General features: G+C 35.7%; 1 protein-coding gene across 6 annotated transcripts; it reads right to left on the reverse strand.

Moving 5' to 3' along the window:
* Positions 1 to 4208: 4208 nt before the first annotated feature.
* LOC121415662 (amyloid-beta A4 precursor protein-binding family A member 1-like) lies at positions 4209 to 41708 on the reverse strand. Of its 6 annotated transcripts, none has more exons than XM_041608959.1 (10): positions 41256 to 41708; positions 29859 to 30004; positions 21237 to 21275; positions 17758 to 17844; positions 15091 to 15285; positions 12074 to 12253; positions 8972 to 9184; positions 7890 to 8009; positions 7188 to 7328; positions 4209 to 6458 (listed from the first exon to the last, which is right to left on the reverse strand). In XM_041608959.1, the coding sequence occupies exons 1-10, from the start codon at positions 41485 to 41487 to the stop codon at positions 6387 to 6389; spliced, it is 1425 nt and encodes a 474-aa protein (XP_041464893.1). In that variant the 5' UTR covers positions 41488 to 41708; the 3' UTR covers positions 4209 to 6386. The 6 variants fall into 6 exon arrangements, with proteins under 6 accessions (XP_041464893.1, XP_041464891.1, XP_041464894.1 ...); XM_041608957.1 differs by having other exon boundaries at positions 17743 to 17844; positions 41256 to 41707; XM_041608960.1 differs by lacking the exon at positions 21237 to 21275 and adding an exon at positions 21933 to 21959 and having other exon boundaries at positions 41256 to 41706.
* Positions 41709 to 72089: the final 30381 nt, after the last annotated feature.

Consider the following 72089-nt stretch of genomic DNA (forward strand, 5'->3'; position numbering starts at 1 on the left):
CTCAGGTAAGATGTTCAGTAATACTTGATTACCCTTTGTTTCATGAACCAGCTTTATATACTTTCTAAGTTATGTCATTTCAAAACTTAGCCTTAGGGTAATATTTCAATGTTGATTCCCCCAACATAGTCTAAGTTCATTGACCCTAAATGACCTTTGACCTTGGTCCTGTGACCTGAAACTCTGGCAGGATGTTCAGTAATACTTGATTACGCTCATGTCCAAGTTTTATTAATTAGTTCCACATACTTTTTGAGTTATGTTATTTCAAAACTTAGCCTCAAGTTAAGATTTCAATGTTGACACCGCCGCCATCAGAAAAGTGGCGCCTATAGTCTTGCTCTGCTATGCAAGCGAAACAAAACTGATTGGGAATAATGAGTTTTGTTTCTGAAAAAGTACTACTAGTATTACAAAGTGTGCCATGACCTCAAAGCCCTGGGGAGTATTTCATCAACATTTTTGTCTGACAAGTTATCAGATCTGATAGCTCGCCCTCTTTCTTAATGGCCGAGAAGAACAGTTCCTGTGGTAGGTCACAGGTAAAACGGGACTTGTTGGATAAAATGTCCAACATAATGCAATGCTCCCCAGGTCTTTCTTTTCAGATGCAGGTGGCTCAAAAAGAGAAACCTATTTTTCAGAATGTGCAGTCACACCAAAATAGGAACATTTTAACAGGCAATAAAGGAGGGAATCACCTTTTCAAAATATAACTGACACAACATAATTCAACAAAACAGCCCAGTAGCCAGTTGTATAAATGTTCATCAATATTTTTTTTTTTAATATGCATGATATCTTCATAATTGTTATATGTAATCAGAGTATTGTACATGGTATATATCAACATAGTGACTTTTTTAGTAACCTTGTCTCATCACACATTCTCCTCACACCTCATTACCAATTAATAATTGAGTTTACTTCATAGGGGATGAATCTTACCATAAAATAAAATAATTGGATCAATAGTGAATCATCAATAGTGTGAAATCCTAAGCAACAGAAGGGCTGAGGAATTTGAAGTGGAGACACGAGAGACCAGAAGATATATTAAAGTACTCTCAACAAGAAATATCACAATTACTACTGTAGCTTCTCATGAAGTAACCTCTAATCTAAAACAAACCAGCTTTTGTGACAAACAGTAATTTCATTTATGGACATTAACTTCTGAGAAGAAAACCACTTTTGATATATATATATTAAGTGTTGATACAATCACATGACTGGATATTTGAGATATAAATTTGATTAGTAATGTCTTTCTCTCTGAAGAAACCTCTCTCTTTTTTTTCTTTATACTGTTACAGAGCAGAAAGTTGGTATAACATATTAGAAGTCTTGGTCATTAAAAATCACATGATCATAATCACCACCATCACTACAGACACTATCATCATCATCACCACCACCATCCTCATCACTCCATCACTCATATAAGTTTTCCTTACAATATATTTAGCCAGATTTACTCGAAAGGTATTGAACATAGGCATTAATCTGCACATATCAAAACCTCTATGAAATATTACAAAAATTATCTGTAATTTTGACCTTTCTCCATATGAAAATTTTATACTGTGTTGAAACGCAAAATATACAACATAAGCTCATTGTTTCTCTCTTCTACTATAAAAGCAACAAAGAAATAATGATGATAATAGTCTAACAAATAATTTTGGGGCATGGTGCTTTGCAGGTCTACATTAATTGTTCATTGACTTGCAAAACATCACACCAACAACAAAAGTAAGACTTCTAGTATATCTGGGACAATGTCTGAGAATTTCAAAGAGGATTAACGCACTGGATTACATGAAAATACCTCAATCATCACATTACTTTTTGTTTGATCTTGGAGAAGATTACTACAATCTGGCTAGACAGCTATGATCAGATATACTGTATCAACATTGGAAGTTTCTAGAACAAGAATGTGGAACTTCAATTTTTCTGTGCAGCAAAATTAGAAATGCCCAGAGAAATTAGCATGTATTGAAATGACCTTGACAAATGAACAGGTATTGGAATGACCATCTGGGCCAAGTATTCTTCCTATTCCACAAAACCATAACTTTAATACACAACATTATCATAGGTACAGGAAAAAGTGTGAAACAGAAAATCGTTCGAAAACAAAATTTGAATATGAAAATTGCAACTGAGGGCTTTATACACAGCTATCAGATTCTGTCTACATACATACATACATAATGCAATTGATATTTGTATGCTTCGTCGTGATCACTGGCAAATACATACACCTGCGCAACATAACTTATGTGGCATTTTGGGGGAACTAATACTTTCAAAAATCATACAAGGCATAATTCTGATGACAATACAATACTAATAAGAATGTGATAATAAGATGACCATGGGATAAAGCACTAAAATTATATAAATGTCTTTTGTACAACAAATTCTTACAGTAGATGAATACAAACCATAAATAAACTGGAAATTGGAATCATTACAGAAACCACCACATCTATATGACCAACATGAAACTGAACTGAATTTGTATAAACTAAAAAAAAGTTGTGAGGTACAACAAAGAATACTTCTAAAAATCAGACCAACTACATAGCAATGTTTTTTATTATGCGCAAGCATTACCGTAGGCAGCTAGCAAGCATATTGGAGTCGACCAATCTACCGTTTCTTCCTATTAATATGGTTATTCAGAGGTTTCTAAAGTGGAATTTTAGATCTGAAATAACTGAGGTTGACATGCAGAAGAACATTAGCCATTTCTCAGCCATTTTTGAGACCTACATGTAGGAACCAAAATAATCAGGAACATAATATATAGATTATCCAAATAATAAGATCTCTACTCATTCAACTTAAGATTGCCTAACAAGGAAAAAAAATTCACTTCGTGTATACAGATTTGTTTAGTAGGAAATTATGAACATCAGTTTATCAAAATCGCTGTATTGAGTTGGGGGCTTTGTGTCAATCTTAGATATCACTTGTGCAAATCATTCCAATATCAGTTCGCAGATTGGTCATAAAAGATGGGTAGGATTTATACATATATATAACATAATCAATGAATACTTTATAAGGCTACAGCTAATATCATTGGCTGCTATTCAACTAGATGTTTTTAAATACATAATCTGTCATCTTTACAAAGCACCATTTTTTTCTCTTTCTCTTTACAGAATCATACAAAATAAACTTCAGTATTTGAATGAAAATCATTTGAATATACAGGAAGATTTCTAGTTTGGGCAGATATCCTTTTTCTTTTTAAATATTGAAATACAGATACAAGAATACATGGGAAATTATTGTGAAACCTACAATGTGTTAGTGTTGCAGGATATGTCAAACTACGTAGGTGTACCACAAATTATATAAATACATAGATGTCTCTTATGAGGAACACATATTGGAAAATTATTTGCCTATAGCAAGTCAAACCCTCAACATAAATAAAATATAAACAGTATTTATTACACAAATATCCACAGTGTTATTAATACAACAATTCAAATTAATATCACTTCTTGATTTTTCCTATATCGACCTATTATTTAGGGGACCTACTATCATGGATCACAGGAACAAACTTGAATGAATTAATATGACAAAATGTTATAACAAATTCCCAAATTGCCCACATTGGTTGATAAATAACTCCAAATTAGCTCTACATAAACAAAAAAGTAAATATTGCTAATGAAACCCTAACATAAAAGTAGGCCTTGAACACAACATGTTTAACATGATTCTTACATTGACAGAATATATATTACATGTACACACCCTATATCCCTGTGTCTTATCATTCACTTAACTTAAATACTTAAGATGAGATGCATCAAATTCAAAACAAAACTGAGATGTAGAAAGGACTATATTACTACATATGCTGATTATCAAGTCCATTTGTCAACAAATACCACATTCCACAAGCAATAAATCTTGACACTAGTAAATTGTACTAGCATGGAGGAAAGGGTAGCCTTTGGGCGCAAAAAACGTAAATCCATAATATAAAATTCACAAACTATCAATAATCTATTCTCCATATACATGTAATTCAATGAGCATTTGGCTTTGGTATAAAGAAGCATTAGTAAATATAACATAAATATCTAGTAACTCTAAACTTAAATTTGTATCATCATTATCATCCGTTAAAGTACAGTCCACTAGTTTGGTGTTTGGTGTATCATCATACTTGATGATAAGCTGTATATAACTAATACAAGTATCTCATTGGCCATATTGTAGCCAAAGGATACATGTATGGCTAAGAATGATACTGAATGTCCGAATTAAGAAATTAACTGTGCAAAGATGACGGCCGAACTTATTTTCATTGGGACCTTGCGTGACACAGAATTAACACATATCATAAAACAAATATAATTAGGGGCTAGAGTGAACGAATCTAAGTTATCTAACAGAATTCACAGGTCTTGTGCACTGTTTGAATTTGATTTAAATGTATTGAGAGTGATAATGTAGGACTCATTGATTGTTCTAATTTTTAGAGACCAAATGTACATTGTGAGATCTATATTTCAAACACTAGATGAAAATAACTTTTTGCTTTCACATATCTTTGGTAGTGGTATGTAGAAATGATAGCTAGGTTTGACAAACAGAAAGATACAAGTCACTTTGTGGCCATTTTTTTAGGTTTTTTCCACCAAATAGTCTGTAACACGTATATATTGTGAAAAACATAAAGCTTAATTAAACTTCCTCTTTCCAAATAAAGCGAATAGCAGTTGGCAACATCTTAACAGGTTTTCTTTGGAGAAAATGAGTATATATTCCATATCTGAGAATAACTGTTTAGGGGCTCAAGGTCTTCTGTTTGTCAATCCATTAAAATCACACATGCTGACTCTTCAATAGCATCAAAGACTATCTCTACACCACAAATAAGGAATGTTATAGATCACAAATTAGTTGTACAATATTTAGGCAGTAATGCAGCTAATATGCAGAAGTATCAGGGTTATTTTAATTTCTGACATGTTTAATAAAAAAAAAACTATTAACTCTTTTTAAGATGCTAGAAACAAGCACTAAAAAAATTATAAGTACACTGATGTTAAAAATGCTATGTCATATATGTTGCTATTTGTCAGAATTCCTAGCTTATGTATTAACTATTCATGTGGCTGGAATATGCACAAAGAAAATACTACTTTGAAACACAACAGGGTTAATCGTACCATTATTATAAACAAACCATCATTATCATTGGTCTCAACATACATCTATATTTATTTCCATTGTTGAAACATACATTGTGCACAAACATCTTCCATATATTATTTTTGTTATTTTGTATCTCTCTCTATATACCAGCATTATCTGGCTCTTAAGTCTTTTTTGCTACAATCTTCCAAGCTATTATTTACAAGAAAAAGGCCTCAATTCAGTGACTGAATGTACAGAGTTTATCGACGCCCCGATAGCGATGCCTGGATGATTGCCTCACGAAGGGCGTTCCCGCGATCACCTTGCAAAAGAAAGTGTCTCTGGTGCAATGGTCTGAGTGTGCTTCTGGAAACCAACTTCACTTCTCAGTATTGGGCCTCGGAGAACCCTGGCGAAAGGTTGACTTCATCAGTGGGATTCCTGGCACCACATCTTCAACTTTTTGTGGTGAATGTATCATCATGCTGAATCTATACTTATTCTATAACATCTGATCATACATACCCATATCTGGAACTGCCACTTGTTCATGACAAATCAAATGACATTACGTTACCTTATAAATACTATGCTTTTAAAAAAAGGGTTAAAAATATAAAATCCATCACCATCTCAATAACTCCATCCCTTGACATTTTCTATCTAGTTTGTATCAATACCATCTTCGATCACCTTGCCATCTTCGTAATGACCGTTTTATGGAAGAAGTAAAACATTTTAACGAGGAACCTTCGGTGAAGGTTACAAGCTCACACCCCAAACTGGTTATTAAAACCTTTCAAACGCTTCAATCATTTTGCAACGTTTCAATCCCAGCCTGAACACTCTCCTCGGAAATCTTTCCTTCTGCAGCGGGTCTACCCCTGACTCTTATCTCGCTCCTTCCACAAGAATGATATAGATTCCATTCCATGATGCCTGTTACCATGGTAACATGAATGCCGCATGAACTGATCTTGCCATGACCTTCATCCAACCCTCTTTAGCTAAGCAACCCCTAGGACATGGTATCATGTTCCTACATTCACCGTTGATTAATCTTGGTTTATTCGTTTCTCTCCGATCATATTCCATCTCTTAGCGAGGACAACGTCGGATGAATGCTATACAAGATGATGCACCTTGTCCCATTATCCATCTCAATATGAAATTTCAGAAGTTCGGATGAGTTCATGAGTTTTTCTTTATATATAAACCGGTTGTTCTTGTCCTGTCAGGAGTTTGTACATGGAAAGAGGCATCGTCTTCATGCGAATCTAATAACAAACAAACAAAAAAGATTTAAGGAACTACCAACATCGTCAGAGAGAAAATCGTAAGCTTACCCAAAAACTAAATCAGGTTGGCGTTTCATAAAGCTAATTGTAAGATATGAGCGGCCTCATGAATGACTGGTCATTCTTTCTTGAGGAAAATTATATGCATTAAATTATCATTAGTGTGGATTTAGCTCCTAGGACAGTATGACAACTTTATGGAACACCCACCCGACATTTTTTTTTTTTTTTATCAAAATGCATTTAATTTAATGGGAAAATTATACTTCCATATTCATAACAAGCAAACCGGCAAATTATTTTAAATTAACTATACATTTTGGGGGGAGGGAGAGGAGGGTGGATAAGGGTACATCATTGGTCAAAGCAGAAAGAGTTGATCAATGTGTGATTCCAGAGTAATGCACATTTTCTACAGACCACAGCAAGATTTAGTCCAGCAATAGGGCTTGGGGGTTAAAGTTATCAGGGGCCCGTTGCAGAAAGAGTTGCAATCAATCGCAACTCTAAAAATCATGCGCAACTTGATTTTCAACCAATCAGCAGTGCGCATTTGGGACTTGCGATTGATTTTTTGACTTGCGTTTAAACGCAACTCTTTCTGCAACGGGCCCCAGAAGAGGTTAAAGTTATCAGAAGAGGTTTAAATGCACTTGGCATAACAAGCAGTTCAATGATGTAGTATATAGAGCATAATTATGTACTTACCTCTCCTACTGATGTTGAGAGCATCTCTACAATCTTTTCATGAGCCGTTGCTACCACACTGCTTCCGTTGATCTCAATTATCCTATGACCGACCCGGACACCACCTCTTTCTGCAATACCACCCCTCATTAGACTGCATATCTGATAAAAGGAAAGGGAAAACCAATTCCACCTTAATTCCAACCCTTAGCTACATACTGTTTAGTAATCCATACTCTTCCTTTAGTGAAAGATTGTGCCAACAGCTAGGTCATAGAACACCAACCTTGGAGACAGAATGTATGGTTGATTTTAATTTCATGATTAATTGTACCTTGTGGACAATGCAATCAATGATGCAATTTTATTCTATGATCAATTGCAAAGCCTCATTTTACAGAACCAAGGAATGGACCAAAAGAAGAAGGAGAAAAAAAAGAGAGATATTGTAATCAACCCTCAAACAATTAGAAGATAACTTGGGATGTTTGACAAAAAAACATAGGGTGAATTAAAGTCGGTCCAAAATTGATAGCTGCATGTTACATAACATATCACTACATTGGTCTTGTCATAAAGAGCATGTGTATGAGTGTATAGTCATCAATGAGGTTACATGTGAAATATCTTGTGACCGTTTCATTGAAGCCTGACTTTATGATAATTGGCTATGTGAAACAGCCGCCTGGACAGACACCTTAAGCAAGAATGTTTTCTACTTACGATTCCATTTTGTACGCTAAAGCCAAGTTGGTACTTTGTATCTGGTCTCTTGATGAGGACTTGAGTAACAGGTGGACATGATACAACATTGAACTTAACAAGACACTGACTCTTTAAACCCTGCAAACAAAACAAAAATCAAAATTACATTTTCAGCTTTCTTACAGATGACAATTTGGTAATACAGGGTTCCAAGCTTTTCAAGAAAACAAAATTCCCTGATTTTTCCCTGATGAAATTTCAAAATTCCCTGATAATTATTTAAACCCATTCCCCGTTTTGCACGTTTTTTAAGTTGTTGCAGTGAATTACATGTATTTTCAGTACAAAAACAGTAATGTAAAACTAATTAAGTACAATTACACAGGCATGTAATAGCCTCCCTTCTCCCCATACAGCCATCCACCATAACAAGTCATTCAATGGATGTTGTTTTGATATGCAACAAAATATAACAGAGTCTGACTGACTACCGATCAAAATTTTCTGATTTTTTTTTACCTCATTTGAGGCATTTTTCCCTAATTAGAGGTACATGATTGTTTTATCAAATCCCTGATTTTTCCCTGACTAGAAAAAAAAAGTAAAATAATTTTCCTTGATTTTCCTGATGGGCTGGTAACCCTGTAATAGACATACTACAATAGCAAAGTAAGAAGCTTTGAAGGACCTGTGAAAAATTATAAACTTGGTTTTAAAAAAATCAATAGTTACGTTCATGAACGAAAGTCAAATACTTCACAAAATATTGTCTCCGAAGAAAGAGTCAAGCTGCAGCATTTTCTTTTTCAATTAACTAAATAATTGAATTTGACAACCATGCCATCCTTTGACAACTCATAATATGAATTTATTTTTTCTCTTGGCACTGTGACAATCATCCAAACTCTCAATTTTTTTCCTGTCTTCCTCAGAATAGAATGTTTCTAGACAGATAACCTGTATTGTCATTATCACAATTATTGTCTACATTCAAAACTGATCATTGGGCAAATCTCAGATACTTCTGATTAAATTTTGAATTGTTCTTTAATTAATTTTATAGATATATATATATATATATACTGGGGCCTAAAACTCACCTTTATTGTCTGTTGGCATTGTTGTAATGGAAGCCCTACAAGGCTGGTGCCGTTAATGGACATCACCTGGTCACCGATGTTGAGCTTGCCTGATCTAGCAGCAGCACCGAATGGAGACATGTTTGCGATGACCACTGTTGGAATGAGTGAACCCCAGCCTGATTCTACTACCACCATACCCATGATCTCACCCCTCTCCTTCTCCACTAACACCTGTCACAAAAGAAACAAAAAAAAAAAAATAATCTGGAAGGCACGTTCGAAGCATAGTATAAAGATAAATCAACTTCCACTTATGTTGATAAACAAGCATTGTAAGTGTCACATCTGAAGAAAATTGTCTAAAAAATTGTACATAGATTAACTCATGACATCATAATCCTTTATTATAATGTCTAAATGTCATGAGTCATGCTATATGAAGTCTGATGTTATTGTGATGTCACCGTTATGTCATGGGTCAATAATGTTTTATAGTTTCACAAGTTTGTCCTCTCTCAAATGTGGACTAATTATTTTCATTTTTTTTTTTCTCAAATTACTTTTAAAAACATCTGATTTTGTTCACAGCTATGGAAAGCTTTATGCCTCATTAGGATTTTATTATACCTCATATTATTTAATACTTATTTTAAAGCTAAATGATAGTAGTTGCAGTAAAACACTAATTTCGTGAGAAAGTCTGTAAAACCAAGGTTAAGTATGACTATATCATCGAGGATCTAGATCTGGTACAGTTACATAAATTGAACTTTGTGAAATCATAAAATCTAAGCTGAAATACGAACACACTGAAGATCGCCAACACAGATAGGCACACGTGGGACAGTGTATTATTATTGCTGGAGTAAAGACCCGACGGAAGTGACCGAATCCACGCTTATTTCGCTTATTTCTCAGCAATTACACAATTTCTTCCAGAATCCTTTGGCACATATTTTTTATTCATACAGACACTTGGGTGGTCATTATATTAAATTATGTAAAAAGTCAATTTGAGATCGTTACCAGAACTGGAATTTATCTTAAACAGAGAAATGTTTCAGAGCTTCGTTGCTGTGCTGAGGAGCAACATGCCTTTAGGCTTCACTCTTCTCTATCACCTTCATTCAACAATTCCATTACTAATCATGGCAATTTTGTATTATTATTATGAAGTGCTAATTCCACAACAGTAATTCTGTTTTTTCCAAACCCCAGGTTGTAATATTAGGGTGGACTTTCTCTTTAAACCCTCAAGTCATATTTCATGCCATTGTGGATGGTCTTCTCTTTCATCTCATGTGCATATCCTCTGGGTGAGAAACTTGTTTGTAACTGACCTGTCAGCATGCACTTTGTATGGAGTTTGAGAGGAAACCGATATCAACTAAACTGGCATATGAGAAGAGGATGGTCATTGATATATACGTACATATAGATATTTGGTTTATATCCATTTGGTCCAATACCAGTTGGTCTAATTCTCAGAATGTGTACATTACTCATTGGTGGCTTCATGCATGCGGTCTATCAATACGGCCTACAATTTAATTGCCACTTGGTCTATAGTTCAATCACCACTTGGTCTAATACTTGGGCTAAGCTTCATATTGTCTAATGATTAACTTGCCAAATGACCTAAATACCACTGTGTCTATTCAGTTTGACCCTGCTTGCCCAGTCATTGTTTGGTCTATCAACAAACCAAAATAATGAAGTAGGCAGTGACCATTACGGATGACCTAGCTATGAGAAGTATATTTAGAACAATGGTTTTGAAAGGGTAAATCAGCTCAAAATGACAAGAACACCAAATGAATATAAAAACATCAGTGGATGGTAAAATGGGGTTCGAATATACCGGAGATTTATTGTGCCCAAGACAGAGTGATATTACACTTCAATGTCATTCATCGATTTCCTCTTGCATTTTTTGTGAACTCCTATCAATCACAACCTGGGGCTCGTAACACAAAGATTAGCAATTGATCCTACGCTCGATTTTCACGATTGATTGTACATTGGAGTCAATTGAATTGGTAGAAAAATGTTCTTTGATCATTGCTGAGCTTTGTGTTATGTGCCCCTGATGCCATTTTCGATCACTGGCATTTATAATTCACGCCTTTAGAATTCTTGAATACCAAAAGTTGAAGACAATAAAAAAAATGTAAAAATAAATAATTTTGATTAAGTACACTTGGCATTTTACATCATTTTGTATTTTTCAAATTTTAAACAGAGTGATGCAAACTCCAGGTTAATTCTTAATTCATTTACTATAAAAAAAATTACACACAGGGTTTGTAGTATACTTAATCTTGGCTATCAAATGGTTAAAGCTCATCAGAGAACTCTTAATTACTTGACAACAACCCTATGAGGGAACATACATTGAAGCTTGCTCTTCACATGGGGTAGAGATTGCATCAATTTTAATGAAGATTATTATCTCTCCATTAACGCATTTCATGCCCAGTCACCATACAGTCCCAAAGGTAATTAGGAGAAGGGAATGATCCTATTCTCTTTCACACTAAGTACTATTAGATGATAGGAGAGTGATATGCTTGATCAAGTATATCATCTGAACAGGTAGCTAGTACTACCATGGGGACAATATCGTTTGGTATGTATCGTCGATTTCATATCACACTGCTCTGGCTATGTCTTGAGAGCTGCGAGTCAAAGCACATCTTTCAGTATATATTGTGTGAATATTGATTTAATCAACACTGTCCCACTAATATCCAGACAAACCATTTCACATATTGCCAGAAGGAACTATAATAACATCCTACATGTAACCTGTAATAAGTGCTGGTATAGAATTTGTAAAAAATAAATAATTATGAAGTAATCAGAAGTATAGTTGATATCATGTTGTTGTGTACTAGAATGGTATTAAAAAAGTTCTGGGGAACCTATAATTTGTATCTAACATCCACATCTAACACATCTTCTTGCCAAAATAATAATCATACATGGATTTTAAACTGCCATAAAGAAGATCTGGAAACAAAAAAAAAAATACTTTTCATCTTAAATCAAGCCCTCTTCATTTCTTGGAAACTAACATCTTTATCATGTGATTTTTGTTTTATTTGTGGCTACCATTACCTCTTTCTCGCATTCTTTGTTTGAGAAGAGCATAAGATCATCGCCATAGATCTCCTGTGAGTTGAGGACATCATGATAGTCGATTTCCTGGGCATGAGGGTCTTCAATACCATTGGCTTTCAAGAACTCCAGGTAAGCAAGGGCAAAGGCTTGGCCAATCGTCTGTGCTATGAGTTGTGCCTGCAGGGATTCAAATGAGATCACGCATATAAGGTGTCAATTTAACAATGTGCATAAGGTGCAAAGTTGAATGGGGAGAGTGCAAAGTTGAATGGGGAAAGTGCAAAGTTGAATGGAGAAAGTGCAAAGTTGAATGGAGAAAGTGCAAAGTTGAATGGAGAAAGTGCAAAGTTGAATGGAGAAAGTGCAAAGTTGAATGGAGAAAGTGCAAAGTTGAATGGAGAAAGTGCAAAGTTGAATGGAGAAAGTGCAAAGTTGAATGGAGAAAGTGCAGTTGAAAGGAGAAAGTGCAGTTGAAAGGAGAAAAGTTGAAAATAAGAAAAATAATAATTGATTGAAAGACAAGCAGGTCAAAAAGGTCATCTATGTTGCCTGTTCGGTCTACCCTTATCTCTACCTTGACTTTTCTATTTAAACAAGTGGAATGCCTCTGGCCGTCTCACCTGCATCACGCAGGTCAATATAGCAGCAGTGCTGACTTTGAAAACTACTCTAACTCGCACAAGATGTTCAGTGATACATGGTTACTCTTATGTCCACTTTTTATGAACTAGACCAATAAACTTACAGAGATATGATGGTTATTCAACAAAAAAACCCAACATGGCCAAAGTTCATTGACCTTTGACTTTGATCATGTGACCTGAAACTCGCACAGGATGTTCAGTGGTACTTGATTACTCTTATGTACAAGTTTCATGAATCAGATCCATAAACTTTCAAAGTTATGATGGTAATTCAACAGATACACCCAATTCGGCCAAAGTTCATTGACCTTTGACCTTGGTCATGTGACCTGAAATGCGCACAGAATGTTCAGTGATACTTGATTACTCTAATGTCCAAGTTTAACGAACTAGACCAATAAACTTTCAAAGTTATGATGGTAATTCAACAGATACCCCCGATTCGGCCAAAGTTCATTGACCCTAAATGACCTTTGACCTTAATCATGAGACCTGAAACTTGCACAAAATGTTCAGTGATGCTTGATTACTATTATGTCTAAGTTTCATGAATCAGATCCATAAACTTCCAAAGTTATGATGGGAATTCAACAGATACCCCCAATTCGGCCAAAGTTCATTGACCCTAAATGACCTTTGACCTTGGTCATGTGACGTGAAACTCATGAAAGATGTTCAGTGATACTTGATTAACCTTATGTCCAAGTTTCATGAACTACATGTAGGTCCATATATTTTCTAAGTTATGATGACATTTCAAAAACTTAACCTCAGGTTAAGATTTTGATGTTGATTCCTCCAACATGGTCTAAGTTCATTGACCCTAAATGACCTTTGACCTTGGTCATGTGACATGAAACTCTAATAGGATGTTCAGTAATACTTGATTAACCTTATGGCCAAGTTTCATGAACTAGGTCCATATACTTTCTAAGTTATGATGTCATTTCAAAAACTTAACCTCAGGTTAAGATTTGATGTTGACGCCGCCGCCGTCGGAAAAGCGGCGCCTATAGTCTCACTCTGCTATGCAGGTGAGACAAAAATGAGAGAAAAACATCCATTGAAAACAGATCAAATACAATTGAAATTTAAATTCCAGCTATGCTATATTTCTTGCCACTCCTAGATAACTCCGTATTGAATTTTAACACGAATTAAATGCATTACACTCCAAATATAAAATCATTATTGGAAAAGCCAAAGAAACACACAAGATACCATTGAGCTAATGTTGGTTTGTTTACCTAGTAAATCTGTATTCTTACTGCTAACAAGAAAAAGCTTTGTAGGCGGCACACACTTCAATAATCCAGATTATACTCCCTATACTTGCATGTATTGTATTAACACAATATTTTCTTCCAATGTATAGTGCATAATAAAATAGAAAAAAAAACCTGTCTAATAAGACTGATTGAGTTAAAGCAATTTGAGCCGAGCATGTAAGTTTTTTTTCTGACAAAAGGAGAGTGCTAACACATACTACAAATCACGGTGTTTCTGGCTTTCCAAGTTGAGATTATTAAATCTACACAGCTTGGAAAGAATTTTTATTAAAATTTTGCTGATATAATAACCTGGCTCTGACCCCACTGCCCTTAATTACAGTAAACATATGAAAAACAGCTTTGACAAACATGCCTTGGCAACAAGGGTTCAATCTTGTGGCGACGTGGCAAAGTAGACATAACATTTGATTTTTGTTTGCTCAATCCGCTATATGTGGGACTACAGCTTGCACCAGAATTGATATTAGTCTGATTTGACCCTTAAGGACTTACTCTACTGAGGATATTACACACAAAGACATAGGTATGGGAGATGGGGAGGGGGGAGGGACAATGAGATTGTGGAGACAGATAAAAGAAAAGAGAAAAAGTGAAGTGGAATAGAAAAATACAGAGAGATGTAGGGAGACAGAGAGAGGATGAGTGAAAAGAGAGACAGGAAGGGAGAGAGAAAGATATACAGAGGGGAAAAGAGAGACATAGAAAATGACAGAAAAAGGGAAAGAGAAAAATTGGACAAAGAACGATCAAACAGAGTGAATATGAACAAATAAAGTAGGAAATTGCACCCCCCCCCAAAAAAAAAAAATCACAAGGATACATGCTTGTTAGGAAGTAGAAGAGCAGATATAAAGTGCTCAAACAACATGGGAGAATAATCTCACAAAGCAATCATAAAAGGTAGAGGGGACACCTTGCATCCGAGGGAAAGCGCAAGAATGCAAAGACAAGCAGCGAATATATCACAACTTGAACTGACATGCCCATTATTTCTAAAACAAACCCCACTATTTGTACAACTCCCTCCCTCTAGTCCCGTCTCAAACCATATTGACTTTAATCATCTCCCGTCACGTACATCTTCCGTCTCGAAGACATGGCAGATGATTTTCCTCGGTTGTCTTCGTCCTTCGGCATCCAGCATGACCCCGCTCTCCTCCATGGCTTCGTCCAACGTCCTTGTGATCTGACGCCGTCGAGCCATGATGACGACGATGTTACCGATGTCGGCGATGTACGAGATGGTCTTCAGAGGGTGGTCCATCATGGTTTCCTGAAGGAATTTAAAAATAATTTAATAATGCAATACTTCTGGAGCTTATATCTCAAACTTTGTAGTATTTTTCACCATTCATCACTATTTTGGCACAATAATCAAGTCCACAGTCAGAAGTATGATTATCAACCCCCCCACACACAAAAAAAAACCTCCAGTATTATCATTTCATGATGACCATTTATATTTGCATTTCTTGATATGAAAAGGGAAATGTTAAGCACAAACATGAAATTGAAAACTGCATTCTTTCATTCATGAATAAAGGGAGGCTTGGTCTCTGTTTATGGCAATACAAAAAATTCAAGTGTATTTTATGTCTATCATATTAGTTTTTATTATTGATTTCTAAACTATGCATACTTCACTAATTTGTTACATTAGTAAGATAAACATCAAATTGAATCAACAAAGAATAAATAAACCTTGTATATCTTTTTAACCGAAAAATGGGTGAATGTTTTAATATCAAAGAGTGGAAGAGCATTTCCTCTACAGGTGTTTTGTAAAAATTATCACCAAAATTGGGAAAATCAAATACAAAGCTTAAAATGGCCAAACTTCAGACCCCCTGCTAATTTACTGATTGAAAATTGTCAGGAGGTCTACAATCAGAATCATTTATAGTGTCATCCAAGATACCACTCTGGATGCTGCAGGAATGCTTAAAGAACATGTATGGGAGACTCTAAGGCCTGTATTCTGAAGTCAGGTTAGACCATGGTCTAAGTCTGTGCTAAAATTATGGGAAGCCATAAGTGTCAAAATTTTTATTAAGTTGTTTGTTTCTTATGTTTACTGTGCTCTTTCCCAATTCATCGCTAGTGATGACAATCATCTTTTTTATACTTCCTAGACAATTATGAATGATTTGAGGGCCAAAAGAGCTGAAATATGGTATCTCTACTGTTACTGATTTTTGTAACAATTGGCTATCCATACTTAAACCACAAATTTAAACCTGAGTTTAAGTTCAACCCGACTTCAGAATACGGACATAAGGGTGTGTTTAATGTCGATATTTTAATTTAAACAGCAACATGAATCATTATTGAAAACTCAAATACAAAATACAAAACACAAACATGATCAGTGGTGCGTTGTTCAGACTCGAAAATATAACTGATTATTTGCTGATCATCTTTAAATTTCCCGCTTTCGTTAGTGCAGCTTTAGTGCACAGTTTGACATATCACAAGAAAGGTCAATTCTGGCACCTGCTTGTGTAGACTTCCACTGCGAGAGCAAATTTAAAGACGTTTCAAAACTTAATTGTGTTTGATGTCACATTCGCGATGCCGAAATTCATAAAATCTGAGCTAATCATGTTTACAAACACATCCTTTTCCTCTGAATCATGATTTGAAAGACATTTACTTTTACAACTGGGAGTGGTGGACATTGAACACACCCTTTGTTTCTCATTATATCTGCATTTTGTTATCACTTTTTCAATCATGATTCATGTTGCCATTTTAGAATTGGAAACCAACAATGAACACACCCTAAGGCTACATCCAAAGTCAGTGCTGTGTCTTCATACAGGAACTCAGCCAGTGTCTGCACATCACCAATCCTAAAAACAGTGGGGACTGAGAGGACAGCACCCGTGATGGACAGATAAGATTCAAATACAGTATGGCCCGTATTCTGATAGCAGGTTTAACTTAAACTCAGGTTTAAAGTTGTGGTTTAAGTATGGGAAGCCAATTGTTACATAAATCACTAACAATAGAGATATCATACTTCAGCTCACTTGGCTCTCAAATCATTCATAATTGTCTAGGAAGTATAGATAGATGATTGTCTTCACCATCGATGAATCAGGAAAGAGCACAGTAAACGTAAGAAACATACAACTTCAGAAAAACTTTGATACTTCTGGCTTCCCATACTTTAACCACAACTTTAAACCTGAGTTTAAGTTAAACCTGACATCAGAATACGGGCCTATAAGTCTTTCTCAATGCCTTTCCCTCAATCCTCTACTGCTTTGTACATGACTATGATTATTAACATGATTTGCGATGAAGACACTTGCAGGATTCCTCAATAAACAATGTGGCACTGCCTTAACTTAAGCAAAAAAAAATAGTAGCTTTGCTCTTTGACCACCATGGGACCAATGCAGAACACCAATAAAATCAAGATTTCCATGCCAGTTACCATAAAAATAACTTTTATACAATGGAGCAAAGTTGAAGAAAAGCATTATGGACATATATGATGCTATTTTTACAAGCTATGCTTTTTTAAAAATCAAATTTGACATCATTGTATTTCTTTGTAAAACAGTAATTTGATTTAAAAAAAATTGTAAAATGTAATTTTTGCGATTATGTGTTCATTAGCTCAAGATAGACGGTTTGGGGAATGTGAAGTAATAAATAAAATCAAATGAAAAATATGATATGAACTTAACTAAATGAATGAAATAAAAAGAGTTGTTTTTACCTGCATATCGCTCACCTGAGTGTCAGCATTGAGTACCCTGATACGTTCATTGGAGATGGCTAAGTCTACCTCTGTACTAGGCTGCTCCTCCCCATCAGGGGACTGTTATAAACAAATCAAATATTACCATGGTAACTTAATCATCAAAATACTAATATCATCACTCATCAATCTCTACGGATTTTGTATCAAGGGTTTTATCTATGTTATCATTCATATTCATAATAATCACCTATTTTAATCAAGTATCATACGTGCATATCATTTCATCAATTTAATCAGTTGTAATTGTAGCTGTATCATGTTTGCTCACTACTACTACTACTACATGTACTACTACTACTACTACTACTACTACTACATGTACTACTACTACTACTACTACTTCTACTAGGGCATGGATTGGCTTTAGCCTATGTCATATTAGATTCCATGAACATAGAAGCACTTCTCTTTATCTATCATGGCTATCCTCAATTATTTCATTCATCAATATTTGTGTGTTGGTCTGAACACTGTCCCAATGCACAATTGGTGTGCCTACTATGAGGCTGTCAACCCGAGTTAGAGTTACTGTGCATCAGTCACCTTTTAATAGTATTTTTTTTCTTTCTGTTGTTGCCTGCATAATTGATATTAAATTTTCCTGTGTTTGCCATGAAAGTATCAAACATATTGAATAGGTATACAATGCTGAGGGAATAATATGAATTTACATGAATGTTAAATACACAGGTAGGTGAGGAGAACAGCGATAAATTGTAATAACAACAATAATGATAAACAGTATCAGTTATTTGATTAATATGTGAAGTACTTATGAAACCCATTGTTAACTCTGTGCAAAGATTGATCAATTCAATCAGGATTTAGCACCGTTGTTTTGCTATGACTTCAATCAAAGAGCAAAATATCAGTTTGGACACTAGTAGTACCCTTTCCCCCAATAAACATAGAAAAACACACAAGAAATTCAATTTCCTGTTAGTCAACTCATTCAATAAATCCATATAAAATATAGAATAGTGGGCGGGTGTTGACAGGTATGGGTAGCACGATAGGCACAAACACAAACAACTGCTGATACTAGGAAATTTGTCGGTGAATTCATAAAGTATCACAAATGCATTTGAATATGCTAATCCAATATATTCTGTCATCAAGGATCATGTGTCACTTTGTAAATTCTACAACAAATTATGCAAAATGTAGCTATTGGCCCAAAAGATATTCAAAGAAACAATATAATTTTTCTTTAAGTCTTTTTCATGTTTATTTGTCATACACACTTAAAATAAATACGCCCTCCCATAATGAAAACAAGGGGATTGAAAGGACTTGTAAGCAAAATATGCAAAGTTGACAAACAAAGTATAATATCCGAATTCTTTCCTGAAATAAGATTGCAAATCATATATTGCATAAAATTATTCACTTCAGCAAAGCCAGCAAATAAAAAGAAAGGGGCCTCTTGAATAAAGCTTGTGTTTGAATGAAAATCCTTGAAATCTAATGAGAGCACATAATATATGCACTTATTGGCTGAAAATCACAAAGACACTAGACAAGGTCTGAACAAGATAACTTAAAAAGCAAACTAAATAAACATATTCGATTGTCTTCTTTGTAAAGAAAAATATATCACCTGAAAAAAAGAAAGAATGAGAGACTTCATTCTTCTGTCAATTCACTAGTGGTTTTTCATTCATTTTGATCTTATCAATACTTGGCATGCATAAACTATGTTGTGTACGCTGAAAAATGAATAAATTGACATCAAAGCTATACACATCGAAAACTATATCTAAATATTTCTGGAAAACCATTAGGGGGAACAATGCCTCAGTGCTTGCTCAAATGGCATTTTACCATGTTTACTTTAAACTTTATGCTGATATTCATAATGGACACTTAATTTTCTTATGTAAATAATCAAACAAATAGATTAATAGGTGAACAGAAAGTAATGCTACTCATTCAATTCACTACACTCTAATTTTAAGGCACTGATTTGAGAAAAATCTAGACGATTAGTTATCAATCTCTGGATCCAATTTAATTCGTCAGTATACATTTTTTAAATCTAAAAGGATTTAAATTCAAATTTTAACAGAAATTCAAATAATCGGATGACCGCTAATTGCAGCCATTTTAGATTCATTTTTTAAAGCAATAAAATTTAGGGAGTGTCATAGTAAAATTTTGGGAGAATACATATCAGTTATGCGTGTTCATTGTAATGGTTCATATCATGATAAAAGATATTTTGAAATTGAAATAGATGATCTCCCAATAAGGTGACTGGGTGAGATAGGGAAAATGGCATAAGGGCAGGGGCTGAATCCGTACCGTAACAACTATTACAATCAGGAAAAAACCAAATGTTAAAACATACATTGAATACAAAAACACAAGATTTACACACAAAGACTCAACAACTTTAATGCACCTTAACAATTCAACAACGGGCAAAAGGGAGTATTATATAAATATACAGATATTATGTATATACATGGTGAAGCCATAGGAAATACCATCATATCAAACAGACAGAAGAAGTCATTTAATCGACACCTCTAGTTAGTAACTAAACTTATCGATTGCATGCTTGATATCCATCAGAGTATGAAAATGGGTGAATGATATTATACAAGGATTATCAAGAAAATACAAGGTTATATGTCATAGAGGGATTATGGACATGAAACAGGGGTCATTGTAAATCTTTTGTTTTTTATTAGAGAATAATGAACACTATCAGAATAACACTCTCAGAATAGACAACACACTAACTACACAAGAACAGATATATGTATGACTACTACAGAGAGAGGAACTATTATAAACATGCAATAGTATGATGTTTAACAAATTATTAAACTTTGAGTTTTATCTTTTTTTTTGGTAAACATATATTCATTCTTTTCCAGGACTTTTCTTACAAAATAATTTCACTCTATTAATTCTGATAATATGAAATGATTACAGAATTACAAAAAACTATTAGTTAATAAGATACTTAAAACAAATTGACAATTTGATCTGAATTTGTTTTAAAGGTCATTCTTTCTGTAACATTTGCTGGCATAAAAACATACCTTCTATATTTTTGTATGATAATGGGGGGGGGTGCTGAGTCAGCTATCCTACCCCAAGTACTTTTTGTAAGTATTTCATTAAAAAAATCCCTGAAGTTTATACCCCTCCCCTTCCTGCCATAAAAAAATATGAATTTACCATCCCTTCACAAGACCAAGATTCAGTGATTCAGGGCACACTGGTTGAGCATAGGGGACTTCATAATAAAGTAGGATTAATAATGTTTGTATAAAGGAAAGATGATCAACAAAATATGAAAACATGCAGAGATTTTTTTTATTCACATGCTAATCACAAGACACACAAAAAATAGTATCACCACATTAATGACAAAGGAAGGAGAAAACAAGATGAAGGAACATGAAGATATTGAAACTGAGAGAGAGAGAGCATACGTTTCTCTTTGGTTTATGAACTTTTGGTGGAGGCCTCTCCTTCTTAGCGGAAAGATGAAAAATGAGAGACACAAAGATGGAAAGGAAGAGAGAGAGAGATATATATCATAAACATATATACAAACACACACTAGATCTGATAATGTATTCATTATTCTGAAAGCTCAAAGTAATAAAGGAACCACCTTGGAGTGAATGATATCATAGATCATGGCTGTAAATAGACGATAACACTGTTAATTAGATACTCTGGTGGATATTTCACATTACATGTTTATTTCAGATACATTGATGATTACGTAAATAGTGCAAAAAGGACTTAAGTGACTTTTATATAAGAGTGATTAAATGATTAGATGGTAACCCTGGCTTCCCCATGATATACTCTACACTGTTGGAATACATACAACATCTGCTGAGAGGTAAAAGGTTTCTCATATTCTTTGAGAGCAATATAGCCATTCTGCCTCTCAACAGATGCCCCAAAGTGGCTGCATATATACAAAGCTAATTTCAATCATGACATACAGCTACATAGCAATACTTTTATTACACACTGATGATAGATATGCTGTGGTAGTGCTAAAGAGGAGAGAAAGTGGAGTTAAGCCCTTTCTGCCCCAAAGGCATCACACAATGTGAATATAGAACATGAGAAGATAGTGGTAGTGATAGCTCAAAAGAAGCAATGCCAACCTTGTACCAGCGCTTCCTAAGTCGTGTCTAATGATGCAAGGTAAGGAGAAAAAAACGGAGGAGAAAAAAGGAAAAAGGAATACCATTCCATTATGAAAAACAAGACAAAGAGTTCCATGCATGGCATGGATCAAAGAAACATCTCATGCTTTCATGACAAAAGATTCATGTAAAAATGGGACATCTTTTTAAGTGTGTTAGGTAATACAATTCATAAACAAGAATGCTATTTCAAGATTTTCTTTCGGTATACACCATTTTTCTTTACAACTACTGTATATGCTTTCATGACAAAAGATTCAACTAAAAAGGGTCACCTGCTAAAAATGTGTAAGGCAATATATATTTTACAAGCAAGTTCAATCATTATTATTATTATATTTCACAACTACATAGTATATGTTTTCATGACAAAAGATTAGAGCAAAATTGGACATCTGATAATGTATTAGATACAATTTATAATATAAGTAATAAATGTAATAAAACACTTCTTTTGTAAAATATCGACTCATGGTGATGACAGTAATAATTAGTTGCCCCTCAGTCAATCTTTACTGAACACTTTTCTGTTAGGATTACAATTAAACCTATACAGGACATTTTATCAGAATCATCCCATTATGGATAACTCTTTTTTAAATTGAAAAAGTTACTATGAATATAAATACCACTCCAATGAACTCATTCATCAATAGAAAACTCCCCCATAACCCATAACTTTTCTACACTCTTATTTTCACTTTCAATTCTGTAAGAGGGATTTAAAAATGACACAGGTTCCATCAAAAGTAATCTAATTATTAATATCTTCTAATTTTAATATGTAAACCTATCCAATAGAGCTAGCAGTGAAAGAATCGATGAAGAATATAATCTAAATTCAAAGGATTTAAAATAAATCCAGACCGGGTGTGAATAGTGACCAGCCGAATATTAGGTTTAGATTCAAACCTTGTTGATTTAAATACAAATCTGAAATGATTCTAATTTAAATCTATTGAGAATAACTGTTAATCCTTAAGATTTAAAATAAACTCAAATTTGGCTGGTCACTATTCACAGCCGTTCTGGATTTATTTTAAATCCTTGGGATTTAGAGTGTACAAATCATTTTGTAGAAGGTAATAAATGGGAAATAACAAGACAGTATTGTTGTAGGAAAATATTGAAAGAAGGTGACCATGCATTATCATGATGCATGACATGGTATAGAATGCAACATGCATCATTTCAAAACCCACAACATATTAACAAAATTACAAGTCGCTGGCAACTAAAAAAAAATAATGAAGAATAAGTATATACGTTTGTTTTTTAATAAAAATAAAAGGTTCATGTTTTTTTTTCTTCAGCATAATTTTTGTTTGTTGTATTTTTAATTCAGATTTTGTTTTCTGCCAACAATGCACATACACAACAAAAGTGAAATTCTAGCCGATTCTATTGTAAAATCAACATTTGTGAAACCAAAATCACAATGACCAAAAAAGAGCTTAACATACTTAAATGTGTTATTTATACTCTTCTAACAACACTTTCTTAAAATTTATGCTCAAGATCATGTTTTTGATGATTTACTTTTTTCCTAACAACTTAAATTGATAATATTTTACACATTACAGTATGAAGTGCATGTCTATTTTTTTGTCAAAAGACAAAATGCTTGACAAAAAGTATTATCATTGCTGAATATCATTAATTCCAATGACACATACAAAGATAAATCAATGATTATGGTAAATGGCAATATTAGCTTTGACAAGATGGTGGAGCCTCACATAAAAACTGAGAAATGAACAAGAGCAATCCCGGATGACAGAGAAGAAACCCTATGTAACGGTCTTATAAATTGCCGGTAAATTGATGAGTCAGTGCCCTTATCAACTCGCTCTTGACGCTCATTATAAACCAGTATCTAAATCTAGTATTGTAAATGGAAGGAGCTTTCTTCTCTCACATAATATTTGCAAAGTAGAATGATCAATTATATCAGTAGGTGATGAACATGAACTATAATAATAACAGTATTGACCCACTACCCGAAAACAAGCTATCAAGAAATAGTCAATTTTAGATCAACAATTTTAAAGCAAAATCAGAATTAAATTCAGCAGTGAAACTAAGAGCTAGTCTCCCCCAAATAGCAGTACAATTAATTCTCCATATCACTCGAATTGAAGAATTGACAAATTATGCAAAACATATGTAGTTTGTGTCTATTATGTAAAAATTCACCAAAAGTCAAATAAATTTCTATGTATCTTGTTAAATTTGATAAGTGACAATATTGCTTAGAAGTCATACTCATTCATGCATGATTTGATTGATCAGAATTTTTTAAATCATATTTTGTTTTTGATATTGGAGTTACTTTTCAGAATGTGTTTCATTAGCATATCTCCTGACTATAGAGGTTGGGGATATTTGATACTGGCTGAAGGTAAAAACCTAAGTAATTACGACATCATGCTTTCTAGTTTCTTCACTTCGGCTAAGGTTCAAAAGAAGAGGTCTCTCCTTACACTTTAAGATGGCATGTCAGAGCATTTATTTCAAGGGCCATAGAACACAGTAGCATTGGGTTACATGGGGTATGGAGAGTTGGGCTAAAGCTTCTGCTGCCTGTCAGTTGTTATTCTTGCTTTTCTCCTGAAAGGTCTAACGAGTCAAAACAGGGGATTAGCTGATCATCTTCCATGTACCATTGTCTGGTTATCAACATTGGTTATTGTAATGTGTCAATGTTAAAACATCATCAAGCAGCGAATGAGCATTATTATGAAATGCATCTCATGTTCCTTCCTGTTATGAGGCCGCCGCAAACGAATTAAGCTTCGAATTCGATTAGCTTGTCCCTTGAGGGGAGAAGCCAGGTCGTCAATGTCATGTATAATGATGTCTTGATCATGAGGAATGTAATGAAATTTTCTTACTAAACATACCTGGCTGCTTCATGGCATAAGCAGCAAATGCTTTTCACCTTTGTGTTTTCAAATTTGCAATCATAACATGATGTAGAACACCCATCATGTACATCATTGCTTGAAAGTGTGGAAAGTGCGGAAAGTGCTACTAAAACCGCCTTGCAGGTAATTCCAATTGTACAAAATAAATGGGATGAAGTGCATTTATTTTTATTAATTAATTTATTTTTTTTTTGCTTCATGTAAAAAGGGATGAAAATAAATCACATATTGTCTTCGGCTAAAACTGGACGATATGAAAATGGGTACAATTTAATCATCACACCATCATCCTCAGTGGCTTCAGTGAAGTATTATCCATATTCATAATTTGCTCAATATAGCAAGATGTATAGATGTTATGGGTCTATGAATGTTATTCATAGTATGATTTCCAACCATGTGAATAGCTTCTCAAGGACAGTCCATTCCAATGAATTCATTTTTATCATCTCAGAATAGATGTGGCCATAGCCATAATTCTACTATTCATTACTATAGGCAACCTGCCAAATGAGAATAGATTTGCTATGATCTTTTTGTACATGTATCATAAAACAGTGTATTCTTCTCCGGAGGCTTCAGGCGGAATTTCTCGAAAAAAAATCTCCTAAGATCGGTTTCCAGCGATGTGAATACATTTTACCTCTATGAAGAGCAATCCATTCCAATATACATTTGTTCATCTCAATCCATATCCAATTGTAAAGTAGATTTGAATGAGGTAGAGAAATAGAACTCTACTTAATGAGAATTGATTGGTGATTAGGTCTCTCAACCCAACTCTCCTCCCATTAATAAGATCTCCTGCATAAGGTCAATAACTCAATTGATTTCCTTTCACTTGCTTTCCTCAGTATTTTTTCACTAAAATGATTTTCTCTGACCTTTTGTCAAAATGAGACATTCACACGGGACCTTCCACATTGTCTTGTGTTTGCTTGTGTCCAAAGTGCATTCTTTCTTTAGATATATAAAAGCATATGTACATGTAATCACTTCTTGCAAACACAAAGCATAAAGCTCATAAATTTAACACAACTTTATTTAAATTTGAAAATCATTTGTTTCATACTTGTAAACTATGTGGAATTTAATTGTTTACCCTATATTTTCATCCTACCCTTATAATAAAGGTATAACATCTAACATTTTTCCCAGTTCCTCCCTCTTCATAAACTTCATCCTCAAGATATTGAAAACACATTTTGTGGGTGTAAGGATCAAAGCTGTTGATTTGACAGCTCAGAAAAACACAGGATACCACCTTACCACACCTTACCAGGAAGGGTGGGGGAGGGGGGGGGGGCGTCAATGCCATTACAAAAAAAGAAATTACCAATATTAAAAAAAATAATATTTGAGCCATTTTTTGGGGTAGGAGAAAAAATGAAAAAGTACTTGTTGAGGGTACTCTGAGATCGAAGGATGGTTGCGGTACTTTTTATAGAATCCTAGAATCTTATCACCAACATTGTATAACACTCCCAATTTCTTTCAAGCCTTAATACAACCTTCGCCTTCTCCCGTTATTAATCATCCCCAGTCGTCACCCAACCCCTCCCCCACGTGGACTTATTTTTCATCTTGCCAGAGTCCTCGAAACGACAGCGTGGCTATGCAATCAACGCTAGATGCGTTAAGTATTGCAACATATATAGGACAAGGATGAGTGATAGGTGATGTCGATGCCAATGACGTTGATGAATTACCCATAACGATGGGTGACTGTACGTGTGACATAGGGGCATAGCGTGACCAAACATTCCTTCATTTTCTCCACCACCCTTATGACCCTCTCTTTCAAATCTAAACACAAACTACATCCATGAAGCAAGCTCTATGATTACATCCTAAATAATGCCAATGGTGTCCTGAATGTATAATACAAATAGATGTATGAAGGAAACAGCACTACTTTAGAAGCCTGAATTTACATAGAATACGGTACTACATAATACCTATAAAGCATGAAACTTACTTATTCAAAGTATAATTAAAAATCACCAAAGTATACTCAGTACCATGTTTTTCTTTCTTTATGTTCTGAAGTCCATAGCGACATGGTGAACATAATGTGATATGCGCTATGTAACAACTGGCTATCACTGTTTAGTACCAGTAGTATTCTAAATAGATGTGCAAGGAAAGGAAAGGCATGGTCAATGGTACATACTCTGAAATTTGAAGACCATATATTTTGACATGAAACATTTCCATCTGTTTATGTTTACGATTTGTATTTTTCATTGTATACAATTAGGCTCGTATTTTGTTTTGTTTTTATCGTTGGTGTTCATCTGAACCGTCGTATCAGTCAATTTTGGTCAAAATATATATATTTTAAGATTTTTGCAGAAAATGAATGTACAAGTCCTATTCTATTCATAACTGAATTTCTAGGCAACAATTAATTTTAGTTTCTGATATGAGGGGATTTTCACAACGATGCCATTTTAATTTGTTAAATAAAATGCGCAAAACCCATTGGAAACGTGTACTGTAGCGGAGCGATACAACATTTTGACAGACTGTGATATCAATGCGCGCGGTCAGCGAAACTGTCGTTATCGGCCATGTGCACTGCATTGACTTTGCGTGTGAAAAGCGATACGTTTTGACTGGCCGCGCGCATTGAAATCGCGGTCAGGGTTGTTGTATTCCCTATGGCCTTTTTGTACAGGGGAAATCTAAACCGCTCAAACCGAAATTACAAGCATGGAGCTCTTTTGCTACATATTCTCTGATCCTCAGTTTTGTGTAAAAAAAGGATACCATTGTCAACCAATTGTCTTGGTCTTTCTAACCATGTTTATTCTAGTAATGAATATGTGTTGCAAGGCTGGTGAACCAGGTGTGAAAATTATAGTAAACTTTGAAGTCAATTGAAATGGGTTTGCACTGTCGTATGGGGACACGACAGTTCGGATGACCGCCGACGTTATGTTATACAAGGCCCCCAAATATGACATTATTTGACTGCTGACTGGGTTACCCTGTTTAAATAATATTTAACAAATAAATGAATATAATAAAACATCAACTTTATCCTTCTTTCCAAATATTCATTTATCTAGTTGTTCAAAAATGTTTGCTAGCTAAAGAGACCTTGAACATAATGTAGAAAAAGGCCTACATTTGAATAAATAACATATCCTATTCATGATCACAAATGTACTGTCTCTCGTGCATCCCCCAAACAAATGTACTATTTATGAGCTTCTTTGCTGTCAATCTAAGTGTGTGACTAATGTGTAAAAAAGGAGTTAAGTACATGCATGATTAAAACATCGAGTGGTTACTCTTCAGCAAAATGTCAAACTATTTGTAAATTAAAGTCACAACCCAGCCCCCCAAGCATCTAATCCCTCCAAAGCAGTTCTGCTTTACATGTAAATAATCTATCCGATAAACTGTGAACATCTCAATGTCCCCTCAATACTTTGCAATGGGAGCATACTTAATACAAAAGAAGTAATTTTTAATAATTAAATTTTCTTTGTTTACTGCGAAATAATGTCTCAAATCTAAAGTAATAATCTTAATCTTGATATCCAATTCAAGATCTTCTGCCTGGATGATTCATAGTCCATTGTTTCAAAGCAAACAACTGAAATTGAAAATGTTATGCCCTGAACAACTTGACATGTCTTTTTTTTTAAATAATAAGAGATGGTGTTACTATAACTTTCAGCATTATTTTCATGAAGTAGACCTTTCTACAAACTCGATCTAGTCCAATTTACAAACAAGCATATTCACAAATAAAAATGTCAAATCCTTCCCCCTTTTTATACAATATTAATGTGATACTTTATGAACGAAAGCATCAAGACAAAAATCATAATCATTGATACAGGACAATTTTTAATGCTATAAACATGGGGCAAGAATTATTTGTGATTGCTCTCATGCATGTTAAAATTGTTGCAAGCATTTTATGAAAAAAAAGTGTTAAATTTATCATAAGATATATACATATATAAGTCTCTGAACATAAACTGTATTATTTTGCTCTTACATTGGACAAGTACTGTACAAAGAAAGGAAGGCATATTAGATGTTATCGCAGGATATACACAGACTTAGAGATGAAGGTCTTTGGAGAATCTCTACTTCATTAAGAGCTGGCCTTTCAATCCAACCCTGTATTCTGTGATTAACCAAGCAGGCTGTTCCTGAAATAAATTTGCTGCATTGCAGATGGGTTAGACCTCATCAGTTTACTTTCAAACTCTATATAGTCTGTGCAACAGGAATAGATGAATAATGACATTTGTTTTCTACCACTGCAAGACGTTATTGCTGACAACACGCTCAGAAGTAAATTTGATGCTAATCAGGATTTTCCATTAAAACTTGCCTTGGACTGAACATGCATTAGCAACTTGAATTAATTGTTTCAGATGACCATCCTATTTCCACCTGGGGACTTGTGATGATGAAAAGTTCATACAGCTATTTGTTATTTCTATTGGCTATCTTCCTTTCTATTTTTGTGCTAGAAAAGGAAATGTGCTTTGTATTTTAATCTTAAACAACAATTGGAAAGGTAAAATGTTAGAGAAGCGGGCAAATAACTAGGATAATAATTGCCTTTCTTTACATTAACTCTTTCACATTCATGCTAAATTCTTTCTCTGATTCAGCATTCATGTACAGCAATTAAAAGATGAAACCTATACATACATTAATCAATTTGGGGATGGCTTATGTTTAGAGTCAGTTAAGTTTTGTATGTTATCAATTTCAGTTTGAAAATGGAAAGCTCATATCAATCATAAAACAACTACACACAGGTGTTCATGAAAGGAATAACAAAAACTATAACAGTTTTTTTTTTCCTAAAATGGTGCTGTTATTTGTGAGGATCAAAGCTCATGTTATAAGTGTGTGAATTTCATTAGCAAACATAAAAATTAAAGAGAGAGAGAGAGAGAGAGAGTAGTAGTAGTTATACCTTAATCCTGTTGACAGCTTCTTGGGCCTGTTGCATGCGCACCTTCTTGGTGGGTTGTTTGGTGGTGACGAGCTGCGTGGAGCCCAGGTACGCTGCCGGGTAGATGATACCTCGACCAAGAGCTGTTTCATCGTGAGGACCACGGGCTGCAGGTAAAAGAAGAAGACAAAGAAAGAGAACCATAAATCAAAAAGTTCTGGTAGAATTCATCAAGAAATCGTTAGGAAGATGGTAGTTAATCAACTCTGATAAAAAGGAATAGGTGACATTTATAAGAGGGTGTGGCTGGAAGGGGTGTGTGCTCTGGATAATCTCTGGGGTAGTCCCTTTTACTAGATTAGGGAAATACCCTGAAAATAACTGATAAGATAAAGTGCACTGCAACCTGTAAATAAATAACACTTCAAAAAACCATCATGCATTACAGAAATTTACAAAATTAGTATAATGCATTTATAAAGATGACCCTAGCATGATATTATTAAAAGGCTGGTAAATAAGGACTTGATGTATTAGAACCATATTTGTTTCATCAAGCGTAGATGAACCAACTGAAACTGAAAGTATGAAATTTGGTGCAAAGAAGCATATTTTCTGTAATTCCAAATGTAAAATGTTGTCATAAGTATGGATGATTACAAGGTCATAGTTCTGAGCATGTTTATGACATAAATTGCGAGGCGAGGAAAATATCCATGGGGGCAGCCGCCAATCCCTGACACAACTTTAACTCAATACTTAAATTGGTGCCTGAAGAAAGACAGTTCATTTCACTTCTTTTTAATTATCATTTTCCCCGAGGGTCCTCTATGCAATTGACAATAGCAGGTGTTTGGCCTAATTTTGAGTAATCTTCATATGAATATTCCACATATCTGTATCTATCTATCAAAAAGATAAATATGGATGTGGTTCCAAACAAAAAGTTGCATTTGAGGCTTTTGAGGGGGGGGGGGGGGGTGTTGATATGTTCAAAAGAAAGAACCCATGACATATTACATGCACATCATGCAAGTGAAAACCAGAATGAACCATTCGCCCTTTCTATTTCACATTTTTCTCAAAGAAAAATTCGGTATTGGATAAGCAAACGTTTTCTTCAAGAGCAGTTTCTTGAACAGATCAAATATTTCTCATATTTTGTCTTTCTTTTCTAAAGAAAAATAAAGGGAAAACACAGACTGGGACACATTGATTAAAACACAGTATTAATCAATATCTACAGAATAAATTAAAGGTAAATCATTTTTAATTCATTAACTTTAACCCTCCCTTTAATTGTATAAGAAATGGGGGGAAATGAAAAATGAAACATTTGCCAAAACTTGCAGAAAAGGTGGAAATAAAATGGAAATAGCAAAATAGAATCTTGGAAGCACTGACAGATAACACTTAACAATGTTTATCAAAACAAAAATTGTACATCAATATGAATAAAGTGAACAAGCAATATCAGTTGAAAACAGGAGTAAAATAATACGATAAGGAAAGATTTGCGAAGGAACAGTGATACACATACAGGTAAAATAAATCAAACAAACAATATGATTATAAAACAAAGAACAGAATTGAAAATTTGATGCAAATGAAAATAAAATCACTATGACATAATTAGAAGGATAAAAGCAAAAGAAATTTGTTTACATAATGTATGGTGATGGCAATGGTTTTGTATATAAACAATGGCCCCTAGGTGTATAATGTTCTCTTTATTATGAAAACATATTATTATAAGAGCACACAGCATAGGTGTGTGCAGTGTAGATAATTGAATGAGAGGAGAGGGGAGAAAAAAAATAGAAAAACCAGGGTTGTGCATTTGCACTTTGATGCATTTTTATTGATTTTTCATAAATTTTCTCTCCGGCTATGAATACCGTCAGGGGAAATATTGGCACAAGGTTTTCATTCTCCGTCGGGGGGTGTGAGAGAATGACGTGAAGTAGATGAAATTGCGCCGCGGTGCGTAAAAGTGATGGGTCGGCGGGAGTAGGACTAGAAGTTTATCAAACATAAAGTATATAGGTAGATGGTGATGGGGTTGCGAGTGTTTGTCAAAAGCAATCTGGATGTGACGGGTTCTGAAATCTTTATCAAGCCGTCAGTGTCATTCAGAAGTTCAGTTCTGTTTGGATAATATGATAAAAGGATTTAAATTTTTCTGTGGTAAAGATTGATGCATCTGGAAGGTGTAATTCAATATGAGTACATGTAAAAAAGCACTCAATGTGTGTATTGAAAGTTTATAATCATACAAAATGAGCATTATTTGTATGACACTTTGCTTTCTCATTCAGCTGGTCAATAAACAACCTTTTCTGAATGGAACATACATACGCTGGTGAGATCCATCAGAAATACATTAAATGGCAAGGTTAAAAAAGGCATACAGATAATAGGATAAGTGAAGTATGAGTCATAGTCCATTAGTAGATAGTAGAAAGTATAATCTGTTAGTCGCACCTGCTATCTATGGTAGATGTAAAACAACCACGTCAAAAGAAAAAGCCTTGGTTACAATTGGAAATATGATACTCGATATACTTTCTTCATCGCTTCCCTTGCATAACAAAATATGCATAATTTTTAATACAATATTAGACAGATAATTTCAAGTATCATGATAATGATGATATTTACATATAATAGTGGGTTGAGAGGTTATTGTGATCATTCCCTCGATAAAAAGGGAGGAATATATGAAATGTAATGTATACTTACATGTGACTTCCATAGACAATATCAATGCCTTCAAAGAGTGTCAATGTTCAACATTTCTTTTCACACAAATCACACAATAATACACTGTATTTAAACATGAAATTTGACTTACCTTTTGAAAAACTGCATGCATTTTCATTCCAGTTTAATCTCGGAAACGTAATATGCACCCAATCACAGCATTTCAACGGACTACATTTTTTCTTTTAAATCTTTTTCTTACACATTTCTCAAACTCTTTTCAGGTTCCTCTCATCAACAAAAGAAAGAGAAAAGATTTGTTCCAATTGTACACCCAATCATATATGAATCATAAAAGGAAAGCAGGCTAATCTGTGTCTCTTTCACAGCCAGCACATTTGGGGATTTTAAAGGGCAACCGGTTACAGCGATAACGGAGGCACTTATGAAATGTCAGGGGTAGGATGAAACAGGAAGAAGTGAGAGAATAAAGAAGCAACGCCTTGAAAAGAAAAGTACAGGTGATAGATTTGAAGATGCTCCTTTGATAGATTTGAAGATGGATCCACCAGGAATTGAAGATGTGCTTTCATCACTGCTCTCAAATCCTCTTTTAATGTCCATGGAGAGCTGGGGGGGGGGGGGGGGTGTATATGGGAGACATAGGCTTGAATTACAAGCAACATTCCTCTGATAATAATAAATGATCTGCTTCACATGTGTGTTTTACAAAGCCATTTGTAAAATGCAAATGACTTTACACATGACTGGTGACCCTTTTTTGTGCTTGGTGATACATCCTTATGTGGCAAACTTAGCACCAAAGAACATGTTCCAGTCGCACTTTCACAGCTTTATGAAATACCCACCTGATCAGTATACAGTAAGAGTTGTATTTCCTTTAATCTTTGGATGTATGATAGTCTGGCAGTATCTAAAATCAATCTCGCAGTGGAGTTTAAGAAGAAACTCTAATTATCATTCAAAAATTACACTGTGATCTCAAATTGCATCTTCAAGGCTGTTTGAGAAAAATCATGCTATTGCTTCAAAGGTTTCTAACTGAACAGGGCAAAAATCCAACAGGGGTTTAAATTTTAACCTTATAAGTATTAAAACATTCAGAAATTATTTTCCGGAAATTAGTATTTTCAGTAGCTGATAAATCTGTAAAATTGCAAGGATAATCAGATAAATTGATAACCAAATAATGATAAGACTTATAACTAGGGACGGAGGACTGGAGTAAAGTCTGCGAGAGAGGCGGATAAGAGATGGGGGAAAAGATGAGCCATAAATGCTGAGAAAACTTCCAAGTAATACTGGCATCCCTGGAGGCTGGAAAATAGAATGCAGATGCCTCTTGAGCTGTTAAATCATTTCATATCACGTTCAGAGCTTTCCTGTTTCCCTAGGGCCAACACTCGATATGGGGTGACCATTGCCAAGCATTATAGCTTAAAGATCAAGACATCAATTATCACTCATATATATTAACCCTTACAATGCCAACTTGGTTATGATCCATGCATTATCAATATCATCATCCAAAGTAGGTACTTTCAGGGACGTCTGTCTGCAAGACGAGTGATGTACCCCGATTGTTGAATCTTTAATTTAGACTTTAAGCAAGGTGATGCATGCATAACTGCTGAGTATCTATTTCATATCTTGAATAATGCATCCAGTTTCAAACTCCATTGAAATATGTTTGTTATGAAGCCATAGGATGAGAAAAGGTAAAAGATCAAATCTAATGAAGATATTAAGTTGGCAATTTTCAATTAACACAGAATACTACACAATCATTACATAATATGGCTCTTTTTTTTATAGATGCTATTGATACATTAGAATTGCTTGCTTTAACTTAGGTGTTGATATTGTGAAAATTATTTAAATCCTTCAATAGATGAAGAGAATATATAACTGGCAAATAATAATTCTATGCTATGAACTAGCTGATATATTTCCTGAATCAAAATTTTGCAGTTCTTTGAGCCACATCGTAAGCAAACATGACATCATTCACATCTTCAGCACTGATCTGAAAAGTGTACCAAGGGTAATGGAACAAAAAGACTTTGAATTTACAGAAAGCACAAAATGAATGATAGAATCAATAAATGAAAGAGAAAGCGAAGGGTTAGAGAGAGATTAGCACCAAAAGGATGGACTCTCGTCCAATAGTACTGCTTGAGACATTAGACTTCTTTGGCTACAAAACAACCTTTCTGGGAGAATAGCACTGCCTGGCTGGCCTGCGAGACATGCAAAAGTCTGGTGCTTTGGAGACAGTCACGAACGAGTTACCACTTGAGCAAATTCTCATAATTGCCCTCTCTGAAAGGAGTGATGTTTGCCATGATGTCTTTCAATGCAGGGCCATTGGGAGTCAAGAAAGAGGGCAGTAGATGATCACATGTCAGGCAGTGATACTGGAACAGCCGTCGCAATGGGTTAAAGATGAAGCTCAGGTTGCTTGAGAACCTGTATGAACGTCCCACGATGTAGGTCTCTAAGCTTGGTTCCAGGATAGATGGCTATCTATAAACTTCTTCATCTAAAGAGAGTGTGAATTTTCCATGGAAATCCTTCCACATGTGACCTTACAAATGCCTGGGGCAGCATCATGAGCAAGAACCCTTCTTTTAGCAAAGAGGACAGAAAGAATACCCCATTCACACTGAACCTGGTACACCACATCTAACACACCTGATACTCAACCAAATATGTACTGATATCAGCAAAGTTTGTCTCACTTTCTTACATAATTTTCACCACCAGCAATGGGAATACTTGTTCTAGCAAGGGGACTGTAAAGAAGAATACACCGTTCACACCATATCTGCTAAGCTCCATCTCGAACAGCCGATCTGACATTGCATTTTCAATATATCTTAATTCCTTCAGATGGTTTTATTCTACCACATTTGCATCTTCAGGTGCTCTAAGATATCGGGTCTGAACGAGGCTCCGGAAGTTCTTGGATGTCTGCTTGAGCTGTCGATAGCAAGGACCTCAGGTGTCACCTAACTCCATGCTCATAGAAAAATCAAATAACCAATTACAAAAAACCCAATTTCATTTCAGTGTGATGAGTATTTGATGCCGGTGAAATTCAATTAAAAACCTGTCCACCGCAACAAATACCACAACTTTAAGCAAAGGAATTAAAATGTTAAAAATCTCATGTGACATATCAGTTGACTTTGTTATCTTATCTGGGTTTTTTTCTCTCTCTATCAGCTGGAAATTTGGGGGAAAATGTTGAGAAACACAATCCTGGTCGATTCGACTACTAAACCACTTAGTTTTGGTATGATATATCAGATTGAATAGCTTAGATATGGCGAACACTTCTAATCATGATTTGAAAACAAGCGAATATTTCACCACGGACACACCACAAGATCTAATGATCAATGAGGTTCTATTTTTATATTAGCTTTGCTGTCCTAAATCAATTCTAAAATGATAATAACTAAAGGACTGCTGAATTCTGTAAATCCTAATGACTTAATACAGATGCCACCATGTTATGGTAGCCAATGGGTAACATTTCTATGGCTCATAGTCCAACCTTTGAGGCTTTGGGGAACTTAATTGACAAATGATATTTCATGTTTCAAGATTAATTAATACTGGGACAGGTTATTGATTGCATATCCCATTTTCATTCTCTTTCAGCTCTCCCTTAAACCATTTTATAATGGGTTGCAGCAAGCCCCTACCTACTTGCACACGCTGGGTAAACACAAGTTGATAATGAAGACAAAAGAGCCCGAAGACCCAGCTAAAGAAACATCAAATTAAATGTAATCAAACTGCCAATCAGGAGCTTAATTCACTACTCAAAGTGGTAATGTGCCCTTTCAAGCTTTCTTAAGCTACGCTGTCCACCACGGAAAATGGAAGATCAATAGAGAAGAACTAAATTTGCTTTGTATCATTTCAGGGAGCAAAAGAATATTCAATATGACATTTTGGGTTTAAAGCCTGTTTCATCTTAAATTTTTGGCAAAGAATTTTGAAATAAACAAATGAAATTGAATTTCCAAAGAAATGAATACATATAACAAAAGTTAGTGAAGCATTTTTTAAGCATCAGGGGATTACTTCAAACTTGAGTGGTTTTCCATTAAGTAATATACCTAGTTTAGAATCATGTACCTACTTACATTTTTAGCCATGATGTGAGTCTTTTCAGATTTTCTGCATCACATTCAGAAACACAAGAAGCATCTTGCTGAACAACAAACCATAATAAACTTGAAAACCCACTCCACTCCACACATATATGCACTCCCCCCTCATTTGTACCACTTTGAATGAGGGTACATAAAGTATGTCATGGCTTTGATCTACACCTTCCTGGCCTCCCATAGTTCCTGGTGTTTGCACTAAGCCTCAGGTTTCCAGCTACATGTTCATACCAAGCACTATCAAATGACAATTAACAGTCTAATACCATCTACCTAATGTGCAAGATGAGTACTTGAATTACACCGAACAGATTCGCACTTCATCCAAGATGACTGAAGATATACTAACACGGCGAGTAAAAGCAGGAAGAACCATAGCAAACCTTCTCCCATCCTATTGCCCATGATTCAGTTTTCGTACTTGTAAAGACATTCCGGTCAAGCTCTGAATTTACTCAAAAAAGGCATCAAGTTCAACTTAAATGACTTTGGGGGGCATGTACAGAATCCATAAGAAAGGTTTCAATTATAAAAATTTAGAGGAAGGTAAAGAACCATATCTTCTGACAGTAATTTCATAAAATAACCCATAAAATACTGTCATGCATCAGGATATAGATGTTTAACATTCCTAGAGCAGTGGGGCATACAGTTTTCCTGTATATTTAAATCAGGGATGAAAGGTGAACATCAATGACATGAAATAAAAAAAATGTAGCATGGAATGCACCTTACACTATAGCATAGGTTCACAAGTAAACTATTCCTAGAATCGATCTATAAAAGATCTCGGTTTTAGATTTATTATCATATTTACGGTTGCATTCATTACCATTTCATGCAGACTGGAATCTAACAAAAATCTTATCTATTATTTATATTCTCCAAGAGAGAATTACTCTTGCCACAGAATTCTCACGTAATAGTACCAATAAAATTAGGACTAATATCACTTCTCCGAAGCCACAGACCTGCATCAACTACTGGTTGATTCAGCTCACGATCGGAACAGCCACTTGGGTTTGCCATGAGGTAAAGCGGGCTCTGTTAATATGCAACTCGCAAGACAGATGATAGTAATGGGTCTGGCAAAACACGGCCTTGTCTTTGAGAAAATAAATACTATGTGACTTGCAGTCTTCCGCCCAATCCTGCTTCTCTATGCTTCATTTGTTTAGATCTCTCTTTATCTTACCCTACTAAAAATAAGAAAAGGAAGACATTTTAGAAAACCCTTCTGAAGACATTTCTCTGTTCTAGTAGAGAGAGAGAGAGAGAGGTATACCCTTCTTGGCCTCATTCGTAATGCTACCAATTACAATAAACATTCCAAAATATGGCATACGCTTTCTGCATGACATGTATCCTTAAACTATTGGTGCTATTATTCAGAAGGTTAATTGCTTTCACGTAATTCATTTTATGGGTGTTGTTCACCATCAATAGGCCTTCATTTCTGAACGGTCATTCTACATCAAGTTTACCAACTGTTCATTCCTGTTCAAACATACAGTTGCAAAAGACAGACGTTGAACTGTGCTGAAATGATATATTTCTCTTTGTGGCAATCGCATGTTCATGATACAAAAAATGGGGTGAATTAATGATAGAGTAAATCTGTATCATAAAAGATAATTTTGATCTTTCCTTTATTAAAACTTAAGGAGGATTCTAGAGGAGCTAGGTGGCAAATGCAATACAAGAATTGACTCCAAAGAATAAAAGAAGAGAAATAGGTATGTAGTAAAGAGATAAGGTGCCTGACTTTCGCGTTCCCAACTGTTTCATTAAGCCCATGAACATGATGACAGACGTACAGAGAAGCTAAGAGATCCCAAGGCCTGAATACTAATGGCTGGCCTACTATGAATTCCCAATACAATTACCATAGATGGGTTTTAACATCTCGTGAAGGTCTGCAATATGCCATGCACTGCTGAGGATGGTAATTAATATCCTTCAAATAGGGGAATGTTGCTAATTTCTAATTCTTTGGGGCTGGTGCATAAAAATACACCCTTTCAAAATAGGCCATGGAAGATATACAATCAGAAAGTTTATGCATGTTGAATTATTTTATCATCATATTCAACTTCTGGCCATAAATAACTTTTGCCATGATGTTAATAATTGGATATTTACAAAACATTAAATAATTATTAAACTACAGCAATTTTAAAGAGTTTTTGGTTAAATGTAATTCAAGTCCTTTGGAAAATGACACATGGAATTACTCCAACGAAAATCTATCTAAAATTAAATCAATCAGCTAGGAATGACGAACTTTACATTCATAATCATCCATTATCATCAAAATAGCTGCACAATGAATTTAAAGAACACATTACAATGAAAAATACTTCAAGATAAACATTAAATTTCATAAATTGTTTGAACTGTTTGAGGAAGTATTATATCACAACTAGCAGAAGCTCGGGAAATTGTCCCTGAGATTTTACAAAGTTCTACAAAGAGCAGGAATGAATAATGGTTCATTTGACATACTTTATAAATCATCACTATTTTTAACAAACCAGGAAATTTGTTCCTGAAAAGTGTGTACTCAGAAACATGAGATAGAGAAATACGCATTTTTAGATTTCGGTTGAACTAATGGGATAGGTTTGCATTTTTAAATGGTAGATTATCCAAAACATTGATACAGTGTGAGGCCCTCTTGAGCATACTAATTACTATTTCATATACGCCTATATCATTTTATGACAAAAATGCAAAAGGGAATAACCTACATTGTAAATGGAATCAAATGCATATATGCTACATGAAAACATTGCAAGGAAAGGACAAATTTTTCTTCTTCTGTTCATGCATGACATTTTTCCTTGGCAGTCTGGCCACTCAATTTGCAAGCACACAATGCTCTTGGTATGATTAAAATGTGTTTGTTCTAAATTGGCAACAGTTTGAGCGAGAGTGTGTCTGTGAAGTTTCGAAGCCAACTGCGAAACAGGAAGCCCGTCACCTGCATGTTGGCGGGCGAAAATGAAATAACATTTATTTGCTGGAATACCACGATAACTCATGGAGTGGAAAATCTCTTTCCTGTTTTCAAAAGGGCAAACTCAGCTGCAAGATGTAGCCCCAAAATAGTAGCTTAGCTTGCTGTCTCTGTCGAGACATTTTATGTTGATTAAATTCTACTCCGGGTGTGAGGAGAGACACAAATACCATGTTTGGATTCTGTTTTGTTCAGTATTGATCTGATTTTAAGGTAAGAGTAACACAAAACCATGATTTCCTGCTCTTTTAAAGCAGCCAAATAACTGCTTAAATCTACTGCAGGATTCTCTGTATTCAATTACACAATAATTAGCCCAGAATATAGTTTTCAAACATATTAGCTTTCAGTTCACACTTTACATCATTTATGAAAAGTTCAAATCATCAAGGCTGACTGAATGATAAACCGATGAACTAGTTTTCACGAGGGAAGACTCCTTATTTATTCAGAAGTACAATCCCACTCCCCCTGCACTGACATATAATATGTTGACTGTGCTTTCAAGCAGCACTTGTGTAAACTTCAGCAAGAACATGTGAATCTTTTCCCCCATGATGTGTATGACATTGACTGCTTTGATCTAACAATGAGCTAACCAGCTGGGGAACAAATCAATTACAATAAAAATCAACAAATCACAAAAAATGAAGTTAGCCCTTTTAAAGTCATTATTACCTCTTCCTCCCGGTCTCTTTCTGGTCTTGAACTTGAGTGTGTAGTTGTCGCTTGTTTTCAACATTTCAAAATTCAACTACGCTAGTGTATACACTATAACACGTATCATGATCACTTCAATAGGTCAAGCATGAGTTGTCACTTTAACGAGAACCATATGCAGAACATGCCATAAAACGTTGCAAAACACCCTTCTCCAATAAGATTATGAAAACTTCCTGTCCATTCCAAAGGAAATATTAATATATGACATTGAGGAAATATGATTGAAGAAATCAGGCCACTACTGTATAACTATTACAATTAACCTCTACGTGGTAAACAGTCAGATATCCTGCCAAGTTTCGCTAGAGTAGTACTGTGTTGAATTGTAACAGCATTTGACACAGGAAGTAAATGTGATTTACTTAGCGGTGACCTTTTATAGTGCTTCCTGATTAGTCTTTAGTCAAGTATTCTCAGTACTCACTTTTGACAAAATACAACCACTTAGAATGAAATTATTCAACAAAAAACAATGGAGCTTTTCACATTTTTGAAACTTTTTTCATCTTAAATATATTCAAGAGAAGTTAAATGATCTGTAGCACCTTCATTATTTTACCTTGAATTTATTTTTTATTCAAATTCAATAAAATGCTGCACTTTCTGCACGTTGCATCATGGACATCTTATAACATCTCTTTTCATGGCAAAACAATCACTATGCTTTATAAATATTTCGGACAACAAACCAAACTGTTTCCAAAATTCTTAATCAAACTTCCTTTTTTTAAACAAAGAAAGACATCTTGTAACAGACACACTTCTTACCTCCCCCTGGTCGTTTCCTACACTTGTACCTCAGCATATAATTCTCAGAAGTTCTAAGGGCCTTTGAGGGCACTGGCTTCTGCCAAGGAAAGGGTTTGTTCTGGTCCTCTACCGCCACCTTTTTGGCTCCATCTTGTTCTCTTTCTGGCTCCTCCTCTTTTGCAGGTGTGTGGCGCATATTATTGTTGTTGAGCTCCCGCATAGGGGCACTGGCTATACTTGTCACAGGCATATTGCTCGATAGTTGCAAGATATTGCTGCCACTCTGAGTAGTGGTGGCAATGTTATAATGGATTCCACGATGGTTTATATTCTTACTTGTGGGAATGTTACCAACACATAGCTCATTACTGCTAGCCGTATATGATCATGTAAATCATGTGTCATCATTCACATAGCTTTTTCTATCTATGCAGTCACATGGCAGCTCAAAGTTTCTCGGGTGTCTTTAATCCATCTTAAATTCCACGGCAGGACCGGAATTATGAAAAATCCATGCAGCAATCTTTTCAAATCCTGGGGAAAACTTCCCTCTCTAGAAATCGTTATCAAGTAAAATCCAAGCGAATTGGTTGGTTAAAAGCAGATACAATTCGGAGAAAGCCTTTGAAATATATTCATCTGCATAAAAAAAAAATGCAGCTAAATGTATCATTCTTTAGCTTAAATGCTAATCTAATTTAATGTATCATGTTAAAAACTGTAGCAGATCATCTTCCTCTACAGAGTAGCAGAACTCAACTGTAATCCTTTCAGGCAAGTAAATCCACAACAAGAACCCAATCTTCAAGACTCACGGTTGAATGACAGCAAAGCTGGTTAGACTATCCGTTTTTACTGTACCTCCAGGATTATTCCACAAGAGGAGAAAGTAGGAGGAACTGACACTTTCTCACTCAAGGCAGAAAGGAAAGAATACAAGTTAAAGCCGCAGTGATTCTCCACACCAGCTATCGTCCTCCCCTTCCCTTTCGGCACTGAGATGGCTAAGCAAACACATTATCCTATCCCAACACGAGCTCCCCCATCCCAGCTCACTCACTCACGCACTTTACATGACACACACGCACGCACTGCATCCTAAGATCTTTGCTCCTCGGTCCGTTGCAACCTCCACCCCAGAGTACGGCTACATTGCTGGGAGAGTATCGAGCAATGTCACTGATGAATAATACAGCTGTACCAGCAGCAGAAGATGAGGAATGGAATGCATTAGGCAAGGGGGAGCATTTCATGAAACAAACAGTCAGTGGTATTCACTGACTTTTTGTTATAATCTACTGAAACTCTTGTATCTGATTGGTTCAGAGCTAATTTGCCAGTGGAAATCACTGACAAAGATGCTTTTTGAAACACTCCCGTGAAGGGTGGAGGTAACAACTACTCAACCTAAAATCACTTTCCTTCATCATCGTGGAAATTGACAGACTTTCAACCACCCCACTTAAATTTCATTCGTTTCCCGGAATATGCTTGAAATGCTTTCCAATCTAGATTACCGATAACAGAAGGCATTTATCAATACTCCTGAAAAGCATCATCACGATCTGAATAAGTATCAAGCATAGTGCTTGGTTTTGTTGCAAAGTGTTTTAATATATATATTGTTCCATCGATAGAAGATAATCAGCTGGAAATAATGAGAGCTGATCTACCTTCTAATTCAAGCAATATTGGCCAACCACCTGACATCAAAAGAGAAAAAAAAACTTGGTGTCAACCAAGGAAAAAAAAACACCATTTTCAAATGGGAAATAGGCCACCATTATTTGGGCAATAATGCCGCACAACCAATCAATTTAGCGGGTTCAAAAGAAAGCGCATATAATGAGTTTCCTCCTCAACAATACCATACCAGACTTCAAAGCGAATCATTGATCAAGGAGGGGCTTTTACTCTCAGCCAGTACCTCATTCTCAAAGTACGCATGAACCTTTCATCACCTCTACTGAAAACAGCAGACAAGGCTGGGGTAAAGGTTATGCTTGTCTGGGTAGGATCTAGGTTAGGTGGACATGGTGAGGTATCGGGAGGAGACAATCAATTTGGCTTTAATGATTTAACTTTAATAATAATGCTAATGGCAGACAATGTACATCAATGTTATTGGAGTTGGGTAATAGAGGATTATTGGCTATAGTATTAGAAATGAAAATACAAAGGAATATTTCATAATGTTCATAAAAATAGCATGCAAAAGCAAATGAAATATTGCTGGCTGGCTGGCCAGGAGGTTATCTAATTGTTCCACTTTTACTTTTATTCACATTAGCTTCAAAGCACATCTATAGCTGAATGGTCAATATTATGTAAATGATACTTCAGTATAATTTAATATTACAATCCGACCTATGTGCAGAGGTCTTTTTTTATGTCAACCATTGATTGTTCCTGAAAATTGAATTCTTAATTTTGGATTTTAACCCCCCCCCTTTGGTAATTAAAAAGAAATGTTATGAGGGTGTGATTTCTGACTTTCGAATGTCTAATTGGACTTGCATTTTCTTTGCAAAAAGGATTTTATGGAAGGTATACCAAGCAATGATTACAGATAATCTCAAGGATGTAACTCCCTTTCCTCATCCCCCAACGCCTGTTACCTCAAAAGGATTTTAAAAAACACCTCAATAACTTCACTTTGTTAATTATTTCTCTCAGTCATAAATAAAATGATCACTTTTCATCACATTTAAATTGCTTTCTTGATCCCTTTGCCATGAGTGGAATCATGTATCACAAAAGTAATCATTGAAAAGCAAATGCTACAGGGATTTCGCATTAGGTAATACCAATTCTTAATGGACTGCTTCGGGGACAATCCAGATGAACAATGAAAACACTTTCTGGAACTGCGCCCGAAGTTCATACCATTACCAGGCTATATAGACAGCATATTGTATGATATCTTTGTGTGACAAAGAAAACATGCCTGACCCGATACTTCTGCAAAGGCACTGAAGATGAAATCCCACCAGACGCATCTGGCATAGGGACGACAGACAGAATGACTGAAGACATCTCAAGAAATAAATAGTCGGTGATTTTCTCTGACTCTGTTATAAGTTATTGGAATCCTTGCATCTGATTGGTTCAAGGCAAATTTGTCAGTGACAAGCTGTTTCATGAAACACTCCCCAATAACTAGAATGCCATTTCTGATGAAATAAGTATTCCCTTTCTTTGATGCACCCTCCAAGACCCTTGTGAGATACTTTCCCACCAGATGGCATGCCAAGAAGTTGTGTAATAAAATGATTGGTATGTCCATCTCACCATCATCTTCCGCAGCGTCCAGACTATCTTGCATCCTTCCATCATCATCTTGGAATGAGCCCCTGAGAGTCTCAATATTAATTTCAGTGATGAGTAACGCTGCATCCACCTCGAAAGGCTCCATAAAATATCTCTAATGTGGTGGTTATTTTTAACATTGTTTTCCTGAAATATATTCTACAAAGCACACTTACATTTTTTAATCTAAGTTACAAAATTTGGTATTGGTGGGTATCCCCTCTGCTACAATATTTCTCCAAGGATTTGTAACTTCTCCTCATGTTGAATATAATAATTTGAAATATTGAAACACATTGCCTATGAGAGCATTAAAACCACTGCAATAAAGGTCTGCAGATATAAGAGAGCATGAAAGTCAATGGGCTCTGTCCTGAATTAATTTGCCCCATTACACTCTTTAATAACAATACCATTACCTCACTACTCAGCTAATTAATGAAAACTTTGGAATGTTTCAAAATAACTCTGTAGCTAGTCATCTCCCGGGCAATAAATCCTGTCTCCCATTTGTGCTATGGTGTTTTATGTTGAGTAATCAGTAAAGAAGGCATCAAATGCTAAACACTCCAATGATTGTAAGAGCAGGCGAAGAGCAATAAACTCTGAAGTACTGTCTCTCCTACTTCATACCATATCCAGTATCATAAAACTGCCATGTTTAATACTTCTATATGAATAATAACTCCACTATGGAGACAGAGAGAGAGGGGGGATGGAGAGTTTGAATGTTCACACAGTCTGCTCATACTCACTCTAATTTGAAAACAAAATGATGCCATTTTGAATGTACATCTTTCCACTATCAAATCAATTTTTTCGACTTCTAATCCTTTCAGGTTTCCAAGAACTCTCATAAACAAAGAGTTAAAATATTCATTAAAAAAAGAAAGGATGACCAATTTACATATAAATTAAATACTTTTTAGTAGTTCTGAGTTAAGTGGTGACAGTTTGTGTCTGTGTCTTTATACCAGCTAAAGCACCAATTGTAAGTGATTGTGCTAAGACCGCCCACCCACATTATCAATGTGATTGGTATTATTTTTGTAAACCAACATTTGGTGTTGGACTTGGGTTAGACAGTCTGAGACACAATCTCAACACCAACACCAAGCTTGAACTGATCCAGTGTAACAATAAAATGCCACACCGCTGGAAGGACAAGTATTTCTTCTCCACAACACAGGGTTAATGGATACCACCATCATTAGAGAAGGGTGGCTTCCTCTGGCTATGGGAATACACCTACATCCAAGCAAGACTCATTCTTTTTTTCTGTAGTTGACCTATGGAGAGGGTCAGGACTTTCGATCAGTTTGAAAATTAACTCCAGGAGGGCATGCAGTAGCAGGATCAGTGGATGCTCTTGCTAGCAGATACATGCTAACTACAAATCCAGACAATCCAAGCCTTGACAGGTCAAATTAAAGGAATTCTTGCTATTTTGCCATCAGAAAGTGTGTTCAAGACTGAGTGATTAGTATTCTACCAAATCGATGCACTTTTCAGTACTATCACCATCCATTACTAATCTATTTCAACCAATAGATAGATTCAATGAAAATAAGCTTTAATTGCTTCATTTTTTCTACTTTAAAGTGATTCTAAACATACAAAAAAAGTCCAATCAATCCATTTCAACTCGGCACCTTATAAAATGGGATAATCAATTTGTCTTTAATGCTCTTCTAATTTTTTTTTTCCAAATTCAACAAACATTCTTAAGACGAATGATGATGCTTGAACCTTTCCACAAATGCTGATTTTTTCCAAAAAAAAGGAAAATTTTCAATCGTTGGTAAAAATCTACAAATGAGCTTCAAGTTTACAAAATAAAGTCAGCACAACAACATAGAAGTCTATGACCAAAGGGAAGAGAAAAAGCATAACCAGCCACTTCAAGATGTGATCAGTCAACCTTCACATCCATCCCTCCTACCATGAACAGCCTCTGGTTTGCAAACAGAATAGGCAGAGCCGGTGCAGTGCGGTAATGAGTTAACCATTTTGAACGGGCAAGACATGGTGTATATTGGAAGAAATATGAATGTAGATATGACTCAGCAGAGCAAATGACCAAAATATTTGACTTCATTAAAAATGGAAATCTAATTTTGGGCAGATTTTAGAATAATATGCAAGCATTTTTTTGTTCATATTTTGCCCAAGTTTTCCCTTTCATTTCCTTCCTTTCTCTTTCCTTTTTTTTTTCTTGGTTCAAAGATCAAAGCAGTCCACTTGGATCACTTCAAACTTGAGAAAGTTTTAAAACCTGCTGCATATAGCATTTTGCCTTTTCATGGAATATTTTTCTTAAACCCTGCAACATCAATTCAAGACAGATGTTAAAAAATTATGAAATATATATATTTCTTATATATTCTTCTTCAATATTCTTATAAAAGAACGAAATAACAAAAAATATGTGAATATTCCTGGATAACACACAAGTTCGCACGTAAATTTTGGTGAGCTATGATTGAAATTGCATGCTATACATGAACTCGGATTTGGGCCTTATAAACCAGAATAATTCAACCAAGGACATGGGCCATATGCAGATGGTGAAGCTTTAGTGTAATAAATCACAACAGCCCTAAATAGAGTACTTGCCTCAATATCGGTTTGAAAATTACAAATCTTCACTTCTCCCTGGGGTTTTAAAGACATTTAAGATGAGTGCAATGGACGCATTTGATCTGGGGCTGAATGACAAATCCCTGCATAAATCTGTAGCAGAAAGACCTGTTTATACGCCAACTCATGCTGAGTCATACTATGTCATATACAGGTAACCATTTCGTTCTCCCCGTTTCTCTCATCTCCAGCATATTCTGAGATGCCCGTAGACTGAACCTACGCAAAACAAAAAAGTTAAAACCCTGAATACATCTCTATTTGAAGAATCAACACTTTGCAAAGCATGGTTTAATAAGGAAGATGGCAATCTAGTTAAAGTGGATGGGCTACATTAAAAATGATTGCAAATTATCAAGAAGTTCTGAACTTAACCCAGAAATATTTGTATGTAAAATACATAAGTTCAAGATAATTAGTTCCATAATGCAATTTTAATTAGGGTGGGTCATAAACAAAAAATATTAACCAACATTTTTTTTAAGATGGCGAAGAAAACATTTATGCTGCACTTGCTCCTGTGTGCTTTAGGAGCAAAAGGCATAAAGTAAAAAAAAAATATTCAACTTTGTTGAATTCATCAAACAAGGTGTGTTATAGAGCAGATTACATAAGACCTATTATGCATTGTTTCATTGATTCACTGTGGGTTTGGAAAGCTATCCAACATGCACCATATATTATATGTAGCAAAACAACAGACAGAAAAGAAACAATATTGATGAACAGGCACTTCATATTCCTTTGTGTCCTGGATTAATAAAACTTCTCATCTAAAGAAATCGGATGAAGAAAGCTAGGAGAATGACATGCCATTTTTACAGAGATGTGGTTTCCAAAAATAAAGATCTGTGATATTTGGAATAATCTACTCTCGTCTCGCTGCACAGTTCTGGAACGAAGATACACCAATTTAAATCAAATACTGTTAGAACCGCAACAGGAAATTTTTAAACGTGATCAGAAACCACTAGGTAAATCCTATAAATCCCTGTGAGCCGAGGTATTCTGACGATTGTGACACCGAGGCGGTACAAGGCACGTTTATCCTACCACGTAGCCACCAATAAAAAAGGGAAATCTTACTGGGAAAATTGTCTTAGAGAGAAATTGAATGCCTCCTCCGTGGTGCCCTCCAGAGACAGAATAAGCCAAAGAGAGGATTCTAAATGCGATTAAAGCATCCCACCTGCGAGTCTTGAGCTGTAACCAGTCACTACCATCCCACTCCAGGGTGCCTCCAATGAGTATAGCCTTTTTACCAAATCATCAGAAAATATTCATGAATCTTTAAGCTTCTCACGAACCAATATACCAGTCATAATTTTAAACACATTGCAAGGGTTTAGACAAAATGTATTGTTTCTTTTATCATTTCATTTCTAAATTTCCAAGACCATTCGTTTTTTTTGGGGGGGGTGGGGGGTACTTACATTTTCCATTCTTAATTATCCTTACAATGCAAAAAGCATATTCAGCATAAAACCATCCTAAAGTTTCCCAATCAAAATTAAAACATGCCGTAGCTTGAATCAAAACCACCGTTTTGAAAAGGGAAGAAAAAAAACTTTCATACAGTTTGTTATCACTAAAGTCATCTTACATTCTTGATTCATTATCACCTTAATCACAAAATGAATCATCTAAAATGTTGCTGAATTTTTTGGTGCCATGTCTTGGAAAGCCTTATCAATGTCTACATAGCCCCAGACTGTACAGTCTCAACATTTCTTATCCTATTTTCTCTGTAAACTGATCAAGGATGGTCAGAAAATGATATTATCAGCTTGTCTAAGAAGCGTTGATGGGATTAAGCTTGAACCTCTAGCTTACCAAAGTCCTTGCTGTAAATTGCCAGCCTGAAGTGTACTTTTCCCGAAGTAACTTCAACCATTCCTTATCAGAAGGAGTATGACATTAACGCATAAAAAGCTTTGAAATACCTAACTATACAATCTGCAATAACCTATAACATAACATAGCATATGATGCCATGTACGATGTATCTAGACAAAAATAGTACCCTACAAAATTTGACTTTTACAATGCATTAATGCTTTCAGATGAATTTGATGAATTAGAAAATGATATATTAATCTAATTTTCTTTTTTTTTCTTTCTATCCCTTTTTGTCTTACAAGGCTTCCAACCTGTTTTGCTCTATGTTCTTGATCCTCTATTCACCTTTCATTATCTTTTTTTTCCTCATTCTATTCCTTGAAGGCAATCAAAGTGCAATAAGAGGTTTATTTATACGTGGCGCCACATCTATCTTCAGCCTTGCTTCCAGACTATCCAATCGCTCAAACATCATTTCTACATTTCCTTCGTCACAGCACAACAAATACAAACCTAGATATCCCACACAAGAAGTCAGATCAAAGGAGAAATAGACCATTATGATGAAACAGTGTCATAATTATCACGATGTCAAGGGAGGAAAATGGTAAACGTTTCTGGACCCCAGGCTAGTCGAGGTTCATATGATGCTATTTACCAATGAATAGAGGATATAAATGTCACCTTCTTTAATCTAGCTCTATTGATCTTGGCTGTGGGGTACAAGGAGCAATCAGACTTATTCCGTATCCCTGGGGCGCTGACACAAGGAGGTACAAGAACTTCTCAAGAAGAAGAATTATAATTAGCCTCGTGAGGAGGCAGGCATTCCCTAGCCTGCGCGTTCAAACAGCGGTGCTACGTTGCATCCCCGTTATCGGGGGTTTCGTGGCCTAATTTGTCATTGCTGGTATCGCTTTCTAAATGATCTGATCATGGTTGGATAAAGGAGGCAGTCTTATGATCACATTGCAACTAAATTACACCCATGATTGGATGATTGTGATCAATCATCAATGCGGATTTTCTTTTCCGAGGGTGGCTGATAAACTTATCTCCTGTTCGATGAGTATAGAAGCCACAACAGGTATGGTCATGTTTTTTCTGGTATAAACAAAAACAAGTAGACAGAACAAATGATTGAAAAGTCAAAAAGATGAACATCATAACTTGGAAGAAAGAAAATTCATCTGATCTCATGAAAAGAGAATAATTGTTTCTGACTAATGTACAAATGCTTGAAACTACCCATAGTTAAATCAAACTTTAAAAACCCATTTATTACAACATAAACTGATGCAGTATCATTAAATAGCTCAAAAAAAGGAAAAATAGACTACTATTATCGATCAACTGAAAATTCACTCAAGTGGAACTAAGATTTGAGTAGACATCTTGTTTTTGAGAACCTTATTTCGAGCGTAAAAATTGTTGATTGAAGACCATCTTAGAACCACTTGGATTTGCACAAGCTGTGACACCCTTTAAGATTTGAAATGCCTTGACAAATCACATGCAAGGTAGTAAATAAATAAGAAGGTCAAGTCTCTTGCCAACAGAGCAAGAGATCACAGTTATTCATGCTGAAATTCAGTGCTTGATTGAACAGAAACTTCAACTTCACTTCAGTTTGAATATATTGACTCAGAAGATTAGAGATGCATTCTTCTACCTTTCTGCTTATCGTGCAACATCTGAAAAACCACTGTTGATTAGTTGCTTTTGATTTTCAGGAAAATAGGCAAGAGAGCATTATGGGTAAAACCTTCCTTGTCACATTGACTTTTTTTGTAATTTAGTTCAACAAAAGTACAAAAAAGTACATTTGATTAGTTGTCTCTGTATTTGGAGGGGGAGGGGTGGGGGAGGGGAAGAAAGGATGCAGTAGCCAAAAGTTTTGGTAAATCTGCAGATTATTATTTAATTTGCAAAGTTCAAAAATCAAAGAGTATACCAAACTGTATATCAGATCTTATATACAGTGCGTATCAAAAAAAAGTTTACACTTTGAAAAAGCTCTGGAAATCAAAAAATATACAACATGTGGGTAATTTTTTCACATATAATCTTGGGTTTGGGTCTCATCTATCCAAAGAAAGTAAAAGTTTTGACAGAATGTGACACTTGAGTGAGCACTGACCATTTTTGTAAAGCTCGCAGAAATCTGTTTGCGCAGAAATGCTCGTTTGTACGCTGTGTCAAGGGGAAAGGGCGAAATCAAACTTACCCTGCGAAACATTTCTCACACATTTCCCTTGCACTTTTAGTCAATTGAAATTAAACGGATACATTCAAACATTTTGTAACAGTTTTGCCACCCAAATAGGAATTTCAATACTTAGTAAGCACAACCTTTACCCTTTTTGTGCCAGCTGGATCTGAGGACATAACTGAATCTGAACAAAAATTTATATTTAGACATCTCCAGCATTTTTTCACAAAGTTTTTATCATTTAAAGTGGGTTTACACTTCATTTTTCATTTAATACTTGTTTCTCCACACTTTTCCCAAGCTTGACAATGATTAAAAAAATGAAAATCAAGCCTGAGCCATTTCATGTAAATCACAGTTCAGCGTAAAGCAAATATCGTCACGATGGCCCTCGGTGTGTGGGGGAGTGGGGCGCAATGCACGCTTCGAAGTGTTTTGGGTGAGGAAACATGTTGAAAAGGTAAAAGATATCTTCAGATCAATTTTACTAGCTAAATTCCATGTGTTCTTCATGATTAAGGTCTACTTTTATTCGCATAACTTTTTCAAAGTTCTGCGCAAATCATTTTTCACTAACTTTTCAAAAGTAAGTGGTGCTCACTCAAGCGGAAATATTTTTCGACAGTTATAGCGTCATTTGCTTAAATGGATCTGTACCAATGTGAAAATCTGGAAAAATCCTCAGGATATTACAAATGTATAATTTTACAGGACTTTTTCTAAGTGTAAACTTTTTTTTGATACGCACTGTATAATATTCTTAAAAGTGTAATGCCAAAAACTCAAATGCTGGGACCCCCACTTTTTAAAATACGCTCTCTATTTGGTTAAGTCTATTTCTCATGCATGGACAGGGACAAAAATTTCAGGACATGAATTTTTGTTCATAGCTCTGATTACATATAAAAATAAACCTATAAAATAGTTGTTGTTTTTCATAAGGTATAGAGAAGGCACTTTAATAACATGATGAACAATCAACTCAAATTCTTAAAAAGTATCAATCAATGAAAAAATATGCAGTGGTTACTAAACTTTAGTAGATTGAAATGTTTGAGTGGCAATCCTTTATGACAAACAATATTTTTCCTTTAGCTTAAGACAGGTGTTCACCAATCTTTCCTCATCTGCAAGAAACATGTTAATTACATTTTCTTTCAACGCTTTGAAATTGCTCCAACACATTAGATGCCTGTTAGGAACAATAACATAATTTGACAATTCCTCTCTCCACCCCTCTCTGTCTTACTAATCAGATAAACTCTTACATTTGCAGGAAACAGACTGCATTTCCTTAAACAATGTCTCATGAAGATGCTTTTATTATAGCAAGCTTGTCTTCTAGAAATCAAATTACATTCAGTATGAGTAGGTCTTTTAAAAACAGGGCCCCTGTAACATAATGGTGAATTGCAAATATGAAAGACCCAATCTGATTGGTTCCATGTCTTTGTTTCAAACAAAGTGTGTATGCAACAATGATCTTGATTGGCCCATTGCATTTAGTGATTGATTGCCAACCTTTATGTTATGGAAACTAGATCAGGGGGCAAGCATTGGAGGGAAACTGATCAACAATAACGGCAACATTCAAGGTCTGAAATATATATTTCACCTTGCATATATATGCGTGCAACACAATGTTCATCTTGTATGAACTTTCCCCCATATCTCATCTTATTTCCCAAGCTTAAAATCAATAAGATATTTTTCCCCCATGAGAAATGAAAACCATGGCAGTGTGATCTTCAGTGATGGTCCGGGGAGATAGAACCACGCATGAAACAAAATCGCATTCTTCGATCACAAGAGGCAGCTGGTAGTCCATTACGGGAGGAAGAGGAGAGTTTGATGACAGGACTAAGACAGGGGATGTTTTCACACCCACCTACTCATAAACATTTTGCCAGTGTTAAAGCAAAGTACTTGGCATATCCTTGAAGGCATAAACACAAGGAAATTAGTTGGCACTTATTAAAAATTACCAGGGGTTTTCTGTAAGTTTGCAGGGGTATTCGCAGCGTGAAAAAAAACTTTTGATGTGAGGGAAGAAGCAAGTAAATTACCTGCTATAGGAATGCAAGTCTAGTTGCAGCCTTTTGATTGCAGGCATTTCTTGAAGCCTACCTGAACAAGTAAGTATTAAATGGGATTTTGGTGATGGGTGGGTGTGAAGATACCTTGGGTTGCTACGGGTGATGCCTGAAAGTGGTAAAGCCACCATGAAGGCTGTTACTAGATGAGATGATAATAACATAAGACATGCTAAAAAATTGTACTCTGTGGAGGACTTCCCAAGTATACCTCCAACAAAAGTTTATGCTTTGGCAAACTTCAAAAGAGATGATGGTGATGATGACAATGACAATGATGACGATGATGGCAATGACAACGACGATGATGATGGCAATGACAATGCTTATGATGAAGAGGAGGGATATAAGGGAATGTTGAGGATGATAAGGATGATGATAATAAAAATTAATGAACATGATATTGGTCAGGACAATGACAGTAATATCTAAAGATGATGGCGATGAGTGTTGGTGATAACCATGATGATGATGGTGATGCTGGCAGTAATTATGATGTTAAAAAATATGGATAATAATGTAGACCATTGGGAACACATAATGAAAAAAATAATAAAATAAGAAATAACCGGAAGAATAAGTGCAACCAAAGATAACCCAGCTGCATCTAACTATAATATATCAAATAACTCTAAGAATAGATAATCAAACATATGAATTAACTTTTCCTCATTATGGATGTAAAGCTGTAACTAAAACTAAAGCCAGACCCAGGCGGGCCAGGGTAATATCAAAATCCTTTAGAGCATCAGACATTATGATTTATGATATGTGCTCTATAGGAACTATTTTTTCATCACCATTATTCATCTCTCAAAAAATTCAGGAACCTGAACATTGTTCAAATGTTGATTTTGGTTGTCTGGGGCCTGGACATAAAAGCAAACATGAACATATTGAGGGGAACATGAATCATGTGACATGTGTGACCATACTGTCTTTGGAAACAGAGAAAACAAGAGGGAAAAAAGAAAGTGAGAGGGGCAGGGAGGAGGGGGGGGGGGGGGGGCAATGCCAATGCAAGCAAAAATGTAATTGAAGGAAAAGAAATTTGTGATTTCAAGAATAGAAATTCAAATATCAAAACACAAGGTAAACTTGCATGGCCTCTAAGCCAACTATGAGCTAAATAAAATTTACTGAGAAGGACTTATTAATGTGTACAAACAACAGATAAGTAAATAGAAGTAAAGAGTAGGGTGAATCTAAATTCAGTTGGCAACCAACAGAATAAATTATAATCAGATAATGGATGGGTCGATAGGATGATAGCCTACAACCATTTCTTAATTGGTTTTAGACCAACATCCACTCAAAATTACATTTACAATATTAAAAAAACACTGGCACTGGGTATGCCCTGGCAATAGGTATTCCACTCCCCCTAAAGAACAGTCCGAATGTAGGGTGATTTTAAAGCCTATTAATGTCTGCAGGTCGTCTTAAACCATTCATGAATTGAATTTTTTGTTTTTGCTTCATGCTTTATAAGATATTATGATTGAAAACATACGCAGTCCAACAAAGGCCTCTTAGTTAGATAAATTGATGTGAATGTAAAAATATTCTGGAGTACATCAATGTTCTCAAATGACAAACACTTCTATAAGGGTGAAACGCTATACATCACCCCCCAAAGGCTGGAAATACAATCAATGCCAAGTACGTCACAAGAGGGCAGCAGACCAGAATACAAGCTGAGGCAACATTGGGCAAGACCCAATCATTTGCTGTTCTTGTGTCTGTGAAAATCCTATGTCACACGATTTTGGCCGGACATGTAAATATATATTCCAAATGACATTTTATCTTAAGAAGTGTTGGCAAAGTTAAAGGCTTTATACCAGTGAGAATTAAATACCACTACTCAATCTTGGACTTATGTCTAAGGTATAGCAATTAAATTATTTGTTTTTTGGTTGGTCATTAAATAAAAACAAGTGGAATGCCTCTGGCCGTCTCACCTGCATCACGCGGTTCAATATAGCAGCAGTGCTGACTTTGCATACTACTCTGACTCGCACAAGATGTTCAGTGATACATGGTTACTCTTATGTCCTCTTTTATGAACTAGACCAATAAACTTACAGAGATATGATGGTTATTCAACAAAAAACCCCAACATGGCCAAAGTTCATTGACCTTACATGACCTTTGACCTTGATCATGTGACCTGAAACTGGAACAGGATGTTCAGTGATACTTGATTACTCTTATGTACAAGTTTCATGAATCAGATCCATAAACTTTCAAAGTTATGATGGTAATTCAACAGATACACCCAATTCGGCTAAAGTTCATTGACCTTTGACCTTGGACATGTGACCTGAAACACGCACAGGATGTTCAGTGATACTTGATTACTCTAATGTCCAAGTTTAACGAACTAGACCAATAAACTTTCAAAGTTATGATGGGAATTCAACAGATATCCCCAATCCGGCCAAAGTTCATTGACCCTAAATGACCTTTGACCTTGATCATGTGACCTGAAACTTGCACAAAATGTTCAGTGATGCTTGATTACTATTATGTCCAAGTTTCATGAATCAGATCCATAAACTTTCAAAGTTATGATGGGAATTCAACAGATATCCCCAATTCGTCCAAAGTTCATTGACCCTAAATGACCTTGACCTTGGTCATGTGACGTGAAACTCATGCAGGATGTTCATTGATACTTGATTAACCTTATGTCCAAGTTTCATGAACTAGGTCCATATATTTTCTAAGTTATGATGACATTTCAAAAACTTAACCTCAGGTTAAGATTGCGATGTTGATTCCTCCAACATGGTCTAAGTTCATTGACCCTAAATGACCTTTGACCTTGGTCATGTGACATGAAACTCTAATAGGATGTTCAGTAATACTTGATTAACCTTATGGCCAAGTTTTATTAACTAGGTCCATATACTTTCTAAGTTATGATGTCATTTCAAAAACTTAACCTCAGGTTAAGATTTGATGTTGACGCCGCCGCCGCCGCCGCCGCCGTCGCCGTCGGAAAAGCGGCGCCTATAGTCTCACTTGCTTCGCAGGTGAGACAAAAAACAGATTGTCTTCCATTTTCTTTTCCCATTATTTTCTATTCAATTTTAAGTCATTCATTCTTTAATTCATATCACTGCATTCTTTTGAAGGGGACAGGGATAAGAGATGCACCTAGATCAAATAAATATGCATTTAATGTGGTTCTTTCAGTCAATTTAATTTTCAACCCCAAACTTAGTAGGTGAAATTTATGCCCAATTTACAGACAAGGGAATAACAGATATTCGAAAAACAAAATTAGCACAATTCTGTATTGATTGACTTAGCCATTTCCCATGTTTCATGGGTAATAATTAATGAAATTTTTGACTGAGATTCAAATAGCAAAATCAATGCACAACTTAAATGATAATAGATCATCTTCATATGATTTAGTCAAAACTGGCAAAAATGTCTATTTCTTCATCATGAATAAAGATCATAGACTTTCTAATGTGGTACTATTCTGATGAACGATTGTTTCCATAAAGGGAAAATGGGACAGCTTATTTAATTCATCAAAATTAACCTGATTCAATCTTATAAAAGTCAGTCCCATATATTAATCAAGCAGTAATCCTATCATATCATAGTTCATGCTGTGCAGTGCTCCATTTCCATACATGGTATACATTCCAATCAAGTTTCAATCAACCATCTAAACTCTTACAGTGAAATTGATATCACCCATACCATAACCACCTGACAGGCCATCGTTTACACTGATCAATATTGCTCCAAACTCAAAATTAAAATTCATAGCCAAAATCCTTTCTTTTATCGCCCCCTGTCGCGCTCCTCTCATTTTTCTCTATGAGGCCCCAGGGACCTCTGCCTCAGCTGCCGGTATCACGCACCGAAAAAGACCATTTTGTCCTGCGGCACTCTGGCGTGCACGTGCCATGCATATTCACGGTCCCAGAAAACGCTACATTGGCAGGCATACCCAAGCACGTTCGGCACACTGCACCTGTTATGAGAACCCTTCATCCAGTGAGGTTTCTCAAACGCATCTTACAAAAATAAACGGCCATTCATATGTGGTATAAAAATAGGAGAGAAAGGAGACAGAGGGAGAGAGATAGACAAGAGGGATAAACACTCTAAATTTACCATTGAGAAAAGGCCAACTTTAATGACAGAATGTCTTGCTTATTTTGCTAAATACTGCTATGGGAAGAATATATCGATTTCTACCAGAATCTGTTTGTTACATTTTCATTTCTTAACACAAATATTGGACAATAATTTTGTTGATTTCTGTAGGTGTAAGTGGTGTTTCTCAGGAAAATAAATGGATTTGTTGAATAAAACAGTTTTGCAACAGCATACAATTTCTTTAAAATTTCAATCATATTATTTGAGATATGAATAAAAATATTACTTCACAAAGGGATTGAGTGGGGAGGGGGTGTTTGTGATTTGTGAAAATGAATTATATCTGGATGGATGCATAACGAGTTCCCAGAAAATATTACTGTTTTGAATAGCCATTTGTTCCATTCTATATCAAAGGCCTTGGGCATAAGCTTTCTCTTATGCCAGTTAATATTATCAAACTCTCCCTTCCTCTCCTTTCTGTTGAATTTAAATGCAATCTTAAGGATATTGAAGCGAATCTTTGATTCAGACAGTGTTTTGACAATTTTCTTCTCTCCAGCTTTCTGATCAAGGCAGTATTATAACAAATTTTAGCAAATGAGGGTATGAATGGTCTAAGGAAGTTTAACAAAGGACATTTTACAATTCAATATAAGCCCATACACCCACCACTTTTCCTTTTGACTAAATTCTATTGAAAAAAGAGTAACATAGGATAAAACTAAAATATAATTACGGATCTCTAAGGGATGAAATTATGAATAGCGCAAAATAAGGAGTGGCTCTTCAATTAAATAACTCAATATCATAAATCAATAGTTGTGTTCAAGACTAATTTTTAATGAGGATGAGGGGGGTATCAATTTTATGACTATATTTTATAATTTGATATTTTTTCAATTACAAATGAAAGCATTCATCTTTTCAATCATAGCTTCTGGGAGAAAATGTCAGTGAATCCTGTAATGGTAAGATGAACAAAGCACAGAAAAAAATGATATCATGAGTTTGAATAGTACGGTACGGTATTTCTATGAAAATAGCTAGGGGCATTATAATCTAGCATGATACTGTAATATGAAACAGGAATTCTGGAGATGAAATTTCATATTTCAATTGTGTCTTGTGTTCTTTTCAGGTGTATCTAGGCACAAGGGAGTACTCAACTGCCACATGATTTCTTTCTACTTCATCATAATTTTATAACTAAAAACTCAATAATACCCCTTTCATTGTGAAGGCGAAGTGGAGTTACTCCGGAGTAACTCCGGGTTGAGTTGATCCGCTTGTACTGCGGACCGACTTTAAACCCCCTTTCATATTGGCAAGCACTGCAGCGGTGTATCCGCAGTCGTTGCCATGGTTTCCAAGCGAGTTCGCACCGTACGTGTGGCCGATCACAGCGATAAGCGCATACCGCATTTCCGGTGCGGAGTAACTCCGTTTGTAACCCTCTTCTCGAAGTGGGTTGAGTACTCCGCTTTGAATCCGGATCAAACTAATCTCAGAATTTTCATATTGCCCTCCAAAGTGGAGTAACTCCTCCTGGACTCCGGACTAACTCCACTTCAGCTCTCACTATGAAAGGGGTATAAAGTCAAACCTGTTTTAGGAGCCGTCTGCATGTAGTAAAAAACCTGTATTTAATTGCCACCAACATTGTCCCCCATTAATTTTGAAAGGAGGATGTGTTATAAACCTGCCTATGAAAGCCATCTGTCTCCAGCGACCACTTTATTGGTATCCCAATGGGACAGGTTTGAATGTACTTTATATAGCCAGTTTTTATTTTCAATGTATTCTATCACCTTTCAGGATAATCTTGAAAACCAGTAACCATTGCATTTTTAAGTGTGATTAATTGCCGACATATCTATACCCTTCCCCACTAATACCCTTTTCTTAAAACCCATCCTCCAATTCGTCGGCGTTCATCCGAACCGTCGTATCAGTCAATTTTGGTCAGAAAATCGATTTTGAGATTTTTGCAGAAAATGAATGTACAAGTCCTATTCTATTCATAAGTGAATTTCTAGGCAGCAGTTTATTTTAGTTTCTGAGATATGATGGGATTTTCACGACGATGCCATACAATTTTTTAATAAAATGCCCAAATCCCATTGGAAACGTGTACTGTAGCAGAGCGATACGTTTTGACTGACCGTGATTTCAGTGCGCTCGGTCAACCAAACTGTCGTATCGGCCATCTGCGCTGCATTGACTTTGCACGTGAGAGCGATACGACGTTTTGACTGACCGCGCGCATTGAAATCGCGGTCAGGGTTGTTGTATTCCCCATGGCGTTTTGTACACGGGAAATCTAAACCGCTCAAACCGAAATTACAAGCTCGGAGCTCTTTTGCGACATTTTCTATAATCCTTGGTTTTGTGTAAAAGTAAGGATACCATTGTCAAGCAGTTGTCTCGGCCTTTCCAACAATATATTTTTCTAGCAATAAATATGTTGTAAGACCGGAGAACTAAGTGTGAAAATTACAGTAAACTTTGAAGTCGATTATCTCTGAAATGGGTTTTCAACCGTTGTATGTGGATACGACGGTTCGGATGATTGCCGACGAATTAGCCACCTAAGAGTAATGCAGATAATTCAATAAAAACTGCGTTCACGAACTCCGAAAATAATCTGCACTATTTTTACGAGCGCCAGTCCTGAAAAAGGAGGATAATCGTCATGACAACTGGACACGCCCCCTCCGATGCGGTGGTGTTGGAAAAGGGTGACTTTGTGACCGCACCATGGCAATTATCCGCATTATTTGGAAATGCGTTCGTAAAGTCAAAATCTGGTCCCGATGCTGCTATTATGCGGATAAAAGCAGCATCAAAATAATGCGGATAACTCTAGTCCTCCTCTGATTTAACGACCAAATTATGCTGCTATTAGCCGCATAATTGGGTTTATGAAAGGGGTATAATATACATTGCATTTTGGCTAATGATTCCTTGTCACAAAAGAACCAAGGCGTCAATCACGCTAGCTGCTATCTTGCATCCTGATCCAACGCATCAAATCCATTTACACCAGGCGCCATTTCATAAAAATTCATAGGACGGTGTTTATTCATGCAGTCTCGGCTGAAAATGAGTGTGTTTGAAAGCAGTATCGATGTAGCCTACAGTCCAAACCAACTATTGATTTGTTGGTCTCTCTCTCTCGCTATCTTTCTTTCTCTTTTTTTCCCTCTCTATCTCTTACTCTCCCATGAAATGACCTGTGGATACTAAATTCACAAACAGGTCAATGCCAGAGAATCATACAGAACCAAGCACATCCATGAACGATAGCCAGAAGATACGGTAGGATGCAACCTTATAATGGTCATTCTTTGAAAAATCATTTTCAGAACCGCTAGCGATGTCCATTACATCATTGAAAATACTGAGAAAGAAGACAGAAATATGTTGAAAAAACTGGAATATGTTGAAACTGTACTATCAGTTGGGAAAAAAATACGAAAAAGATATTACGCCTCTAATTCCCATTGAATAAAACCTTGGCAATCATTTTATAAGAGTCCAATCAATCTCTGGTAGTTTCAATGAATCAAAGAAGGGGGGGAATCCCCTATATAAATATATACAAAACTTTTAATTTGGGCAGCAATATTCATATTGATATCCTATATGGAAGAACAACTAATAATTTGTTGTATTTTGAGTTTTTTAAAAATGAAGTCATATCAATACAAAAATCAAATGACTCCTCTTTTTTATAATCAGAATCAATATGAAGAAACTCGGCACAATGTAACATCTCTTTCACAATATTCATAAGATCTTTTTTGCAATATTGTAACAATTCTTTCATAACATTCCCTCTCGCTCTAAAACTAACCATTTCCCGAGAGCTGGCAACAACGGAATAATGCAGCCAATTTATTTGAAAAATCCTTTCATGTACATCATGATAATTTTAATGGAAAGTGGCATAACTGAATACCAAACTAGGTTAAGTAATAAGTTAACAATCCAACGGTTGCTACTATTTCCGAAAACTGACCTAGATGTAAATAGTGGGTGGATTTTCACCATTTAGATATTGAAAACCAATCACCTACAATGAATAGTATCTTGTCCAATAAAGGCAAATGAGTGAACATGATGTGATTGTACTTTTTTCAGCAGGCAAGCTTTAAAAGAGATAATTTTGAATAAATTTGTTTCATTTCATATTTTCATATAAAGATGTAGCAGATATCATCCCCCAAAAAGAAATAGAAAATTAATAATTGTTAATAAATATCATATAGAAAAAAAACGAGAGAGCCAGACATGGAAAGGGGAGCATGATGCACTGAAAAAAAAGTTTAATTTCATAATAAAAGTAACAAAATAATCACAACATCACTCCATGCAATGAATATAGTTTTCGTTTAAACTCCATATTTCACCAAAGATTGTTATGCTCCGCATCGAGTGCCAAACCAGACTGCTCTCTTGACTTTGACTACAATGTCTCTCTTGGTGATAACCACTGTGAAAGGAGACATCTTCACAAAGCCCAGACGTGAAGAAGCACGGCAGGAGGCAATTATTCCATTATTACTCCCGTTCAAACCTCAATTTCCGATGGATGATAACATGTCATCCCCAGGATGGCTACCCAAATTGAACCTTCTCCCAAATTGCAGAATGTAGGGGATCTTCGTCTTCAACTCGTCTCGATTTGACTCTCTGCGGCTTCCCCGGGAGCATGACATTTCTCTCACCTTTATCTCCCTACTCTAATTTCTCTCTCATTTAATCCCCTCATTCTTATTCTGACCACAAACTATCCAGATTCCCCGCCGACAATTTACCGTGACAAATGCACATTGACCCGTAATTGTCTTGCAGCAGTAGAATAAAAAGAGAGAAATAATCATTCACTTTCTGCTACACTTTATTATTCACACTATGCTTGAACATTGATCTATTCTTACTTTTAGAAACAAATAGCTTTTTTCAATCTGAATATATTTTAACAGACCATCGCCAATAGAATATGTGATCAGTCAAAGTTACAATTCAGGACCTGGCTAACATGATTTTCCAATCCGATAGCTTGGAATATTGAATTAGGATTCTCTCCTAGCGTAACCGTCCACAATACTAAACAGCAGCAAAACTCATTCTTGGAGTCACCCGGTGGCACTAATGTCCCGAGCCTGTGGAATTGTACGTCTGTCACCCTGTACTCTAGGTATCACCCATTCGCCTTTTAGGCCCCTCACAAGTAACTCACACATTTTCATTTTGCACCTTAGGGCTACGTTGCAGATTTAAGGATTTTACGGCAATGCCTCAAATGTCAGTATGTTGTTTGTTAATTTGCCTTGCTGATTTATTGTTGGACTATTCTCCCCTTTTCTCTTCATATCCCCATGCACTCTACAAGAGCCTTTCACGATCTTCTTCTTTCCCTTATCATGCTTATGCCAACTGGTTGGGCACATGAAAAAATAAAAATGATTGTTTGCATTTTCCCATGACGTTACAAATACATCTCATCTCTTTCTGACAAACAGCTTTGGGAAAACGTCAGAGTTCAATGATTCGGTGAAAATAGCTTGGAGAGAGAGGGATGCCTCTCAAAGAGATGAAAGGAGCTTTTGAACCACTGGTAAAATGGGGTTAAATTACATAGCAGCTTTGATTATGACCTCATGATTCACGTAAATTCTAACTTCTAATAGTATTCGCATAGATGAATCTGGTTTTATGGATGGGTTATAGGCTCAGGTGATCAACCCACTTATTCCTGTGACCAAGATAACTTTAAAGCTATAAAATTATCAAAAAATGATTATCATACTGAAAAAAAATATGATGAACAGGTCAACATTATCTTTTCTGAAAATATGGAAACTACGACAAGTTTTTCATGGTTATTTATGATGATGATTTTATTGATGGGTTAGGGGTCTTCTTAATCATGGTAACACTTAAGCACTACAGATTAGCACATCAAGACAGATGCACTAAAGTTTTCAGATAACGAATGCCTCATTTCATCACCAACAAAGAGAGATGGGAATAACAGAGGAGTAGAAAGTGGAGAGAGAAGGAAGTGATAAGAACAACCAGAATGTACAGGAGGACCGAGGAGAAAAGGCTTGAGTAGATAGCAAAGAAGTTGGAAAAGGGTTACATAAAAGAGAGTAGAGAGGGGAAAGAGAGAGGACGGGAATGGGGATCGGGCAGCCAGTATTAAGACAAAAAAAGAGCAAAAATTATGAGTGAAGAGACGGTGAATATGAAGAGTGTTGTTGAAATTGACATAGCTTTTAGAAACATGTACCATACTTCCTATATGAATGCACCAACAAAAAGTTAAGGAGTGTGGAAACCGAGGGAGGGGCGCGGAACAGGCAGCTTGTTGTTTCACCTGTCTGATAACCCATTCAATCAATAGAACTCCCATTATAGGTGGCTCTTATTTCAGCTTAAACAGAGCTTTTAATCCAAAACTTCAGAAACCAGAGGATACATACGCAGAATGGCTCCATGTTTCCCTATCTGAACATGGACAGCATTTCGGCAGACAGGATGATGTTGTATCTTGTGTCCATGGCATGGGAAGCAAGGGTTATTTCTTAATTCAAGATTATCGGACAATCAATGAGAATTAATGTGTTTATCTTCCAATCTTATTGTTGCGATGGGATTAGCATTTGTTTTATTTATGTTGACATTTTGGAAGGTTTTAGCTCCAGTTATCACTGAAATTAATTGCACAATTTCTTATATCTTTTTTAAAAATCTGACCAAAACAGTAAAGATATTTTTCCAAATAGAAATATTTGAATCACTTTATACACCTTTGACAGATTTCTATTAAGACTTTAATATACAAGGATTTTGTATACATATTTCCTTATGAGAGTTAAAATGCCTGAGAAACTTAAAAAGCACAAAAAATAGGTCACAAGTTACAAACATGACATATTAGCTGTATGAAACAGTGATTCACTATATAACTGCACATCCCTTTAAAACAAAATCAACTCTACTATCAACCGTGGACCTGTTTAAGAAATAAAATGGGATGAAAAAGGTTAAAGCAGGTCTTCAATATGGGGGTTTCTTGAGGAGTGACATATTCCTTAAGTGAAACTGACCAACCGTCAACCTAATGAGAAATACTACCAGACAGACAATAACTCAAGCTTGAAATTATTGCCCAAAACAGAGAGAGAGGAAGAGAAAGAGACGGGCTTGGGTCATATTTATAGACTAGGAAGCCTGCGCTTCTTGCATAAAGGTCAAGGCAAATATACGTTTAAGCAGTATCTTCTCACCCTGATATTTCCGCTTTCTTAATCAATTTCCTTGAAGAAGATAAAAACGATAGAACCTTAATCCCCTTTTCTTTGCCTCTGCAACTACTCTCCATGTTGTATATATTCCAACACACATGATGATGTGATATGTACAGGGCGGTAGCATGAGGCAGATAATGGAAATAGGGGGAGGACCAAGTATTACGTTTCATGTCTTTTCTTTTGAAGAAATTATCACTATTACACATAAACAAACAAGATATTATCTCCCTTCATATTTCTGTTTAACTTCTTTGTGTCCAACCTGTATATAAACATTTATGTCTTCTACAATCACGCTGTGGGGTACTTTTAATGAATGTTGAAGAATCTTCTGATCCATCACCAATTTGCAATATCTTTTCCATTAAAGGGCTGTTTAAGTGTCAGCTACTCCTGCTTATCAAAAAGAAAATCCTATCACATTCCCTCTCGGATTCTTAAAAGATTGATTTTTGCTAATGATCACCCCGAGCAACTGCATTCTACCTCACCACTGATGTAATCTAATGATTCTCTTTCCTACTTTGATTTTAGTCACCCATGGTGAGGTTAGAAACTGCCATTCTCACCATCTGTCTATAGAAAGATGAATTTCTTTTTAATGTTGATGCCAGCAGTTGTGCCTGGAAGAGGGCTGGATTCCAACACTGATAAGATTCCTTACAGTTATACAGACATGTTCACATGAAGGGACAGACAGAGTTAGAAACATTGAATTTGAAAGCCTTCTTCATGATACTGTTTGCAGTTGATTCTTACACTGTAATCGATGAGAACTTTTGGGTCCCCTAAAGCAAAGTTCACGTTGCAGCATCCATCAGCAATTCATCCTGCAGACAGTTCTACTACACTATAAAACTTTTACTACTACTTGTGTAGCAACCCAAGATGAAGAAGAGGACCTCTGATGACTTCAAAGTTTGAAACAAGCTGTCATGTGCACAATGTGTAAAATTTTGAAAGATGCAGTGTGGACTTTTGGTGTAAGGTCTCTATGAGACAACGCAGGACAAGCATTAGCCATGGTCCACACATTCAAATCATAATTTAAAAGATTACAGTGTGAACATGACTAATGTTTCATCTCACATTCTACACCTTTCCTCTGAAGTGGGACTCTACATAGTGCATTTAAACAAAAGCATTCTTGAGACCAAGGTTGCTCTCCTCTGTTTCCTCATAACATTTACTCACAGATCACATTTCAATTAAAGGAATGCATTCCATTCTCTTGGTTTCATGTCCTTACACTTGTTCTATAAATTCCTTTATTACACATATACCCACAATAAGATAATAATGCAGTAGAATCTGGACATATACAGCTAATTACAAACTTAATCTAATAGCTGTACTGCCTGTAAATGACTACTGTATTCTCCCTAACCTGGCTATATTAACAGTAAGCTGCTTGTTTAATGCTACCTAACTGTGTGTCCAGAGGCACCAATTTGAAACAAAATAAAGGATCAGTTGGATAGTATAATATTTTACACAAGTATATTCAAATTTCCAACCAGGAAAAATAAGTGGTTAACCAACCTGTAATACTGCGGTTAACAATACCTTTAAAGAAATAGATAACAGAATACATGTAAATTGCTATCAACTTTTCCCCACATTATCTTGTCAAAGGGCATCTTGAGATATTGACCATAGAGTAATTCTGTTTGAAGTCCATTACCAGCCCTAAATTGACTCCATCATAGAGGGTGACATCTTTATTCCTGATGGAGTACACCACCACGGATCAATCAATTCTTTGAATGGCGCTGAATCCCATCAACTTGCCAAACCAAGGGAAAACATGGATGTGCCAAACTTGCGGCCGGTCGGCGACAGCATCATGTAGCCCGAGGGCTCACTTCCCCATCCCAGCAAACATTAGCGCTCTAGCTAAAAGCACTTCCCTCGTGTGTCAGACTTTCCAGAGCAAAGAACAACGTTAACCCATCTCACGGCGTGATTGAGAGCAAAGTGCCTACATTCAATGCCAGGATTCATCCACAGGACGTGTTCCATTAATCTACAATACTGACTGAACTATTAATATCGCCAATATGAGGAGTAACTTTATATGGGCAAGGAAAATTGCCTTACGACAAGAGCAGTTCTGAATAGTACTAGACTTGTGTGTTTGACATGTTCTAGTTTTATAGTTCAATATTTTTTCGTTACCCCCTGGGTATAATTTAATTTTGGTGCACTGCACATGCATGTATTCTACAGACTTGTGCCAGAGTTGTTTCAGGCAATCTATTCAGTACGTCATTGCTAACCCATACTGTACAGACTGAGATGTAAAAGTATCAGGTCTTCATTCATCCAAACAACATCCAATATTCTTTTATAATTTTATTGATATTTTTTTTGAAGAGAGATGGCAAAGTGGTTCCACTTTGAACAATTTAAGCGATTTCAAGTAAGAAACGGATGTATAAGCCTTACCAAAAAGCAAGCAGAGGCATACCTGGGGAACCTCGTCGGGAGACGGGGGGAGGATTTTTTTCTTCCCCTGCCCCCTTTAGGTATACCAGAGAGAGCGTGTGTGACTTTATATGAGAGATGAAATGAAATCTAAGAAATCGTTATGTTAAATAAGTATACAACTCTAGGACAGACAGAATACAGACAAGTTTAAAAGGTATTTGTTCAAGGAAAAACGATGTGGGATGAGTGCATTTAAGGACTTAATAATGGAATTCCCCAAACAAAATCAGGGAAGATAAGACCTCTTAAGTGTGATGCAATCAAACGGGAAGTAGAGCATGATGGGAAATGAGAGGAGAGACCTTTCCAGAGGAGAGAAGGGAATTCTGGACTTCTTAACTAAATTTGGGATGTAGCCTACAGGCATTTTCTCACTTCACTTGTTACAGTACAGAGGCAATTGGAATAAAAGCTTTCCTGCAAAAGAAATTCCCTTTTATTTGCACTTTTCAATAAAGTGGAAATATAGTGATTGATGGGGGAAAACTGAGTTTAAAATGGAGAGAGTTATAAAAAAAAGAGTGAAAGCAGCATAAGTCAAATGGGATTTAAAATATTTTAACAAAAATCTGGTGTTTAAGTAAGTACACCCCCCCCCCAAAAAAAAAAAAATGTTTAAGGGGGAAATGTTATACAGAGAATGTACAACATACCATAAATAAATAAAAGACAAAGAGAGAGAAAAAGTGAAGAGGAACATGGAGAAAGATAGGAGGGGAAAGGAAGGAGGGTGAAAAACAGATAGATGAGAGAGAAGCAGAAAAGAGAGAATGAATGAGAAAGGAATACGATGTGAGCACAGCCATGAAGTAAATCACTAACTGGACTTTCTCTATAGAAATGAGACAGGGAAAGACATAGAGAGAAGAGGAGAGAAGAGAAAAAAAATAAAAGTGTAAGATAGAGAGGAGAAAAGTGAAATATGAATTACACACTATGAAATCCAATGAAGATATGAACATGGCCATGTAGTAAGGACACTTCCTTGGTAAGGGGTGAGTGGTCACAAATAAAAAGATTTGAACAAAGCTGAAGAATATTGAAAAAGTCTGAAATATAAAGAGCTCCCATACTTTTTGTACAGAGGAAAACAAAAAAAAAGCTGAAATTAAGCTGAAAATCAAAACAAAAAAAATATGAAATCAGATAAAAATCTGAACACTCACACCCTTGCCTTTTCCGATTGGGTGTTGACAGGACGGTACCTTCATATTTACAGTGAGAGAAAACAATACAGAGGGAGGATATAAAATTTGAGTGGATCAGAGAAAACTAACACGGGTTTGGGCAATTTTGCCAAAAACAGCTCCAAAGAGCCCTGGAAATTCCCCCTTTACTGCAATTAAAAGGTTATCCAATGTCACAGATTTAGGCAGTAGTTTGTGAAAAGTAACCCCCCCAAAAAAAAAAAATATATATATATATGATATATATATATATATATATGATATATATATATATATTTTATTTATTTATACACACATATATAATAATAATATTTTTTCATTTTCTATTTATTTTTTTTTTGCTTGGAGAGGATGATAGAGAAGCAAGGGATAAGATGAAGCACGCTACTATCCAGAGAAGATGTGAATGTAGGAATGGGTTCCAAACACTCCCTTGACTAATCTACAACTGGACATTTTTTTTTAATTAAAAAGGAGGGACACAGACAAAAGGGTAATTGGGGAGAAATAAATTGAGAATGAGTTAGAGTGGAATACAAGATGTGAGGGATAAAATGACACCATGCTATCTACAGAAGATGTGAATGTAGCAACTGCTTCAGAACAATTCTTTGACTTGTATCTACAACTGGACAATTCTTCGCATTGAAAAGGAGGGACATAGACAAAAGGTTGATAGGAGAGAAGGACATTGAGAAAGGGTTAGATTGCTGGGGGAAAAGTAAAGTGAAACAGTACTGTCCAGAGAAAATGTGAATGTAGCCATGAATCAGGGTCATTTTCCTTGAATCTCCCATTGGATTTTATCTAGAATGCACAAGAGAGAAAAGGAGAAATAGAAATAGAGAGGGTAAAGATAACTAAGATAAAGGAAAAGAAAGAGAGGGGTTAAGCACAGAGGAATCAAATGAAATTAAGGACACTCCTTTGGTCCCACCCTCTCTGAAAAAAACTTTAAAATCAAGGTTGAATTCAAAGAACTGTTTGACAACTCAAGCAATGAGAAACACTTTAAGCAACCATTCAGCATGTCAAAACCCGAGGACACGCCATCATAACGCAACTGAGTATTAGCAAAAATTGGGGTATACAAATACTCAGGAGTTGCACTACAAAGCTGAACATGTGTACTGAAACAGAAATGCGATGACATGCATGCTTTATGATGTTGCAAATGTGGCCAAATCCCCCACCCATTTTGATTCGGATTCATTCAAATAAACATGACCCAGACTGATCTCAGGTGCTAGATGAATGTTTCATACTTGTAGTTCAGCCAAAGCAAGCATGAGCTACAGACTCAATTTGACAGGAACAAAGTATACCACGCCTGAGAATTCTGATGGAGTTATGTAAAGCTGTATTATTTTTTACACTATTGATATGAAAGTGAAAGAAATAAATGCAGTGTATTCTTGGTCATCAATATTCACTAAAAGGCTGGTTTCAAGGGCTAACTTTTCATTATGTGTAGCTACGCCGGAGCAAGCACAAGCTAGAGTATACCACGCTTAAGAATTCTAATGGGGTTTTGACAGTAATGTGCAGCTACAGTGTTCTTTAAAGTTTTAGACTATTCAAACAACACCACATTCTTCGTCATCAATATTCCCTGCCACACAGAAGCAATCATGATGAATATGAGGGTATCAAGCAGTTGCCAATTTGGCTGAGCAATATTTCGCCAAATTGTGCCATGATGTGATTTATTCCGACGGCGACGAGATCCTCAGAGGGGCAGGTAATAAAATTCATCTCATGCCCCTTCTTTGAGAAGATAAATTGTTTGCGAATCGAAAACAAACACTTAAATCCTCTTCTTCTCTTCTAAATTTACGAGGCTATGCTGATTTTATGAAACCCTGATATTGTGAAATCGAGTGCACTCATGGTTTCAACTTGACGTTCAAGCTTGACTAACAAACCTGTGTTCTTTGCTCCTTTTTTTCTTTTCTGCTTACAGACTACTACTGTATCACTCTGCATTCATCAAATGCACAACTCTAACGGAGAGGAAAGCTGATTCAATTACAAAGATTTGTTCATTTACGCTCTTATTTTTCAAAATGTTTCCCGTACTTGCAACATTAACCGACACCGCATTTTGAATCTATATTTATCATCACAACAAACCTTCAACATTTCAATACAGCACCTCACGTAATACATAATTTTAAGCATATCCATTCTCTGATTATAAACCATATAATTTTTAAACAACTGGGAGAGTATAAATTCCCAGGTTCGATTTGAAAATAAATAACATCTCTGAGCACACGATTTTGTTCTTCTTTTGTTCCCCACACAAGATCTAAAAATAAACCAAGATTGTAGAATCTAATTTTGTCAACATGATTCACAGCCATCAACGTATGAATGAGGGATACACTTATTGCATTTCATCCAGAATTCTCACCATCCCTGGAGGGATGTAGATTTCAGAAAGTGATCAAGTTTAAGTGGAAATTACACCAAACCTTCCTGTAATCACTGTGCATATCCAGCAGCAATCATTCCACAGATACTGTCATATTCCCTAGAGAAAAACAAACATTCTTCTCTAGGAAATACACATACTTTTCTTGGATTTAAGATGTGTAGAGATACTGATGTGGTCATATGCAGAAATCTTTTCCATTTCATATGGAGGGGGAGAGTATGCATAAAATGTTCAACATTACATACAAGCAACCAAGCCGACTGCAAGAGAATACACATTTTTCTTTTTTAGAATTGAAATAGAAGAATCTGGGTCCCATTTCATATATAATTGTGATAATAACAACTGTACATTATCTATAACATTGACAAGTTTATTATTAGCCAATAAAATGATTTCAGTAGCTTAAAAATGTCTTAATTTTGCTATCATAACTAGTTTTACCAAATGAGCCCCTAATAGAATTCTCCGCTGCCTTTGTTTTTCCACCCAATGTCCAATGCCCCCTCTCCCCGTTCCTCGTCCCCCCTTCTGCCTTCTACTTCCTGTACCTTAACCTGATCCTCTGCAGCTCTGGCATGATTATTTTCTGAGAATTATAAAAGCCTCATCGTGTGAGCACACAAAACCTTTCCCAGAACAGCTCTTCTCCTAGAAACCATCAATCTTTACCACAGGGGTGAAAAACGCAGCACAAAACGTGATTAAAAAGTAATAATTCATCCATTCATGATTACGTTCACTTTGGAATACACTCTGATAACAGCAACAGAGTACACGATGACTACATGCTATTTCTCACTTGATGAGGGGCATGTCGAAACAAAAAAATAGGGCACTGATAATAGGCAATCTAAATTTCAATTGGAATCACTGTATAAGGTCTTACTTGAACCCAATCAGGAGTAAAAGGATTAGCATTAAAATATGAATTAGTTTGTACTCCAATATTTTGTAAATGGAGACAGGAAAATTGTTTCATTTTCACTGGGAAATTAATAAGTTTTATCTTATCAGCTCTTTACAGCATAGTACCTCACAGCTCAAAGATACACAATACACATGTACATATTTTCTCACTCAAGCCGCACTTAATGCTTTTGTATATAAATTTTCACTATCAAGAAATTTACCACTTGGTTTTGTTCTTCCTTTTGGTAAATCCTTTATTCCAAATTTTATG

Source organism: Lytechinus variegatus, chromosome 5 (assembly GCF_018143015.1).
Source record: "Lytechinus variegatus isolate NC3 chromosome 5, Lvar_3.0, whole genome shotgun sequence".
NCBI lineage: Eukaryota > Metazoa > Echinodermata > Echinoidea > Temnopleuroida > Toxopneustidae > Lytechinus > Lytechinus variegatus.

Coding starts and splice junctions, on each gene's coding strand:
- LOC121415662 (XM_041608957.1), bottom strand. CDS start 41,487: ATGCCTGTGACAAGTATAGCCAGTGCCCCTATGCGGGAGCTCAACAAC. Junction 8,010..8,971: donor AATGCCAACAGACAATAAAG/GTGAGTTTTAGG, acceptor TTTTGTTTGCAG/GGTTTAAAGAGTCAGTGTCT. Junction 7,329..7,889: donor TTAGCGTACAAAATGGAATC/GTAAGTAGAAAA, acceptor TCCTTTTATCAG/ATATGCAGTCTAATGAGGGG.